Source organism: Meles meles, chromosome 5 (genome assembly GCF_922984935.1).
Source record: "Meles meles chromosome 5, mMelMel3.1 paternal haplotype, whole genome shotgun sequence".
NCBI lineage: Eukaryota > Metazoa > Chordata > Mammalia > Carnivora > Mustelidae > Meles > Meles meles.
In genome coordinates this window covers 126,020,916-126,093,004 of record NC_060070.1, presented here as the reverse complement: position 1 = coordinate 126,093,004, position 72,089 = coordinate 126,020,916, and positions in this window count along the sequence as shown.

The window sequence follows — 72,089 nt, the reverse complement described above, 5'->3', positions numbered from 1 at the left end:
ACTGGCAAGCTCTTAACTCAGAGTCTCCAACCTGTCTAGAGTCCGCCCTTGTACTAACACCTTCCCTCAACGGGGAACTCACTGCCACATAGGAGACTTAACGCTAAGGGCGATTAGACGTTTTGGGAGCATAAGGGACTTGGCATGCACTTACATTAGAGTATGCAACATGGCTATAGTGCGCCTTGTTCTCACGTCTTCCCACAACTGGGAACACACAGCCACATAGGAATCTTCACCAAAGATCGAGTGTACGTCCTGGCAGCATCAGGAAGCGGGCTTGCACTTAGAGTAGGCAACTTGCCTAGAGTGCACGCAGGTTCTAACTTCGTTCCACAACTGGGAACACAGTGCCATTTTTGAATCGTCACTTTAAGATCGCGTTTCCCTTTTGGAAGCCTAAGCGTCTTTGTGTCCCTTCAACACAGAGGATCCAACAAGCTTCTAGTCTGGCCTTGTTCTAAATTCTTTCCTTAACTGGGAACACACTGCCACCTATGAGACTTCACCCTAAGTGCAATTATATGTTTTGGAAGCATTTGGGGATGGACGTGCACTGAACTCAGTGTTCCAACTGGCTTATACTCTGCCCGTGTTCTAAGTTCTTTCCTGAACGGGCAACCCAGGGCCGCTTCGGCCTCTTCGCCTTAGGAGCCTTCATACGTTTTGGAAGCGTCAGGGCCATAGCCTGCATTTGACTCCGAGCTTCCAACTGGCTTATGTTCGCCTTTGTTCTAAGTTCTTTCCTGAACTGTGAACACAATGCCACTTAGGAGACTTCACCTTAAGAGCGATGATAGGATTGGGAAGTCTGTGGGACTCGGTGTGCACTTCCTTCAGATGATCCAACTTGCGTACAGTCCGTCCTTGTTCTAACTTCTTTCCTCACCTGGGAAAACACTGCGAGAATGGGTTTTTGTATACCGCTGGATTTTACGTTTTGGAAGTAGAAGCGCACTGGCAAGCTCTTAACTCAGATTCTCCAACCTGTCTAGAGTCCGCCCGTGTACTAACACCTTCCCTCAACTGGGAACTCACTGCCACTTAGGAGACTTAACGCTAAGGGCGATTAGACGTTTTGGGAGCATAAGGGACTTGGCATGCACTTACATTAGAGTATGCAACATGGCTATAGTGCGCCTTGTTCTCACGTCTTCCCACAACTGGGAACACAGAGCCACATAGGAATCTTCACCAAAGATCGAGTGTACGTCCTGGCAGCATCAGGAAGCGGGCTTGCACTTAGAGTAGGCAACTTGCCTAGAGTGCACGCAGGTTCTAACTTCGTTCCACAACTGGGAACACAGTGCCATTTTTGAATCGTCACTTTAAGATCGCGTTTCCCTTTTGGAAGCCTAAGCGTCTTTGTGTCCCTTCAACACAGAGGATCCAACAAGCTTCTAGTCTGGCCTTGTTCTAAATTCTTTCCTTAACTGGGAACACACTGCCACCTATGAGACTTCACCCTAAGTGCAATTATATGTTTTGGAAGCATTTGGGGATGGACGTGCACTGAACTCAGTGTTCCAACTGGCTTATACTCTGCCCGTGTTCTAAGTTCTTTCCTAAACGGGCAACCCAGGGCCGCTTCGGCCTCTTCGCCTTAGGAACCTTCATACGTTTTGGAAGCGTCAGGGCCATAGCCTGCATTTGACTCAGAGCTTCCAACTGGCTTATGTTCGCCTTTGTTCTAAGTTCTTTCCTGAACTGTGAACACAATGCCACTTAGGAGACTTCACCTTAAGAGCGATGATAGGATTGGGAAGTCTATGGGACTTGGTGTGCACTTCCTTCAGATGATCCAACTTGCCTACAGTCCGTCCTTGTTCTAACTTCTTTCCTCAACTGGGGAAACACTGCCAGAATGGGTTTTGGTATGCAGCGGGATTTGACGTTTTGGAAGCAGAAGCGCATTGGTGAGCACTTAGCTGAGAGTGTCCAACCTGCCCAGAGACCGCCCTTGTTCTAACACTTGTCCTCCACTGGAAACATTGCGATTTAGGAGTGTTCATCTTCAGGGCGTTTGTAGGTTTTGGAAGCATAAGGGGCTTCACTTCAATTTAACTTAAAGAGTATTGAAAATCCTTACAATCGGCCCTTGTTGTAAGATCTCTCCTTACCTGGGACCTCACTGCCACCTATGAGACTTAACCTTCAGAGCGATTATACGTTTTGGAAGCATTCGGGACTTGGCCTGCCCTTCCCTTAGAGTATACAACTTGCCTAGAGTGCGGCCTTGTTCTCCCATCTTTAAACAACTGGGAACACACAGCCACATATGAATATCCTCTAAAGATAGAGTTTGCGTTTTGCAAGCATAAGGGTCTTGGCGTGCAGTTCACTTAGAGTATGCAACTTGCCTAGAGGACGCCCAAGTTCTAACTTCTTTCCACAACTGGGAACACAGTGTCATTCTTGAATCTTCACTTTAAGATCGCGTTTACGTTTTGGAAGCCTCAGCGTCTTTGTGTGCCCGTCACTCAGAGGATCCAACCAGCTTCTCCTCTGCCCTTGTTCTAAATGCTTTCCTTAAGTGGGAACACAGAGCCACTGATGAGACTTCACCTGAAGTGCGATTGTACGTTTTGAAAACAGAACGGACTGGACGTGCACTGAACTCAGAGTATCCAACTGGCTTGTAGTCTGCCCTTGTTCTAAGTTCTTTCCTGAACTGGGAACCCAGGGCCGCTGAGGCCTCTTCGCCTTAAGAGCCTTTTTACGTTTTGGAAGCCTCAGGGCCTTAGCCTGCATTTTTCCTTAGAGCTTCCAACTTGCTTATGTCCTCCTGAGTTCTAAGTTCTTTCCTGAACTGTGAACACACTGCCCCTTAGGAGACTTCACCTGAAGAGCGATGGTAGGTTTTGGAAGTCTAAGGGACTTGGTGTGCATGTCCTTCTGAGAATCCAACTTGCCTACAGTCCGTCCTTGTTCTAACTTCTTTCCTCACCTGGGAAAACACTGCGAGAATGGGTTTTCGTATGCAGCAGGATTTTACGTTTTGGAAGTAGAAGCGCACTGGCAAGCTCTTAACTCAGAGTCTCCAACCTGTCTAGAGTCCGCCCTTGTACTAACACCTTCCCTCAACGGGGAACTCACTGCCACATAGGAGACTTAACGCTAAGGGCGATTAGACGTTTTGGGAGCATAAGGGACTTGGCATGCACTTACATTAGAGTATGCAACATGGCTATAGTGCGCCTTGTTCTCACGTCTTCCCACAACTGGGAACACACAGCCACATAGGAATCTTCACCAAAGATCGAGTGTACGTCCTGGCAGCATCAGGAAGCGGGCTTGCACTTAGAGTAGGCAACTTGCCTAGAGTGCACGCAGGTTCTAACTTCGTTCCACAACTGGGAACACAGTGCCATTTTTGAATCGTCACTTTAAGATCGCGTTTCCCTTTTGGAAGCCTAAGCGTCTTTGTGTCCCTTCAACACAGAGGATCCAACAAGCTTCTAGTCTGGCCTTGTTCTAAATTCTTTCCTTAACTGGGAACACACTGCCACCTATGAGACTTCACCCTAAGTGCAATTATATGTTTTGGAAGCATTTGGGGATGGACGTGCACTGAACTCAGTGTTCCAACTGGCTTATACTCTGCCCGTGTTCTAAGTTCTTTCCTGAACGGGCAACCCAGGGCCGCTTCGGCCTCTTCGCCTTAGGAGCCTTCATACGTTTTGGAAGCGTCAGGGCCATAGCCTGCCTTTGACTCCGAGCTTCCAACTGGCTTATGTTCGCCTTTGTTCTAAGTTCTTTCCTGAACTGTGAACACAATGCCACTTAGGAGACTTCACCTTAAGAGCGATGATAGGATTGGGAAGTCTGTGGGACTCGGTGTGCACTTCCTTCAGATGATCCAACTTGCGTACAGTCCGTCCTTGTTCTAACTTCTTTCCTCACCTGGGAAAACACTGCGAGAATGGGTTTTCGTATACCGCTGGATTTTACGTTTTGGAAGTAGAAGCGCACTGGCAAGCTCTTAACTCAGAGTCTCCAACCTGTCTAGAGTCCGCCCGTGTACTAACACCTTCCCTCAACTGGGAACTCACTGCCACTTAGGAGACTTAACGCTAAGGGCGATTAGACGTTTTGGGAGCATAAGGGACTTGGCATGCACTTACATTAGAGTATGCAACATGGCTATAGTGCGCCTTGTTCTCACGTCTTCCCACAACTGGGAACACAGAGCCACATAGGAATCTTCACCAAAGATCGAGTGTACGTCCTGGCAGCATCAGGAAGCGGGCTTGCACTTAGAGTAGGCAACTTGCCTAGAGTGCACGCAGGTTCTAACTTCGTTCCACAACTGGGAACACAGTGCCATTTTTGAATCGTCACTTTAAGATCGCGTTTCCCTTTTGGAAGCCTAAGCGTCTTTGTGTCCCTTCAACACAGAGGATCCAACAAGCTTCTAGTCTGGCCTTGTTCTAAATTCTTTCCTTAACTGGGAACACACTGCCACCTATGAGACTTCACCCTAAGTGCAATTATATGTTTTGGAAGCATTTGGGGATGGACGTGCACTGAACTCAGTGTTCCAACTGGCTTATACTCTGCCCGTGTTCTAAGTTCTTTCCTAAACGGGCAACCCAGGGCCGCTTCGGCCTCTTCGCCTTAGGAACCTTCATACGTTTTGGAAGCGTCAGGGCCATAGCCTGCATTTGACTCAGAGCTTCCAACTGGCTTATGTTCGCCTTTGTTCTAAGTTCTTTCCTGAACTGTGAACACAATGCCACTTAGGAGACTTCACCTTAAGAGCGATGATAGGATTGGGAAGTCTATGGGACTTGGTGTGCACTTCCTTCAGATGATCCAACTTGCCTACAGTCCGTCCTTGTTCTAACTTCTTTCCTCAACTGGGGAAACACTGCCAGAATGGGTTTTCGTATGCAGCGGGATTTGACGTTTTGGAAGCAGAAGCGCATTGGTGAGCACTTAGCTGAGAGTGTCCAACCTGCCCAGAGACCGCCCTTGTTCTAACACTTGTCCTCCACTGGAAACATTGCCATTTAGGAGTGTTCATCTTCAGGGCGTTTGTAGGTTTTGGAAGCATAAGGGGCTTCACTTCAATTTAACTTAAAGAGTATTGAAAATCCTTACAATCGGCCCTTGTTGTAAGATCTCTCCTTACCTGGGACCTCACTGCCACCTATGAGACTTAACCTTCAGAGCGATTATACGTTTTGGAAGCATTCGGGACTTGGCCTGCCCTTCCCTTAGAGTATACAACTTGCCTAGAGTGCGGCCTTGTTCTCCCATCTTTAAACAACTGGGAACACACAGCCACATATGAATATCCTCTAAAGATAGAGTTTGCGTTTTGCAAGCATAAGGGTCTTGGCGTGCAGTTCACTTAGAGTATGCAACTTGCCTAGAGGACGCCCAAGTTCTAACTTCTTTCCACAACTGGGAACACAGTGTCATTCTTGAATCTTCACTTTAAGATCGCGTTTACGTTTTGGAAGCCTCAGCGTCTTTGTGTGCCCGTCACTCAGAGGATCCAACCAGCTTCTCCTCTGCCCTTGTTCTAAATGCTTTCCTTAAGTGGGAACACAGAGCCACTGATGAGACTTCACCTGAAGTGCGATTGTACGTTTTGAAAACAGAACGGACTGGACGTGCACTGAACTCAGAGTATCCAACTGGCTTGTAGTCTGCCCTTGTTCTAAGTTCTTTCCTGAACTGGGAACCCAGGGCCGCTGAGGCCTCTTCGCCTTAAGAGCCTTTTTACGTTTTGGAAGCCTCAGGGCCTTAGCCTGCATTTTTCCTTAGAGCTTCCAACTTGCTTATGTCCTCCTGAGTTCTAAGTTCTTTCCTGAACTGTGAACACACTGCCCCTTAGGAGACTTCACCTGAAGAGCGATGGTAGGTTTTGGAAGTCTAAGGGACTTGGTGTGCATGTCCTTCTGAGAATCCAACTTGCCTACAGTCCGTCCTTGTTCTAACTTCTTTCCTCACCTGGGAAAACACTGCGAGAATGGGTTTTCGTATGCAGCAGGATTTTACGTTTTGGAAGTAGAAGCGCACTGGCAAGCTCTTAACTCAGAGTCTCCAACCTGTCTAGAGTCCGCCCGTGTACTAACACCTTCCCTCAACGGGGAACTCACTGCCACATAGGAGACTTAACGCTAAGGGCGATTAGACGTTTTGGGAGCATAAGGGACTTGGCATGCACTTACATTAGAGTATGCAACATGGCTATAGTGCGCCTTGTTCTCACGTCTTCCCACAACTGGGAACACACAGCCACATAGGAATCTTCACCAAAGATCGAGTGTACGTCCTGGCAGCATCAGGAAGCGGGCTTGCACTTAGAGTAGGCAACTTGCCTAGAGTGCACGCAGGTTCTAACTTCGTTCCACAACTGGGAACACAGTGCCATTTTTGAATCATCACTTTAAGATCGCGTTTCCCTTTTGGAAGCCTAAGCGTCTTTGTGTCCCTTCAACACAGAGGATCCAACAAGCTTCTAGTCTGGCCTTGTTCTAAATTCTTTCCTTAACTGGGAACACACTGCCACCTATGAGACTTCACCCTAAGTGCAATTATATGTTTTGGAAGCATTTGGGGATGGACGTGCACTGAACTCAGTGTTCCAACTGGCTTATACTCTGCCCGTGTTCTAAGTTCTTTCCTGAACGGGCAACCCAGGGCCGCTTCGGCCTCTTCGCCTTAGGAGCCTTCATACGTTTTGGAAGCGTCAGGGCCATAGCCTGCCTTTGACTCCGAGCTTCCAACTGGCTTATGTTCGCCTTTGTTCTAAGTTCTTTCCTGAACTGTGAACACAATGCCACTTAGGAGACTTCACCTTAAGAGCGATGATAGGATTGGGAAGTCTGTGGGACTCGGTGTGCACTTCCTTCAGATGATCCAACTTGCGTACAGTCCGTCCTTGTTCTAACTTCTTTCCTCACCTGGGAAAACACTGCGAGAATGGGTTTTTGTATACCGCTGGATTTTACGTTTTGGAAGTAGAAGCGCACTGGCAAGCTCTTAACTCAGAGTCTCCAACCTGTCTAGAGTCCGCCCGTGTACTAACACCTTCCCTCAACGGGGAACTCACTGCCACATAGGAGACTTAACGCTAAGGGCGATTAGACGTTTTGGGAGCATAAGGGACTTGGCATGCACTTACATTAGAGTATGCAACATGGCTATAGTGCGCCTTGTTCTCACGTCTTCCCACAACTGGGAACACACAGCCACATAGGAATCTTCACCAAAGATCGAGTGTACGTCCTGGCAGCATCAGGAAGCGGGCTTGCACTTAGAGTAGGCAACTTGCCTAGAGTGCACGCAGGTTCTAACTTCGTTCCACAACTGGGAACACAGTGCCATTTTTGAATCGTCACTTTAAGATCGCGTTTCCCTTTTGGAAGCCTAAGCGTCTTTGTGTCCCTTCAACACAGAGGATCCAACAAGCTTCTAGTCTGGCCTTGTTCTAAATTCTTTCCTTAACTGGGAACACACTGCCACCTATGAGACTTCACCCTAAGTGCAATTATATGTTTTGGAAGCATTTGGGGATGGACGTGCACTGAACTCAGTGTTCCAACTGGCTTATACTCTGCCCGTGTTCTAAGTTCTTTCCTAAACGGGCAACCCAGGGCCGCTTCGGCCTCTTCGCCTTAGGAACCTTCATACGTTTTGGAAGCGTCAGGGCCATAGCCTGCATTTGACTCAGAGCTTCCAACTGGCTTATGTTCGCCTTTGTTCTAAGTTCTTTCCTGAACTGTGAACACAATGCCACTTAGGAGACTTCACCTTAAGAGCGATGATAGGATTGGGAAGTCTATGGGACTTGGTGTGCACTTCCTTCAGATGATCCAACTTGCCTACAGTCCGTCCTTGTTCTAACTTCGTTCCTCAACTGGGGAAACACTGCCAGAATGGGTTTTGGTATGCAGCGGGATTTGACGTTTTGGAAGCAGAAGCGCATTGGTGAGCACTTAGCTGAGAGTGTCCAACCTGCCCAGAGACCGCCCTTGTTCTAACACTTGTCCTCCACTGGAAACATTGCCATTTAGGAGTGTTCATCTTCAGGGCGTTTGTAGGTTTTGGAAGCATAAGGGGCTTCACTTCAATTTAACTTAAAGAGTATTGAAAATCCTTACAATCGGCCCTTGTTGTAAGATCTCTCCTTACCTGGGACCTCACTGCCACCTATGAGACTTAACCTTCAGAGCGATTATACGTTTTGGAAGCATTCGGGACTTGGCCTGCCCTTCCCTTAGAGTATACAACTTGCCTAGAGTGCGGCCTTGTTCTCCCATCTTTAAACAACTGGGAACACACAGCCACATATGAATATCCTCTAAAGATAGAGTTTGCGTTTTGCAAGCATAAGGGTCTTGGCGTGCAGTTCACTTAGAGTATGCAACTTGCCTAGAGGACGCCCAAGTTCTAACTTCTTTCCACAACTGGGAACACAGTGTCATTCTTGAATCTTCACTTTAAGATCGCGTTTACGTTTTGGAAGCCTCAGCGTCTTTGTGTGCCCGTCACTCAGAGGATCCAACCAGCTTCTCCTCTGCCCTTGTTCTAAATGCTTTCCTTAAGTGGGAACACAGAGCCACTGATGAGACTTCACCTGAAGTGCGATTGTACGTTTTGAAAACAGAACGGACTGGACGTGCACTGAACTCAGAGTATCCAACTGGCTTGTAGTCTGCCCTTGTTCTAAGTTCTTTCCTGAACTGGGAACCCAGGGCCGCTGAGGCCTCTTCGCCTTAAGAGCCTTTTTACGTTTTGGAAGCCTCAGGGCCTTAGCCTGCATTTTTCCTTAGAGCTTCCAACTTGCTTATGTCCTCCTGAGTTCTAAGTTCTTTCCTGAACTGTGAACACACTGCCCCTTAGGAGACTTCACCTGAAGAGCGATGGTAGGTTTTGGAAGTCTAAGGGACTTGGTGTGCATGTCCTTCTGAGAATCCAACTTGCCTACAGTCCGTCCTTGTTCTAACTTCTTTCCTCACCTGGGAAAACACTGCGAGAATGGGTTTTCGTATACCGCTGGATTTTACGTTTTGGAAGTAGAAGCGCACTGGCAAGCTCTTAACTCAGAGTCTCCAACCTGTCTAGAGTCCGCCCGTGTACTAACACCTTCCCTCAACTGGGAACTCACTGCCACTTAGGAGACTTAACGCTAAGGGCGATTAGACGTTTTGGGAGCATAAGGGACTTGGCATGCACTTACATTAGAGTATGCAACATGGCGATAGTGCGCCTTGTTCTCACGTCTTCCCACAACTGGGAACACAGAGCCACATAGGAATCTTCACCAAAGATCGAGTGTACGTCCTGGCAGCATCAGGAAGCGGGCTTGCACTTAGAGTAGGCAACTTGCCTAGAGTGCACGCAGGTTCTAACTTCGTTCCACAACTGGGAACACAGTGCCATTTTTGAATCGTCACTTTAAGATCGCGTTTCCCTTTTGGAAGCCTAAGCGTCTTTGTGTCCCTTCAACACAGAGGATCCAACAAGCTTCTAGTCTGGCCTTGTTCTAAATTCTTTCCTTAACTGGGAACACACTGCCACCTATGAGACTTCACCCTAAGTGCAATTATATGTTTTGGAAGCATTTGGGGATGGACGTGCACTGAACTCAGTGTTCCAACTGGCTTATACTCTGCCCGTGTTCTAAGTTCTTTCCTAAACGGGCAACCCAGGGCCGCTTCGGCCTCTTCGCCTTAGGAACCTTCATACGTTTTGGAAGCGTCAGGGCCATAGCCTGCATTTGACTCAGAGCTTCCAACTGGCTTATGTTCGCCTTTGTTCTAAGTTCTTTCCTGAACTGTGAACACACTGCCCCTTAGGAGACTTCACCTTAAGAGCGATGATAGGATTGGGAAGTCTATGGGACTTGGTGTGCACTTTCTTCAGATGATCCAACTTGCCTACAGTCCGTCCTTGTTCTAACTTCTTTCCTCAACTGGGGAAACACTGCCAGAATGGGTTTTGGTATGCAGCGGGATTTGACGTTTTGGAAGCAGAAGCGCATTGGTGAGCACTTAGCTGAGAGTGTCCAACCTGCCCAGAGACCGCCCTTGTTCTAACACTTGTCCTCCACTGGAAACATTGCCATTTAGGAGTGTTCATCTTCAGGGCGTTTGTAGGTTTTGGAAGCATAAGGGGCTTCACTTCAATTTAACTTAAAGAGTATTGAAAATCCTTACAATCGGCCCTTGTTGTAAGATCTCTCCTTACCTGGGACCTCACTGCCACCTATGAGACTTAACCTTCAGAGCGATTATACGTTTTGGAAGCATTCGGGACTTGGCCTGCCCTTCCCTTAGAGTATACAACTTGCCTAGAGTGCGGCCTTGTTCTCCCATCTTTAAACAACTGGGAACACACAGCCACATATGAATATCCTCTAAAGATAGAGTTTGCGTTTTGCAAGCATAAGGGTCTTGGCGTGCAGTTCACTTAGAGTATGCAACTTGCCTAGAGGACGCCCAAGTTCTAACTTCTTTCCACAACTGGGAACACAGTGTCATTCTTGAATCTTCACTTTAAGATCGCGTTTACGTTTTGGAAGCCTCAGCGTCTTTGTGTGCCCGTCACTCAGAGGATCCAACCAGCTTCTCCTCTGCCCTTGTTCTAAATGCTTTCCTTAAGTGGGAACACAGAGCCACTGATGAGACTTCACCTGAAGTGCGATTGTACGTTTTGAAAACAGAACGGACTGGACGTGCACTGAACTCAGAGTATCCAACTGGCTTGTAGTCTGCCCTTGTTCTAAGTTCTTTCCTGAACTGGGAACCCAGGGCCGCTGAGGCCTCTTCGCCTTAAGAGCCTTTTTACGTTTTGGAAGCCTCAGGGCCTTAGCCTGCATTTTTCCTTAGAGCTTCCAACTTGCTTATGTCCTCCTGAGTTCTAAGTTCTTTCCTGAACTGTGAACACACTGCCCCTTAGGAGACTTCACCTGAAGAGCGATGGTAGGTTTTGGAAGTCTAAGGGACTTGGTGTGCATGTCCTTCTGAGAATCCAACTTGCCTACAGTCCGTCCTTGTTCTAACTTCTTTCCTCACCTGGGAAAACACTGCGAGAATGGGTTTTCGTATGCAGCAGGATTTTACGTTTTGGAAGTAGAAGCGCACTGGCAAGCTCTTAACTCAGAGTCTCCAACCTGTCTAGAGTCCGCCCGTGTACTAACACCTTCCCTCAACGGGGAACTCACTGCCACATAGGAGACTTAACGCTAAGGGCGATTAGACGTTTTGGGAGCATAAGGGACTTGGCATGCACTTACATTAGAGTATGCAACATGGCTATAGTGCGCCTTGTTCTCACGTCTTCCCACAACTGGGAACACACAGCCACATAGGAATCTTCACCAAAGATCGAGTGTACGTCCTGGCAGCATCAGGAAGCGGGCTTGCACTTAGAGTAGGCAACTTGCCTAGAGTGCACGCAGGTTCTAACTTCGTTCCACAACTGGGAACACAGTGCCATTTTTGAATCGTCACTTTAAGATCGCGTTTCCCTTTTGGAAGCCTAAGCGTCTTTGTGTCCCTTCAACACAGAGGATCCAACAAGCTTCTAGTCTGGCCTTGTTCTAAATTCTTTCCTTAACTGGGAACACACTGCCACCTATGAGACTTCACCCTAAGTGCAATTATATGTTTTGGAAGCATTTGGGGATGGACGTGCACTGAACTCAGTGTTCCAACTGGCTTATACTCTGCCCGTGTTCTAAGTTCTTTCCTGAACGGGCAACCCAGGGCCGCTTCGGCCTCTTCGCCTTAGGAGCCTTCATACGTTTTGGAAGCGTCAGGGCCATAGCCTGCCTTTGACTCCGAGCTTCCAACTGGCTTATGTTCGCCTTTGTTCTAAGTTCTTTCCTGAACTGTGAACACAATGCCACTTAGGAGACTTCACCTTAAGAGCGATGATAGGATTGGGAAGTCTGTGGGACTCGGTGTGCACTTCCTTCAGATGATCCAACTTTCTTACAGTCCGTCCTTGTTCTAACTTCTTTCCTCACCTGGGAAAACACTGCGAGAATGGGTTTTCGTATACCGCTGGATTTTACGTTTTGGAAGTAGAAGCGCACTGGCAAGCTCTTAACTCAGAGTCTCCAACCTGTCTAGAGTCCGCCCGTGTACTAACACCTTCCCTCAACTGGGAACTCACTGCCACTTAGGAGACTTAACGCTAAGGGCGATTAGACGTTTTGGGAGCATAAGGGACTTGGCATGCACTTACATTAGAGTATGCAACATGGCTATAGTGCGCCTTGTTCTCACGTCTTCCCACAACTGGGAACACAGAGCCACATAGGAATCTTCACCAAAGATCGAGTGTACGTCCTGGCAGCATCAGGAAGCGGGCTTGCACTTAGAGTAGGCAACTTGCCTAGAGTGCACGCAGGTTCTAACTTCGTTCCACAACTGGGAACACAGTGCCATTTTTGAATCGTCACTTTAAGATCGCGTTTCCCTTTTGGAAGCCTAAGCGTCTTTGTGTCCCTTCAACACAGAGGATCCAACAAGCTTCTAGTCTGGCCTTGTTCTAAATTCTCTCCTTAACTGGGAACACACTGCCACCTATGAGACTTCACCCTAAGTGCAATTATATGTTTTGGAAGCATTTGGGGATGGACGTGCACTGAACTCAGTGTTCCAACTGGCTTATACTCTGCCCGTGTTCTAAGTTCTTTCCTAAACGGGCAACCCAGGGCCGCTTCGGCCTCTTCGCCTTAGGAACCTTCATACGTTTTGGAAGCGTCAGGGCCATAGCCTGCATTTGACTCAGAGCTTCCAACTGGCTTATGTTCGCCTTTGTTCTAAGTTCTTTCCTGAACTGTGAACACACTGCCCCTTAGGAGACTTCACCTTAAGAGCGATGATAGGATTGGGAAGTCTATGGGACTTGGTGTGCACTTCCTTCAGATGATCCAACTTGCCTACAGTCCGTCCTTGTTCTAACGTCTTTCCTCAACTGGGGAAACACTGCCAGAATGGGTTTTGGTATGCAGCGGGATTTGACGTTTTGGAAGCAGAAGCGCATTGGTGAGCACTTAGCTGAGAGTGTCCAACCTGCCCAGAGACCGCCCTTGTTCTAACACTTGTCCTCCACTGGAAACATTGCCATTTAGGAGTGTTCATCTTCAGGGCGTTTGTAGGTTTTGGAAGCATAAGGGGCTTCACTTCAATTTAACTTAAAGAGTATTGAAAATCCTTACAATCGGCCCTTGTTGTAAGATCTCTCCTTACCTGGGACCTCACTGCCACCTATGAGACTTAACCTTCAGAGCGATTATACGTTTTGGAAGCATTCGGGACTTGGCCTGCCCTTCCCTTAGAGTATACAACTTGCCTAGAGTGCGGCCTTGTTCTCCCATCTTTAAACAACTGGGAACACACAGCCACATATGAATATCCTCTAAAGATAGAGTTTGCGTTTTGCAAGCATAAGGGTCTTGGCGTGCAGTTCACTTAGAGTATGCAACTTGCCTAGAGGACGCCCAAGTTCTAACTTCTTTCCACAACTGGGAACACAGTGTCATTCTTGAATCTTCACTTTAAGATCGCGTTTACGTTTTGGAAGCCTCAGCGTCTTTGTGTGCCCGTCACTCAGAGGATCCAACCAGCTTCTCCTCTGCCCTTGTTCTAAATGCTTTCCTTAAGTGGGAACACAGAGCCACTGATGAGACTTCACCTGAAGTGCGATTGTACGTTTTGAAAACAGAACGGACTGGACGTGCACTGAACTCAGAGTATCCAACTGGCTTGTAGTCTGCCCTTGTTCTAAGTTCTTTCCTGAACTGGGAACCCAGGGCCGCTGAGGCCTCTTCGCCTTAAGAGCCTTTTTACGTTTTGGAAGCCTCAGGGCCTTAGCCTGCATTTTTCCTTAGAGCTTCCAACTTGCTTATGTCCTCCTGAGTTCTAAGTTCTTTCCTGAACTGTGAACACACTGCCCCTTAGGAGACTTCACCTGAAGAGCGATGGTAGGTTTTGGAAGTCTAAGGGACTTGGTGTGCATGTCCTTCTGAGAATCCAACTTGCCTACAGTCCGTCCTTGTTCTAACTTCTTTCCTCACCTGGGAAAACACTGCGAGAATGGGTTTTCGTATGCAGCAGGATTTTACGTTTTGGAAGTAGAAGCGCACTGGCAAGCTCTTAACTCAGAGTCTCCAACCTGTCTAGAGTCCGCCCGTGTACTAACACCTTCCCTCAACGGGGAACTCACTGCCACATAGGAGACTTAACGCTAAGGGCGATTAGACGTTTTGGGAGCATAAGGGACTTGGCATGCACTTACATTAGAGTATGCAACATGGCTATAGTGCGCCTTGTTCTCACGTCTTCCCACAACTGGGAACACACAGCCACATAGGAATCTTCACCAAAGATCGAGTGTACGTCCTGGCAGCATCAGGAAGCGGGCTTGCACTTAGAGTAGGCAACTTGCCTAGAGTGCACGCAGGTTCTAACTTCGTTCCACAACTGGGAACACAGTGCCATTTTTGAATCGTCACTTTAAGATCGCGTTTCCCTTTTGGAAGCCTAAGCGTCTTTGTGTCCCTTCAACACAGAGGATCCAACAAGCTTCTAGTCTGGCCTTGTTCTAAATTCTTTCCTTAACTGGGAACACACTGCCACCTATGAGACTTCACCCTAAGTGCAATTATATGTTTTGGAAGCATTTGGGGATGGACGTGCACTGAACTCAGTGTTCCAACTGGCTTATACTCTGCCCGTGTTCTAAGTTCTTTCCTAAACGGGCAACCCAGGGCCGCTTCGGCCTCTTCGCCTTAGGAACCTTCATACGTTTTGGAAGCGTCAGGGCCATAGCCTGCATTTGACTCAGAGCTTCCAACTGGCTTATGTTCGCCTTTGTTCTAAGTTCTTTCCTGAACTGTGAACACAATGCCACTTAGGAGACTTCACCTTAAGAGCGATGATAGGATTGGGAAGTCTATGGGACTTGGTGTGCACTTCCTTCAGATGATCCAACTTGCCTACAGTCCGTCCTTGTTCTAACTTCTTTCCTCAACTGGGGAAACACTGCCAGAATGGGTTTTGGTATGCAGCGGGATTTGACGTTTTGGAAGCAGAAGCGCATTGGTGAGCACTTAGCTGAGAGTGTCCAACCTGCCCAGAGACCGCCCTTGTTCTAACACTTGTCCTCCCCTGGAAACATTGCCATTTAGGAGTGTTCATCTTCAGGGCGTTTGTAGGTTTTGGAAGCATAAGGGGCTTCACTTCAATTTAACTTAAAGAGTATTGAAAATCCTTACAATCGGCCCTTGTTGTAAGATCTCTCCTTACCTGGGACCTCACTGCCACCTATGAGACTTAACCTTCAGAGCGATTATACGTTTTGGAAGCATTCGGGACTTGGCCTGCCCTTCCCTTAGAGTATACAACTTGCCTAGAGTGCGGCCTTGTTCTCCCATCTTTAAACAACTGGGAACACACAGCCACATATGAATATCCTCTAAAGATAGAGTTTGCGTTTTGCAAGCATAAGGGTCTTGGCGTGCAGTTCACTTAGAGTATGCAACTTGCCTAGAGGACGCCCAAGTTCTAACTTCTTTCCACAACTGGGAACACAGTGTCATTCTTGAATCTTCACTTTAAGATCGCGTTTACGTTTTGGAAGCCTCAGCGTCTTTGTGTGCCCGTCACTCAGAGGATCCAACCAGCTTCTCCTCTGCCCTTGTTCTAAATGCTTTCCTTAAGTGGGAACACAGAGCCACTGATGAGACTTCACCTGAAGTGCGATTGTACGTTTTGAAAACAGAACGGACTGGACGTGCACTGAACTCAGAGTATCCAACTGGCTTGTAGTCTGCCCTTGTTCTAAGTTCTTTCCTGAACTGGGAACCCAGGGCCGCTGAGGCCTCTTCGCCTTAAGAGCCTTTTTACGTTTTGGAAGCCTCAGGGCCTTAGCCTGCATTTTTCCTTAGAGCTTCCAACTTGCTTATGTCCTCCTGAGTTCTAAGTTCTTTCCTGAACTGTGAACACACTGCCCCTTAGGAGACTTCACCTGAAGAGCGATGGTAGGTTTTGGAAGTCTAAGGGACTTGGTGTGCATGTCCTTCTGAGAATCCAACTTGCCTACAGTCCATCCTTGTTCTAACTTCTTTCCTCACCTGGGAAAACACTGCGAGAATGGGTTTTCGTATGCAGCAGGATTTTACGTTTTGGAAGTAGAAGCGCACTGGCAAGCTCTTAACTCAGAGTCTCCAACCTGTCTAGAGTCCGCCCGTGTACTAACACCTTCCCTCAACGGGGAACTCACTGCCACATAGGAGACTTAACGCTAAGGGCGATTAGACGTTTTGGGAGCATAAGGGACTTGGCATGCACTTACATTAGAGTATGCAACATGGCTATAGTGCGCCTTGTTCTCACGTCTTCCCACAACTGGGAACACACAGCCACATAGGAATCTTCACCAAAGATCGAGTGTACGTCCTGGCAGCATCAGGAAGCGGGCTTGCACTTAGAGTAGGCAACTTGCCTAGAGTGCACGCAGGTTCTAACTTCGTTCCACAACTGGGAACACAGTGCCATTTTTGAATCGTCACTTTAAGATCGCGTTTCCCTTTTGGAAGCCTAAGCGTCTTTGTGTCCCTTCAACACAGAGGATCCAACAAGCTTCTAGTCTGGCCTTGTTCTAAATTCTTTCCTTAACTGGGAACACACTGCCACCTATGAGACTTCACCCTAAGTGCAATTATATGTTTTGGAAGCATTTGGGGATGGACGTGCACTGAACTCAGTGTTCCAACTGGCTTATACTCTGCCCGTGTTCTAAGTTCTTTCCTGAACGGGCAACCCAGGGCCGCTTCGGCCTCTTCGCCTTAGGAGCCTTCATACGTTTTGGAAGCGTCAGGGCCATAGCCTGCCTTTGACTCCGAGCTTCCAACTGGCTTATGTTCGCCTTTGTTCTAAGTTCTTTCCTGAACTGTGAACACACTGCCACTTAGGAGACTTCACCTTAAGAGCGATGATAGGATTGGGAAGTCTGTGGGACTCGGTGTGCACTTCCTTCAGATGATCCAACTTGCCTACAGTCCGTCCTTGTTCTAACTTCTTTCCTCACCTGGGAAAACACTGCGAGAATGGGTTTTCGTATACCGCTGGATTTTACGTTTTGGAAGTAGAAGCGCACTGGCAAGCTCTTAACTCAGAGTCTCCAACCTGTCTAGAGTCCGCCCGTGTACTAACACCTTCCCTCAACTGGGAACTCACTGCCACTTAGGAGACTTAACGCTAAGGGCGATTAGACGTTTTGGGAGCATAAGGGACTTGGCATGCACTTACATTAGAGTATGCAACATGGCTATAGTGCGCCTTGTTCTCACGTCTTCCCACAACTGGGAACACAGAGCCACATAGGAATCTTCACCAAAGATCGAGTGTACGTCCTGGCAGCATCAGGAAGCGGGCTTGCACTTAGAGTAGGCAACTTGCCTAGAGTGCACGCAGGTTCTAACTTCGTTCCACAACTGGGAACACAGTGCCATTTTTGAATCGTCACTTTAAGATCGCGTTTCCCTTTTGGAAGCCTAAGCGTCTTTGTGTCCCTTCAACACAGAGGATCCAACAAGCTTCTAGTCTGGCCTTGTTCTAAATTCTCTCCTTAACTGGGAACACACTGCCACCTATGAGACTTCACCCTAAGTGCAATTATATGTTTTGGAAGCATTTGGGGATGGACGTGCACTGAACTCAGTGTTCCAACTGGCTTATACTCTGCCCGTGTTCTAAGTTCTTTCCTAAACGGGCAACCCAGGGCCGCTTCGGCCTCTTCGCCTTAGGAACCTTCATACGTTTTGGAAGCGTCAGGGCCATAGCCTGCATTTGACTCAGAGCTTCCAACTGGCTTATGTTCGCCTTTGTTCTAAGTTCTTTCCTGAACTGTGAACACACTGCCCCTTAGGAGACTTCACCTTAAGAGCGATGATAGGATTGGGAAGTCTATGGGACTTGGTGTGCACTTCCTTCAGATGATCCAACTTGCCTACAGTCCGTCCTTGTTCTAACGTCTTTCCTCAACTGGGGAAACACTGCCAGAATGGGTTTTGGTATGCAGCGGGATTTGACGTTTTGGAAGCAGAAGCGCATTGGTGAGCACTTAGCTGAGAGTGTCCAACCTGCCCAGAGACCGCCCTTGTTCTAACACTTGTCCTCCACTGGAAACATTGCCATTTAGGAGTGTTCATCTTCAGGGCGTTTGTAGGTTTTGGAAGCATAAGGGGCTTCACTTCAATTTAACTTAAAGAGTATTGAAAATCCTTACAATCGGCCCTTGTTGTAAGATCTCTCCTTACCTGGGACCTCACTGCCACCTATGAGACTTAACCTTCAGAGCGATTATACGTTTTGGAAGCATTCGGGACTTGGCCTGCCCTTCCCTTAGAGTATACAACTTGCCTAGAGTGCGGCCTTGTTCTCCCATCTTTAAACAACTGGGAACACACAGCCACATATGAATATCCTCTAAAGATAGAGTTTGCGTTTTGCAAGCATAAGGGTCTTGGCGTGCAGTTCACTTAGAGTATGCAACTTGCCTAGAGGACGCCCAAGTTCTAACTTCTTTCCACAACTGGGAACACAGTGTCATTCTTGAATCTTCACTTTAAGATCGCGTTTACGTTTTGGAAGCCTCAGCGTCTTTGTGTGCCCGTCACTCAGAGGATCCAACCAGCTTCTCCTCTGCCCTTGTTCTAAATGCTTTCCTTAAGTGGGAACACAGAGCCACTGATGAGACTTCACCTGAAGTGCGATTGTACGTTTTGAAAACAGAACAGACTGGACGTGCACTGAACTCAGAGTATCCAACTGGCTTGTAGTCTGCCCTTGTTCTAAGTTCTTTCCTGAACTGGGAACCCAGGGCCGCTGAGGCCTCTTCGCCTTAAGAGCCTTTTTACGTTTTGGAAGCCTCAGGGCCTTAGCCTGCATTTTTCCTTAGAGCTTCCAACTTGCTTATGTCCTCCTGAGTTCTAAGTTCTTTCCTGAACTGTGAACACACTGCCCCTTAGGAGACTTCACCTGAAGAGCGATGGTAGGTTTTGGAAGTCTAAGGGACTTGGTGTGCATGTCCTTCTGAGAATCCAACTTGCCTACAGTCCGTCCTTGTTCTAACTTCTTTCCTCACCTGGGAAAACACTGCGAGAATGGGTTTTCGTATGCAGCAGGATTTTACGTTTTGGAAGTAGAAGCGCACTGGCAAGCTCTTAACTCAGAGTCTCCAACCTGTCTAGAGTCCGCCCTTGTACTAACACCTTTCCTCAACTGGGAACTCACTGCTACATAGGAGACTTAACGCTAAGGGCGATTAGACGTTTTGGGAGCATAAGGGACTTGGCATGCACTTACATTAGAGTATGCAACATGGCTATAGTGCGCCTTGTTCTCACGTCTTCCCACAACTGGGAACACAGAGCCACATAGGAATCTTCACCAAAGATCGAGTGTACGTCCTGGCAGCATCAAGAAGCGGGCTTGCACTTAGAGTAGGCAACTTGCCTATAGTGCACGCAGGTTCTAACTTCGTTCCACAACTGGGAACACAGTGCCATTTTTGAATCGTCACTTTAAGATCGCGTTTCCCTTTTGGAAGCCTAAGCGTCTTTGTGTCCCTTCAACACAGAGGATCCAACAAGCTTCTAGTCTGGCCTTGTTCTAAATTCTTTCCTTAACTGGGAACACACTGCCACCTATGAGACTTCACCCTAATTGCAATTATATGTTTTGGAAGCATTTGGGGATGGACGTGCACTGAACTCAGTGTTCCAACTGGCTTATACTCTGCCCGTGTTCTAAGTTCTTTCCTGAACGGGCAACCCAAGGCCGCTTCGGCCTCTTCGCCTTAGGAGCCTTCATACGTTTTGGAAGCGTCAGGGCCATAGCCTGCCTTTGACTCCGAGCTTCCAACTGGCTTATGTTCGCCTTTGTTCTAAGTTCTTTCCTGAACTGTGAACACAATGCCACTTAGGAGACTTCACCTTAAGAGCGATGATAGGATTGGGAAGTCTATGGGACTTGGTGTGCACTTCCCTCAGATGATCCAACTTGCCTACAGTCCGTCCTTGTTCTAACTTCTTTCCTCAACTGGGGAAACACTGCCAGAATGGGTTTTGGTATGCAGCGGGATTTGACGTTTTGGAAGCAGAAGCGCATTGGTGAGCACTTAGCTGAGAGTGTCCAACCTGCCCAGAGACCGCCCTTGTTCTAACACTTGTCCTCCCCTGGAAACATTGCGATTTAGGAGTGTTCATCTTCAGGGCGTTTGTAGGTTTTGGAAGCATAAGGGGCTTCACTTCAATTTAACTTAAAGAGTATTGAAAATCCTTACAATCGGCCCTTGTTGTAAGATCTCTCCTTACCTGGGACCTCACTGCCACCTATGAGACTTAACCTTCAGAGCGATTATACGTTTTGGAAGCATTCGGGACTTGGCCTGCCCTTCCCTTAGAGTATACAACTTGCCTAGAGTACGGCCTTGTTCTCCCATCTTTAAACAACTGGGAACACACAGCCACATATGAATATCCTCTAAAGATAGAGTTTGCGTTTTGCAAGCATAAGGGTCTTGGCGTGCAGTTCACTTAGAGTATGCAACTTGCCTAGAGGACGCCCAAGTTCTAACTTCTTTCCACAACTGGGAACACAGTGTCATTCTTGAATCTTCACTTTAAGATCGCGTTTACGTTTTGGAAGCCTCAGCGTCTTTGTGTGCCCGTCACTCAGAGGATCCAACCAGCTTCTCCTCTGCCCTTGTTCTAAATGCTTTCCTTAAGTGGGAACACAGAGCCACTGATGAGACTTCACCTGAAGTGCGATTGTACGTTTTGAAAACAGAACGGACTGGACGTGCACTGAACTCAGAGTATCCAACTGGCTTGTAGTCTGCCCTTGTTCTAAGTTCTTTCCTGAACTGGGAACCCAGGGCCGCTGAGGCCTCTTCGCCTTAAGAGCCTTTTTACGTTTTGGAAGCCTCAGGGCCTTAGCCTGCATTTTTCCTTAGAGCTTCCAACTTGCTTATGTCCTCCTGAGTTCTAAGTTCTTTCCTGAACTGTGAACACACTGCCCCTTAGGAGACTTCACCTGAAGAGCGATGGTAGGTTTTGGAAGTCTAAGGGACTTGGTGTGCATGTCCTTCTGAGAATCCAACTTGCCTACAGTCCGTCCTTGTTCTAACTTCTTTCCTCACCTGGGAAAACACTGCGAGAATGGGTTTTCGTATGCAGCAGGATTTTACGTTTTGGAAGTAGAAGCGCACTGGCAAGCTCTTAACTCAGAGTCTCCAACCTGTCTAGAGTCCGCCCGTGTACTAACACCTTCCCTCAACGGGGAACTCACTGCCACATAGGAGACTTAACGCTAAGGGCGATTAGACGTTTTGGGAGCATAAGGGACTTGGCATGCACTTACATTAGAGTATGCAACATGGCTATAGTGCGCCTTGTTCTCACGTCTTCCCACAACTGGGAACACACAGCCACATAGGAATCTTCACCAAAGATCGAGTGTACGTCCTGGCAGCATCAGGAAGCGGGCTTGCACTTAGAGTAGGCAACTTGCCTAGAGTGCACGCAGGTTCTAACTTCGTTCCACAACTGGGAACACAGTGCCATTTTTGAATCGTCACTTTAAGATCGCGTTTCCCTTTTGGAAGCCTAAGCGTCTTTGTGTCCCTTCAACACAGAGGATCCAACAAGCTTCTAGTCTGGCCTTGTTCTAAATTCTTTCCTTAACTGGGAACACACTGCCACCTATGAGACTTCACCCTAAGTGCAATTATATGTTTTGGAAGCATTTGGGGATGGACGTGCACTGAACTCAGTGTTCCAACTGGCTTATACTCTGCCCGTGTTCTAAGTTCTTTCCTGAACGGGCAACCCAAGGCCGCTTCGGCCTCTTCGCCTTAGGAGCCTTCATACGTTTTGGAAGCGTCAGGGCCATAGCCTGCCTTTGACTCCGAGCTTCCAACTGGCTTATGTTCGCCTTTGTTCTAAGTTCTTTCCTGAACTGTGAACACAATGCCACTTAGGAGACTTCACCTTAAGAGCGATGATAGGATTGGGAAGTCTATGGGACTTGGTGTGCACTTCCCTCAGATGATCCAACTTGCCTACAGTCCGTCCTTGTTCTAACTTCTTTCCTCAACTGGGGAAACACTGCCAGAATGGGTTTTGGTATGCAGCGGGATTTGACGTTTTGGAAGCAGAAGCGCATTGGTGAGCACTTAGCTGAGAGTGTCCAACCTGCCCAGAGACCGCCCTTGTTCTAACACTTGTCCTCCCCTGGAAACATTGCGATTTAGGAGTGTTCATCTTCAGGGCGTTTGTAGGTTTTGGAAGCATAAGGGGCTTCACTTCAATTTAACTTAAAGAGTATTGAAAATCCTTACAATCGGCCCTTGTTGTAAGATCTCTCCTTACCTGGGACCTCACTGCCACCTATGAGACTTAACCTTCAGAGCGATTATACGTTTTGGAAGCATTCGGGACTTGGCCTGCCCTTCCCTTAGAGTATACAACTTGCCTAGAGTGCGGCCTTGTTCTCCCATCTTTAAACAACTGGGAACACACAGCCACATATGAATATCCTCTAAAGATAGAGTTTGCGTTTTGCAAGCATAAGGGTCTTGGCGTGCAGTTCACTTAGAGTATGCAACTTGCCTAGAGGACGCCCAAGTTCTAACTTCTTTCCACAACTGGGAACACAGTGTCATTCTTGAATCTTCACTTTAAGATCGCGTTTACGTTTTGGAAGCCTCAGCGTCTTTGTGTGCCCGTCACTCAGAGGATCCAACCAGCTTCTCCTCTGCCCTTGTTCTAAATGCTTTCCTTAAGTGGGAACACAGAGCCACTGATGAGACTTCACCTGAAGTGCGATTGTACGTTTTGAAAACAGAACGGACTGGACGTGCACTGAACTCAGAGTATCCAACTGGCTTGTAGTCTGCCCTTGTTCTAAGTTCTTTCCTGAACTGGGAACCCAGGGCCGCTGAGGCCTCTTCGCCTTAAGAGCCTTTTTACGTTTTGGAAGCCTCAGGGCCTTAGCCTGCATTTTTCCTTAGAGCTTCCAACTTGCTTATGTCCTCCTGAGTTCTAAGTTCTTTCCTGAACTGTGAACACACTGCCCCTTAGGAGACTTCACCTGAAGAGCGATGGTAGGTTTTGGAAGTCTAAGGGACTTGGTGTGCATGTCCTTCTGAGAATCCAACTTGCCTACAGTCCGTCCTTGTTCTAACTTCTTTCCTCACCTGGGAAAACACTGCGAGAATGGGTTTTCGTATGCAGCAGGATTTTACGTTTTGGAAGTAGAAGCGCACTGGCAAGCTCTTAACTCAGAGTCTCCAACCTGTCTAGAGTCCGCCCTTGTACTAACACCTTCCCTCAACGGGGAACTCACTGCCACATAGGAGACTTAACGCTAAGGGCGATTAGACGTTTTGGGAGCATAAGGGACTTGGCATGCACTTACATTAGAGTATGCAACATGGCTATAGTGCGCCTTGTTCTCACGTCTTCCCACAACTGGGAACACACAGCCACATAGGAATCTTCACCAAAGATCGAGTGTACGTCCTGGCAGCATCAGGAAGCGGGCTTGCACTTAGAGTAGGCAACTTGCCTAGAGTGCACGCAGGTTCTAACTTCGTTCCACAACTGGGAACACAGTGCCATTTTTGAATCGTCACTTTAAGATCGCGTTTCCCTTTTGGAAGCCTAAGCGTCTTTGTGTCCCTTCAACACAGAGGATCCAACAAGCTTCTAGTCTGGCCTTGTTCTAAATTCTTTCCTTAACTGGGAACACACTGCCACCTATGAGACTTCACCCTAAGTGCAATTATATGTTTTGGAAGCATTTGGGGATGGACGTGCACTGAACTCAGTGTTCCAACTGGCTTATACTCTGCCCGTGTTCTAAGTTCTTTCCTGAACGGGCAACCCAAGGCCGCTTCGGCCTCTTCGCCTTAGGAGCCTTCATACGTTTTGGAAGCGTCAGGGCCATAGCCTGCCTTTGACTCCGAGCTTCCAACTGGCTTATGTTCGCCTTTGTTCTAAGTTCTTTCCTGAACTGTGAACACAATGCCACTTAGGAGACTTCACCTTAAGAGCGATGATAGGATTGGGAAGTCTATGGGACTTGGTGTGCACTTCCCTCAGATGATCCAACTTGCCTACAGTCCGTCCTTGTTCTAACTTCTTTCCTCAACTGGGGAAACACTGCCAGAATGGGTTTTGGTATGCAGCGGGATTTGACGTTTTGGAAGCAGAAGCGCATTGGTGAGCACTTAGCTGAGAGTGTCCAACCTGCCCAGAGACCGCCCTTGTTCTAACACTTGTCCTCCCCTGGAAACATTGCGATTTAGGAGTGTTCATCTTCAGGGCGTTTGTAGGTTTTGGAAGCATAAGGGGCTTCACTTCAATTTAACTTAAAGAGTATTGAAAATCCTTACAATCGGCCCTTGTTGTAAGATCTCTCCTTACCTGGGACCTCACTGCCACCTATGAGACTTAACCTTCAGAGCGATTATACGTTTTGGAAGCATTCGGGACTTGGCCTGCCCTTCCCTTAGAGTATACAACTTGCCTAGAGTGCGGCCTTGTTCTCCCATCTTTAAACAACTGGGAACACACAGCCACATATGAATATCCTCTAAAGATAGAGTTTGCGTTTTGCAAGCATAAGGGTCTTGGCGTGCAGTTCACTTAGAGTATGCAACTTGCCTAGAGGACGCCCAAGTTCTAACTTCTTTCCACAACTGGGAACACAGTGTCATTCTTGAATCTTCACTTTAAGATCGCGTTTACGTTTTGGAAGCCTCAGCGTCTTTGTGTGCCCGTCACTCAGAGGATCCAACCAGCTTCTCCTCTGCCCTTGTTCTAAATGCTTTCCTTAAGTGGGAACACAGAGCCACTGATGAGACTTCACCTGAAGTGCGATTGTACGTTTTGAAAACAGAACGGACTGGACGTGCACTGAACTCAGAGTATCCAACTGGCTTGTAGTCTGCCCTTGTTCTAAGTTCTTTCCTGAACTGGGAACCCAGGGCCGCTGAGGCCTCTTCGCCTTAAGAGCCTTTTTACGTTTTGGAAGCCTCAGGGCCTTAGCCTGCATTTTTCCTTAGAGCTTCCAACTTGCTTATGTCCTCCTGAGTTCTAAGTTCTTTCCTGAACTGTGAACACACTGCCCCTTAGGAGACTTCACCTGAAGAGCGATGGTAGGTTTTGGAAGTCTAAGGGACTTGGTGTGCATGTCCTTCTGAGAATCCAACTTGCCTACAGTCCGTCCTTGTTCTAACTTCTTTCCTCACCTGGGAAAACACTGCGAGAATGGGTTTTCGTATGCAGCAGGATTTTACGTTTTGGAAGTAGAAGCGCACTGGCAAGCTCTTAACTCAGAGTCTCCAACCTGTCTAGAGTCCGCCCGTGTACTAACACCTTCCCTCAACGGGGAACTCACTGCCACATAGGAGACTTAACGCTAAGGGCGATTAGACGTTTTGGGAGCATAAGGGACTTGGCATGCACTTACATTAGAGTATGCAACATGGCTATAGTGCGCCTTGTTCTCACGTCTTCCCACAACTGGGAACACACAGCCACATAGGAATCTTCACCAAAGATCGAGTGTACGTCCTGGCAGCATCAGGAAGCGGGCTTGCACTTAGAGTAGGCAACTTGCCTAGAGTGCACGCAGGTTCTAACTTCGTTCCACAACTGGGAACACAGTGCCATTTTTGAATCGTCACTTTAAGATCGCGTTTCCCTTTTGGAAGCCTAAGCGTCTTTGTGTCCCTTCAACACAGAGGATCCAACAAGCTTCTAGTCTGGCCTTGTTCTAAATTCTTTCCTTAACTGGGAACACACTGCCACCTATGAGACTTCACCCTAAGTGCAATTATATGTTTTGGAAGCATTTGGGGATGGACGTGCACTGAACTCAGTGTTCCAACTGGCTTATACTCTGCCCGTGTTCTAAGTTCTTTCCTAAACGGGCAACCCAGGGCCGCTTCGGCCTCTTCGCCTTAGGAACCTTCATACGTTTTGGAAGCGTCAGGGCCATAGCCTGCATTTGACTCAGAGCTTCCAACTGGCTTATGTTCGCCTTTGTTCTAAGTTCTTTCCTGAACTGTGAACACAATGCCACTTAGGAGCCTTCACCTTAAGAGCAATGATAGGATTGGGAAGTCTATGGGACTTGGTGTGCACTTCCTTCAGATGATCCAACTTGCCTACAGTCCGTCCTTGTTCTAACTTCTTTCCTCAACTGGGGAAACACTGCCAGAATGGGTTTTGGTATGCAGCGGGATTTGACGTTTTGGAAGCAGAAGCGCATTGGTGAGCACTTAGCTGAGAGTGTCCAACCTGCCCAGAGACCGCCCTTGTTCTAACACTTGTCCTCCACTGGAAACATTGCCATTTAGGAGTGTTCATCTTCAGGGCGTTTGTAGGTTTTGGAAGCATAAGGGGCTTCACTTCAATTTAACTTAAAGAGTATTGAAAATCCTTACAATCGGCCCTTGTTGTAAGATCTCTCCTTACCTGGGACCTCACTGCCACCTATGAGACTTAACCTTCAGAGCGATTATACGTTTTGGAAGCATTCGGGACTTGGCCTGCCCTTCCCTTAGAGTATACAACTTGCCTAGAGTGCGGCCTTGTTCTCCCATCTTTAAACAACTGGGAACACACAGCCACATATGAATATCCTCTAAAGATAGAGTTTGCGTTTTGCAAGCATAAGGGTCTTGGCGTGCAGTTCACTTAGAGTATGCAACTTGCCTAGAGGACGCCCAAGTTCTAACTTCTTTCCACAACTGGGAACACAGTGTCATTCTTGAATCTTCACTTTAAGATCGCGTTTACGTTTTGGAAGCCTCAGCGTCTTTGTGTGCCCGTCACTCAGAGGATCCAACCAGCTTCTCCTCTGCCCTTGTTCTAAATGCTTTCCTTAAGTGGGAACACAGAGCCACTGATGAGACTTCACCTGAAGTGCGATTGTACGTTTTGAAAACAGAACGGACTGGACGTGCACTGAACTCAGAGTATCCAACTGGCTTGTAGTCTGCCCTTGTTCTAAGTTCTTTCCTGAACTGGGAACCCAGGGCCGCTGAGGCCTCTTCGCCTTAAGAGCCTTTTTACGTTTTGGAAGCCTCAGGGCCTTAGCCTGCATTTTTCCTTAGAGCTTCCAACTTGCTTATGTCCTCCTGAGTTCTAAGTTCTTTCCTGAACTGTGAACACACTGCCCCTTAGGAGACTTCACCTGAAGAGCGATGGTAGGTTTTGGAAGTCTAAGGGACTTGGTGTGCATGTCCTTCTGAGAATCCAACTTGCCTACAGTCCGTCCTTGTTCTAACTTCTTTCCTCACCTGGGAAAACACTGCGAGAATGGGTTTTCGTATGCCGCAGGATTTTACGTTTTGGAAGTAGAAGCGCACTGGCAAGCTCTTAACTCAGAGTCTCCAACCTGTCTAGAGTCCGCCCGTGTACTAACACCTTCCCTCAACGGGGAACTCACTGCCACATAGGAGACTTAACGCTAAGGGCGATTAGACGTTTTGGGAGCATAAGGGACTTGGCATGCACTTACATTAGAGTATGCAACATGGCTATAGTGCGCCTTGTTCTCACGTCTTCCCACAACTGGGAACACACAGCCACATAGGAATCTTCACCAAAGATCGAGTGTACGTCCTGGCAGCATCAGGAAGCGGGCTTGCACTTAGAGTAGGCAACTTGCCTAGAGTGCACGCAGGTTCTAACTTCGTTCCACAACTGGGAACACAGTGCCATTTTTGAATCGTCACTTTAAGATCGCGTTTCCCTTTTGGAAGCCTAAGCGTCTTTGTGTCCCTTCAACACAGAGGATCCAACAAGCTTCTAGTCTGGCCTTGTTCTAAATTCTTTCCTTAACTGGGAACACACTGCCACCTATGAGACTTCACCCTAAGTGCAATTATATGTTTTGGAAGCATTTGGGGATGGACGTGCACTGAACTCAGTGTTCCAACTGGCTTATACTCTGCCCGTGTTCTAAGTTCTTTCCTGAACGGGCAACCCAAGGCCGCTTCGGCCTCTTCGCCTTAGGAGCCTTCATACGTTTTGGAAGCGTCAGGGCCATAGCCTGCCTTTGACTCCGAGCTTCCAACTGGCTTATGTTCGCCTTTGTTCTAAGTTCTTTCCTGAACTGTGAACACAATGCCACTTAGGAGACTTCACCTTAAGAGCGATGATAGGATTGGGAAGTCTATGGGACTTGGTGTGCACTTCCCTCAGATGATCCAACTTGCCTACAGTCCGTCCTTGTTCTAACTTCTTTCCTCAACTGGGGAAACACTGCCAGAATGGGTTTTGGTATGCAGCGGGATTTGACGTTTTGGAAGCAGAAGCGCATTGGTGAGCACTTAGCTGAGAGTGTCCAACCTGCCCAGAGACCGCCCTTGTTCTAACACTTGTCCTCCCCTGGAAACATTGCGATTTAGGAGTGTTCATCTTCAGGGCGTTTGTAGGTTTTGGAAGCATAAGGGGCTTCACTTCAATTTAACTTAAAGAGTATTGAAAATCCTTACAATCGGCCCTTGTTGTAAGATCTCTCCTTACCTGGGACCTCACTGCCACCTATGAGACTTAACCTTCAGAGCGATTATACGTTTTGGAAGCATTCGGGACTTGGCCTGCCCTTCCCTTAGAGTATACAACTTGCCTAGAGTGCGGCCTTGTTCTCCCATCTTTAAACAACTGGGAACACACAGCCACATATGAATATCCTCTAAAGATAGAGTTTGCGTTTTGCAAGCATAAGGGTCTTGGCGTGCAGTTCACTTAGAGTATGCAACTTGCCTAGAGGACGCCCAAGTTCTAACTTCTTTCCACAACTGGGAACACAGTGTCATTCTTGAATCTTCACTTTAAGATCGCGTTTACGTTTTGGAAGCCTCAGCGTCTTTGTGTGCCCGTCACTCAGAGGATCCAACCAGCTTCTCCTCTGCCCTTGTTCTAAATGCTTTCCTTAAGTGGGAACACAGAGCCACTGATGAGACTTCACCTGAAGTGCGATTGTACGTTTTGAAAACAGAACGGACTGGACGTGCACTGAACTCAGAGTATCCAACTGGCTTGTAGTCTGCCCTTGTTCTAAGTTCTTTCCTGAACTGGGAACCCAGGGCCGCTGAGGCCTCTTCGCCTTAAGAGCCTTTTTACGTTTTGGAAGCCTCAGGGCCTTAGCCTGCATTTTTCCTTAGAGCTTCCAACTTGCTTATGTCCTCCTGAGTTCTAAGTTCTTTCCTGAACTGTGAACACACTGCCCCTTAGGAGACTTCACCTGAAGAGCCATGGTAGGTTTTGGAAGTCTAAGGGACTTGGTGTGCATGTCCTTCTGAGAATCCAACTTGCCTACAGTCCGTCCTTGATCTAACTTCTTTCCTCACCTGGGAAAACACTGCGAGAATGGGTTTTCGTATGCCGCAGGATTTTACGTTTTGGAAGTAGAAGCGCACTGGCAAGCTCTTAACTCAGAGTCTCCAACCTGTCTAGAGTCCGCCCGTGTACTAACACCTTCCCTCAACGGGGAACTCACTGCCACATAGGAGACTTAACGCTAAGGGCGATTAGACGTTTTGGGAGCATAAGGGACTTGGCATGCACTTACATTAGAGTATGCAACATGGCTATAGTGCGCCTTGTTCTCACGTCTTCCCACAACTGGGAACACACAGCCACATAGGAATCTTCACCAAAGATCGAGTGTACGTCCTGGCAGCATCAGGAAGCGGGCTTGCACTTAGAGTAGGCAACTTGCCTAGAGTGCACGCAGGTTCTAACTTCGTTCCACAACTGGGAACACAGTGCCATTTTTGAATCGTCACTTTAAGATCGCGTTTCCCTTTTGGAAGCCTAAGCGTCTTTGTGTCCCTTCAACACAGAGGATCCAACAAGCTTCTAGTCTGGCCTTGTTCTAAATTCTTTCCTTAACTGGGAACACACTGCCACCTATGAGACTTCACCCTAAGTGCAATTATATGTTTTGGAAGCATTTGGGGATGGACGTGCACTGAACTCAGTGTTCCAACTGGCTTATACTCTGCCCGTGTTCTAAGTTCTTTCCTAAACGGGCAACCCAGGGCCGCTTCGGCCTCTTCGCCTTAGGAACCTTCATACGTTTTGGAAGCGTCAGGGCCATAGCCTGCATTTGACTCAGAGCTTCCAACTGGCTTATGTTCGCCTTTGTTCTAAGTTCTTTCCTGAACTGTGAACACAATGCCACTTAGGAGCCTTCACCTTAAGAGCGATGATAGGATTGGGAAGTCTATGGGACTTGGTGTGCACTTCCTTCAGATGATCCAACTTGCCTACAGTCCGTCCTTGTTCTAACTTCTTTCCTCAACTGGGGAAACACTGCCAGAATGGGTTTTGGTATGCAGCGGGATTTGACGTTTTGGAAGCAGAAGCGCATTGGTGAGCACTTAGCTGAGAGTGTCCAACCTGCCCAGAGACCGCCCTTGTTCTAACACTTGTCCTCCACTGGAAACATTGCCATTTAGGAGTGTTCATCTTCAGGGCGTTTGTAGGTTTTGGAAGCATAAGGGGCTTCACTTCAATTTAACTTAAAGAGTATTGAAAATCCTTACAATCGGCCCTTGTTGTAAGATCTCTCCTTACCTGGGACCTCACTGCCACCTATGAGACTTAACCTTCAGAGCGATTATACGTTTTGGAAGCATTCGGGACTTGGCCTGCCCTTCCCTTAGAGTATACAACTTGCCTAGAGTGCGGCCTTGTTCTCCCATCTTTAAACAACTGGGAACACACAGCCACATATGAATATCCTCTAAAGATAGAGTTTGCGTTTTGCAAGCATAAGGGTCTTGGCGTGCAGTTCACTTAGAGTATGCAACTTGCCTAGAGGACGCCCAAGTTCTAACTTCTTTCCACAACTGGGAACACAGTGTCATTCTTGAATCTTCACTTTAAGATCGCGTTTACGTTTTGGAAGCCTCAGCGTCTTTGTGTGCCCGTCACTCAGAGGATCCAACCAGCTTCTCCTCTGCCCTTGTTCTAAATGCTTTCCTTAAGTGGGAACACAGAGCCACTGATGAGACTTCACCTGAAGTGCGATTGTACGTTTTGAAAACAGAACGGACTGGACGTGCACTGAACTCAGAGTATCCAACTGGCTTGTAGTCTGCCCTTGTTCTAAGTTCTTTCCTGAACTGGGAACCCAGGGCCGCTGAGGCCTCTTCGCCTTAAGAGCCTTTTTACGTTTTGGAAGCCTCAGGGCCTTAGCCTGCATTTTTCCTTAGAGCTTCCAACTTGCTTATGTCCTCCTGAGTTCTAAGTTCTTTCCTGAACTGTGAACACACTGCCCCTTAGGAGACTTCACCTGAAGAGCGATGGTAGGTTTTGGAAGTCTAAGGGACTTGGTGTGCATATCCTTCTGAGAATCCAACTTGCCTACAGTCCGTCCTTGTTCTAACTTCTTTCCTCACCTGGGAAAACACTGCGAGAATGGGTTTTCGTATGCAGCAGGATTTTACGTTTTGGAAGTAGAAGCGCACTGGCAAGCTCTTAACTCAGAGTCTCCAACCTGTCTAGAGTCCGCCCGTGTACTAACACCTTCCCTCAACGGGGAACTCACTGCCACATAGGAGACTTAACGCTAAGGGCGATTAGACGTTTTGGGAGCATAAGGGACTTGGCATGCACTTACATTAGAGTATGCAACATGGCTATAGTGCGCCTTGTTCTCACGTCTTCCCACAACTGGGAACACACAGCCACATAGGAATCTTCACCAAAGATCGAGTGTACGTCCTGGCAGCATCAGGAAGCGGGCTTGCACTTAGAGTAGGCAACTTGCCTAGAGTGCACGCAGGTTCTAACTTCGTTCCACAACTGGGAACACAGTGCCATTTTTGAATCGTCACTTTAAGATCGCGTTTCCCTTTTGGAAGCCTAAGCGTCTTTGTGTCCCTTCAACACAGAGGATCCAACAAGCTTCTAGTCTGGCCTTGTTCTAAATTCTTTCCTTACCTGGGAACACACTGCCACCTATGAGACTTCACCCTAAGTGCAATTATATGTTTTGGAAGCATTTGGGGATGGACGTGCACTGAACTCAGTGTTCCAACTGGCTTATACTCTGCCCGTGTTCTAAGTTCTTTCCTGAACGGGCAACCCAGGGCCGCTTCGGCCTCTTCGCCTTAGGAGCCTTCATACGTTTTGGAAGCGTCAGGGCCATAGCCTGCCTTTGACTCCGAGCTTCCAACTGGCTTATGTTCGCCTTTGTTCTAAGTTCTTTCCTGAACTGTGAACACAATGCCACTTAGGAGACTTCACCTTAAGAGCGATGATAGGATTGGGAAGTCTGTGGGACTCGGTGTGCACTTCCTTCAGATGATCCAACTTGCGTACAGTCCGTCCTTGTTCTAACTTCTTTCCTCACCTGGGAAAACACTGCGAGAATGGGTTTTCGTATACCGCTGGATTTTACGTTTTGGAAGTAGAAGCGCACTGGCAAGCTCTTAACTCAGAGTCTCCAACCTGTCTAGAGTCCGCCCGTGTACTAACACCTTCCCTCAACTGGGAACTCACTGCCACTTAGGAGACTTAACGCTAAGGGCGATTAGACGTTTTGGGAGCATAAGGGACTTGGCATGCACTTACATTAGAGTATGCAACATGGCTATAGTGCGCCTTGTTCTCACGTCTTCCCACAACTGGGAACACAGAGCCACATAGGAATCTTCACCAAAGATCGAGTGTACGTCCTGGCAGCATCAGGAAGCGGGCTTGCACTTAGAGTAGGCAACTTGCCTAGAGTGCACGCAGGTTCTAACTTCGTTCCACAACTGGGAACACAGTGCCATTTTTGAATCGTCACTTTAAGATCGCGTTTCCCTTTTGGAAGCCTAAGCGTCTTTGTGTCCCTTCAACACAGAGGATCCAACAAGCTTCTAGTCTGGCCTTGTTCTAAATTCTTTCCTTAACTGGGAACACACTGCCACCTATGAGACTTCACCCTAAGTGCAATTATATGTTTTGGAAGCATTTGGGGATGGACGTGCACTGAACTCAGTGTTCCAACTGGCTTATACTCTGCCCGTGTTCTAAGTTCTTTCCTAAACGGGCAACCCAGGGCCGCTTCGGCCTCTTCGCCTTAGGAACCTTCATACGTTTTGGAAGCGTCAGGGCCATAGCCTGCCTTTGACTCAGAGCTTCCAACTGGCTTATGTTCGCCTTTGTTCTAAGTTCTTTCCTGAACTGTGAACACACTGCCACTTAGGAGACTTCACCTTAAGAGCGATGATAGGATTGGGAAGTCTATGGGACTTGGTGTGCACTTCCTTCAGATGATCCAACTTGCCTACAGTCCGTCCTTGTTCTAACGTCTTTCCTCAACTGGGGAAACACTGCCAGAATGGGTTTTGGTATGCAGCGGGATTTGACGTTTTGGAAGCAGAAGCGCATTGGTGAGCACTTAGCTGAGAGTGTCCAACCTGCCCAGAGACCGCCCTTGTTCTAACACTTGTCCTCCACTGGAAACATTGCCATTTAGGAGTGTTCATCTTCAGGGCGTTTGTAGGTTTTGGAAGCATAAGGGGCTTCACTTCAATTTAACTTAAAGAGTATTGAAAATCCTTACAATCGGCCCTTGTTGTAAGATCTCTCCTTACCTGGGACCTCACTGCCACCTATGAGACTTAACCTTCAGAGCGATTATACGTTTTGGAAGCATTCGGGACTTGGCCTGCCCTTCCCTTAGAGTATACAACTTGCCTAGAGTGCGGCCTTGTTCTCCCATCTTTAAACAACTGGGAACACACAGCCACATATGAATATCCTCTAAAGATAGAGTTTGCGTTTTGCAAGCATAAGGGTCTTGGCGTGCAGTTCACTTAGAGTATGCAACTTGCCTAGAGGACGCCCAAGTTCTAACTTCTTTCCACAACTGGGAACACAGTGTCATTCTTGAATCTTCACTTTAAGATCGCGTTTACGTTTTGGAAGCCTCAGCGTCTTTGTGTGCCCGTCACTCAGAGGATCCAACCAGCTTCTCCTCTGCCCTTGTTCTAAATGCTTTCCTTAAGTGGGAACACAGAGCCACTGATGAGACTTCACCTGAAGTGCGATTGTACGTTTTGAAAACAGAACGGACTGGACGTGCACTGAACTCAGAGTATCCAACTGGCTTGTAGTCTGCCCTTGTTCTAAGTTCTTTCCTGAACTGGGAACCCAGGGCCGCTGAGGCCTCTTCGCCTTAAGAGCCTTTTTACGTTTTGGAAGCCTCAGGGCCTTAGCCTGCATTTTTCCTTAGAGCTTCCAACTTGCTTATGTCCTCCTGAGTTCTAAGTTCTTTCCAACTGTGAACACACTGCCCCTTAGGAGACTTCACCTGAAGAGCGATGGTAGGTTTTGGAAGTCTAAGGGACTTGGTGTGCATGTCCTTCTGAGAATCCAACTTGCCTACAGTCCGTCCTTGTTCTAACTTCTTTCCTCACCTGGGAAAACACTGCGAGAATGGGTTTTCGTATGCAGCAGGATTTTACGTTTTGGAAGTAGAAGCGCACTGGCAAGCTCTTAACTCAGAATCTCCAACCTGTCTAGAGTCCGCCCTTGTACTAACACCTTTCCTCAACTGGGAACTCACTGCTACATAGGAGACTTAACGCTAAGGGCGATTAGACGTTTTGGGAGCATAAGGGACTTGGCATGCACTTACATTAGAGTATGCAACATGGCTATAGTGCGCCTTGTTCTCACGTCTTCCCACAACTGGGAACACAGAGCCACATAGGAATCTTCACCAAAGATCGAGTGTACGTCCTGGCAGCATCAGGAAGCGGGCTTGCACTTAGAGTAGGCAACTTGCCTATAGTGCACGCAGGTTCTAACTTCGTTCCACAACTGGGAACACAGTGCCATTTTTGAATCGTCACTTTAAGATCGCGTTTCCCTTTTGGAAGCCTAAGCGTCTTTGTGTCCCTTCAACACAGAGGATCCAACAAGCTTCTAGTCTGGCCTTGTTCTAAATTCTTTCCTTAACTGGGAACACACTGCCACCTATGAGACTTCACCCTAAGTGCAATTATATGTTTTGGAAGCATTTGGGGATGGACGTGCACTGAACTCAGTGTTCCAACTGGCTTATACTCTGCCCGTGTTCTAAGTTCTTTCCTGAACGGGCAACCCAAGGCCGCTTCGGCCTCTTCGCCTTAGGAGCCTTCATACGTTTTGGAAGCGTCAGGGCCATAGCCTGCCTTTGACTCCGAGCTTCCAACTGGCTTATGTTCGCCTTTGTGCTAAGTTCTTTCCTGAACTGTGAACACAATGCCACTTAGGAGACTTCACCTTAAGAGCGATGATAGGATTGGGAAGTCTGTGGGACTCGGTGTGCACTTCCTTCAGATGATCCAACTTGCCTACAGTCCGTCCTTGTTCTAACTTCTTTCCTCACCTGGGAAAACACTGCGAGAATGGGTTTCCGTATACCGCTGGATTTTACGTTTTGGAAGTAGAAGCGCACTGGCAAGCTCTTAACTCAGAGTCTCCAACCTGTCTAGAGTCCGCCCGTGTACTAACACCTTTCCTCAACTGGGAACTCACTGCCACATAGGAGACTTAACGCTAAGGGCGATTAGACGTTTTGGGAGCATAAGGGACATGGCATGCACTTACATTAGAGTATGCAACATGGCTATACTGCGCCTTGTTCTCACGTCTTCCCACAACTGGGAACACACAGCCACATAGGAATCTTCACCAAAGATCGAGTGTACGTCCTGGCAGCATCAGGAAGCGGGCTTGCACTTAGAGTAGGCAACTTGCCTAGAGTGCACGCAGGTTCTAACTTCGTTCCACAACTGGGAACACAGTGCCATTTTTGAATCGTCACTTTAAGATCGCGTTTCCCTTTTGGAAGCCTAAGCGTCTTTGTGTCCCTTCAACACAGAGGATCCAACAAGCTTCTAGTCTGGCCTTGTTCTAAATTCTTTCCTTAACTGGGAACACACTGCCACCTATGAGACTTCACCCTAAGTGCAATTATATGTTTTGGAAGCATTTGGGGATGGACGTGCACTGAACTCAGTGTTCCAACTGGCTTATACTCTGCCCGTGTTCTAAGTTCTTTCTTAAACGGGCAACCCAGGGCCGCTTCGGCCTCTTCGCCTTAGGAACCTTCATACGTTTTGGAAGCGTCAGGGCCATAGCCTGCATTTGACTCAGAGCTTCCAACTGGCTTATGTTCGCCTTTGTTCTAAGTTCTTTCCTGAACTGTGAACACAATGCCACTTAGGAGACTTCACCTTAAGAGCGATGATAGGATTGGGAAGTCTATGGGACTTGGTGTGCACTTCCTTCAGATGATCCAACTTGCCTACAGTCCGTCCTTGTTCTAACTTCTTTCCTCAACTGGGGAAACACTGCCAGAATGGGTTTTCGTATGCAGCGGGATTTGACGTTTTGGAAGCAGAAGCGCATTGGTGAGCACTTAGCTGAGAGTGTCCAACCTGCCCAGAGACCGCCCTTGTTCTAACACTTGTCCTCCACTGGAAACATTGCGATTTAGGAGTGTTCATCTTCAGGGCGTTTGTAGGTTTTGGAAGCATAAGGGGCTTCACTTCAATTTAACTTAAAGAGTATTGAAAATCCTTACAATCGGCCCTTGTTGTAAGATCTCTCCTTACCTGGGACCTCACTGCCACCTATGAGACTTAACCTTCAGAGCGATTATACGTTTTGGAAGCATTTGGGACTTGGCCTGCCCTTCCCTTAGAGTATACAACTTGCCTAGAGTGCGGCCTTGTTCTCCCATCTTTAAACAACTGGGAACACACAGCCACATATGAATATCCTCTAAAGATAGAGTTTGCGTTTTGCAAGCATAAGGGTCTTGGCGTGCAGTTCACTTAGAGTATGCAACTTGCCTAGAGGACGCCCAAGTTCTAACTTCTTTCCACAACTGGGAACACAGTGTCATTCTTGAATCTTCACTTTAAGATCGCGTTTACGTTTTGGAAGCCTCAGCGTCTTTGTGTGCCCGTCACTCAGAGGATCCAACCAGCTTCTCCTCTGCCCTTGTTCTAAATGCTTTCCTTAAGTGGGAACACAGAGCCACTGATGAGACTTCACCTGAAGTGCGATTGTACGTTTTGAAAACAGAACGGACTGGACGTGCACTGAACTCAGAGTATCCAACTGGCTTGTAGTCTGCCCTTGTTCTAAGTTCTTTCCTGAACTGGGAACCCAGGGCCGCTGAGGCCTCTTCGCCTTAAGAGCCTTTTTACGTTTTGGAAGCCTCAGGGCCTTAGCCTGCATTTTTCCTTAGAGCTTCCAACTTGCTTATGTCCTCCTGAGTTCTAAGTTCTTTCCTGAACTGTGAACACACTGCCCTTTAGGAGACTTCACCTGAAGAGCGATGGTAGGTTTTGGAAGTCTAAGGGACTTGGTGTGCATGTCCTTCTGAGAATCCAACTTGCCTACAGTCCGTCCTTGTTCTAACTTCTTTCCTCACCTGGGAAAACACTGCGAGAATGGGTTTTCGTATGCAGCAGGATTTTACGTTTTGGAAGTAGAAGCGCACTGGCAAGCTCTTAACTCAGAGTCTCCAACCTGTCTAGAGTCCGCCCGTGTACTAACACCTTCCCTCAACGGGGAACTCACTGCCACATAGGAGTCTTAACGCTAAGGGCGATTAGACGTTTTGGGAGCATAAGGGACTTGGCATGCACTTACATTAGAGTATGCAACATGGCTATAGTGCGCCTTGTTCTCACGTCTTCCCACAACTGGGAACACACAGCCACATAGGAATCTTCACCAAAGATCGAGTGTACGTCCTGGCAGCATCAGGAAGCGGGCTTGCACTTAGAGTAGGCAACTTGCCTAGAGTGCACGCAGGTTCTAACTTCGTTCCACAACTGGGAACACAGTGCCATTTTTGAATCGTCACTTTAAGATCGCGTTTCCCTTTTGGAAGCCTAAGCGTCTTTGTGTCCCTTCAACACAGAGGATCCAACAAGCTTCTAGTCTGGCCTTGTTCTAAATTCTTTCCTTAACTGGGAACACACTGCCACCTATGAGACTTCACCCTAAGTGCAATTATATGTTTTGGAAGCATTTGGGGATGGACGTGCACTGAACTCAGTGTTCCAACTGGCTTATACTCTGCCCGTGTTCTAAGTTCTTTCCTGAACGGGCAACCCAGGGCCGCTTCGGCCTCTTCGCCTTAGGAACCTTCATACGTTTTGGAAGCGTCAGGGCCATAGCCTGCATTTGACTCAGAGCTTCCAACTGGCTTATGTTCGCCTTTGTTCTAAGTTCTTTCCTGAACTGTGAACACACTGCCCCTTAGGAGACTTCACCTTAAGAGCGATGATAGGATTGGGAAGTCTATGGGACTTGGTGTGCACTTCCTTCAGATGATCCAACTTGCCTACAGTCCGTCCTTGTTCTAACGTCTTTCCTCAACTGGGGAAACACTGCCAGAATGGGTTTTGGTATGCAGCGGGATTTGACGTTTTGGAAGCAGAAGCGCATTGGTGAGCACTTAGCTGAGAGTGTCCAACCTGCCCAGAGACCGCCCTTGTTCTAACACTTGTCCTCCACTGGAAACATTGCCATTTAGGAGTGTTCATCTTCAGGGCGTTTGTAGGTTTTGGAAGCATAAGGGGCTTCACTTCAATTTAACTTAAAGAGTATTGAAAATCCTTACAATCGGCCCTTGTTGTAAGATCTCTCCTTACCTGGGACCTCACTGCCACCTATGAGACTTAACCTTCAGAGCGATTATACGTTTTGGAAGCATTCGGGACTTGGCCTGCCCTTCCCTTAGAGTATACAACTTGCCTAGAGTGCGGCCTTGTTCTCCCATCTTTAAACAACTGGGAACACACAGCCACATATGAATATCCTCTAAAGATAGAGTTTGCGTTTTGCAAGCATAAGGGTCTTGGCGTGCAGTTCACTTAGAGTATGCAACTTGCCTAGAGGACGCCCAAGTTCTAACTTCTTTCCACAACTGGGAACACAGTGTCATTCTTGAATCTTCACTTTAAGATCGCGTTTACGTTTTGGAAGCCTCAGCGTCTTTGTGTGCCCGTCACTCAGAGGATCCAACCAGCTTCTCCTCTGCCCTTGTTCTAAATGCTTTCCTTAAGTGGGAACACAGAGCCACTGATGAGACTTCACCTGAAGTGCGATTGTACGTTTTGAAAACAGAACGGACTGGACGTGCACTGAACTCAGAGTATCCAACTGGCTTGTAGTCTGCCCTTGTTCTAAGTTCTTTCCTGAACTGGGAACCCAGGGCCGCTGAGGCCTCTTCGCCTTAAGAGCCTTTTTACGTTTTGGAAGCCTCAGGGCCTTAGCCTGCATTTTTCCTTAGAGCTTCCAACTTGCTTATGTCCTCCTGAGTTCTAAGTTCTTTCCTGAACTGTGAACACACTGCCCCTTAGGAGACTTCACCTGAAGAGCGATGGTAGGTTTTGGAAGTCTAAGGGACTTGGTGTGCATGTCCTTCTGAGAATCCAACTTGCCTACAGTCCGTCCTTGTTCTAACTTCTTTCCTCACCTGGGAAAACACTGCGAGAATGGGTTTTCGTATGCAGCAGGATTTTACGTTTTGGAAGTAGAAGCGCACTGGCAAGCTCTTAACTCAGAGTCTCCAACCTGTCTAGAGTCCGCCCTTATACTAACACCTTTCCTCAACTGGGAACTCACTGCTACATAGGAGACTTAACGCTAAGGGCGATTAGACGTTTTGGGAGCATAAGGGACTTGGCATGCACTTACATTAGAGTATGCAACATGGCTATAGTGCGCCTTGTTCTCACGTCTTCCCACAACTGGGAACACAGAGCCACATAGGAATCTTCACCAAAGATCGAGTGTACGTCCTGGCAGCATCAAGAAGCGGGCTTGCACTTAGAGTAGGCAACTTGCCTAGAGTGCACGCAGGTTCTAACTTCGTTCCACAACTGGGAACACAGTGCCATTTTTGAATCGTCACTTTAAGATCGCGTTTCCCTTTTGGAAGCCTAAGCGTCTTTGTGTCCCTTCAACACAGAGGATCCAACAAGCTTCTAGTCTGGCCTTGTTCTAAATTCTTTCCTTAACTGGGAACACACTGCCACCTATGAGACTTCACCCTAAGTGCAATTATATGTTTTGGAAGCATTTGGGGATGGACGTGCACTGAACTCAGTGTTCCAACTGGCTTATACTCTGCCCGTGTTCTAAGTTCTTTCCTGAACGGGCAACCCAAGGCCGCTTCGGCCTCTTCGCCTTAGGAGCCTTCATACGTTTTGGAAGCGTCAGGGCCATAGCCTGCCTTTGACTCCGAGCTTCCAACTGGCTTATGTTCGCCTTTGTTCTAAGTTCTTTCCTGAACTGTGAACACAATGCCACTTAGGAGACTTCACCTTAAGAGCGATGATAGGATTGGGAAGTCTGTGGGACTCGGTGTGCACTTCCTTCAGATGATCCAACTTGCCTACAGTCCGTCCTTGTTCTAACTTCTTTCCTCACCTGGGAAAACACTGCGAGAATGGGTTTCCGTATACCGCTGGATTTTACGTTTTGGAAGTAGAAGCGCACTGGCAAGCTCTTAACTCAGAGTCTCCAACCTGTCTAGAGTCCGCCCGTGTACTAACACCTTTCCTCAACTGGGAACTCACTGCCACATAGGAGACTTAACGCTAAGGGCGATTAGACGTTTTGGGAGCATAAGGGACATGGCATGCACTTACATTAGAGTATGCAACATGGCTATAGTGCGCCTTGTTCTCACGTCTTCCCACAACTGGGAACACACAGCCACATAGGAATCTTCACCAAAGATCGAGTGTACGTCCTGGCAGCATCAGGAAGCGGGCTTGCACTTAGAGTAGGCAACTTGCCTATAGTGCACGCAGGTTCTAACTTCGTTCCACAACTGGGAACACAGTGCCATTTTTGAATCGTCACTTTAAGATCGCGTTTCCCTTTTGGAAGCCTAAGCGTCTTTGTGTCCCTTCAACACAGAGGATCCAACAAGCTTCTAGTCTGGCCTTGTTCTAAATTCTTTCCTTAACTGGGAACACACTGCCACCTATGAGACTTCACCCTAAGTGCAATTATATGTTTTGGAAGCATTTGGGGATGGACGTGCACTGAACTCAGTGTTCCAACTGGCTTATACTCTGCCCGTGTTCTAAGTTCTTTCCTGAACGGGCAACCCAGGGCCGCTTCGGCCTCTTCGCCTTAGGAACCTTCATACGTTTTGGAAGCGTCAGGGCCATAGCCTGCATTTGACTCCGAGCTTCCAACTGGCTTATGTTCGCCTTTGTTCTAAGTTCTTTCCTGAACTGTGAACACAATGCCACTTAGGAGACTTCACCTTAAGAGCGATGATAGGATTGGGAAGTCTATGGGACTTGGTGTGCACTTCCTTCAGATGATCCAACTTGCCTACAGTCCGTCCTTGTTCTAACTTCTTTCCTCAACTGGGGAAACACTGCCAGAATGGGTTTTCGTATGCAGCGGGATTTGACGTTTTGGAAGCAGAAGCGCATTGGTGAGCACTTAGCTGAGAGTGTCCAACCTGCCCAGAGACCGCCCTTGTTCTAACACTTGTCCTCCCCTGGAAACATTGCGATTTAGGAGTGTTCATCTTCAGGGCGTTTGTAGGTTTTGGAAGCATAAGGGGCTTCACTTCAATTTAACTTAAAGAGTATTGAAAATCCTTACAATCGGCCCTTGTTGTAAGATCTCTCCTTACCTGGGACCTCACTGCCACCTATGAGACTTAACCTTCAGAGCGATTATACGTTTTGGAAGCATTTGGGACTTGGCCTGCCCTTCCCTTAGAGTATACAACTTGCCTAGAGTGCGGCCTTGTTCTCCCAGCTTTAAACAACTGGGAACACACAGCCACATATGAATATCCTCTAAAGATAGAGTTTGCGTTTTGCAAGCATAAGGGTCTTGGCGTGCAGTTCACTTAGAGTATGCAACTTGCCTAGAGGACGCCCAAGTTCTAACTTCTTTCCACAACTGGGAACACAGTGTCATTCTTGAATCTTCACTTTAAGATCGCGTTTACGTTTTGGAAGCCTCAGCGTCTTTGTGTGCCCGTCACTCAGAGGATCCAACCAGCTTCTCCTCTGCCCTTGTTCTAAATGCTTTCCTTAAGTGGGAACACAGAGCCACTGATGAGACTTCACCTGAAGTGCGATTGTACGTTTTGAAAACAGAACGGACTGGACGTGCACTGAACTCAGAGTATCCAACTGGCTTGTAGTCTGCCCTTGTTCTAAGTTCTTTCCTGAACTGGGAACCCAGGGCCGCTGAGGCCTCTTCGCCTTAAGAGCCTTTTTAAGTTTTGGAAGCCTCAGGGCCTTAGCCTGCATTTTTCCTTAGAGCTTCCAACTTGCTTATGTCCTCCTGAGTTCTAAGTTCTTTCCTGAACTGTGAACACACTGCCCTTTAGGAGACTTCACCTGAAGAGCGATGGTAGGTTTTGGAAGTCTAAGGGACTTGGTGTGCATGTCCTTCTGAGAATCCAACTTGCCTACAGTCCGTCCTTGTTCTAACTTCTTTCCTCACCTGGGAAAACACTGCGAGAATGGGTTTTCGTATGCAGCAGGATTTTACGTTTTGGAAGTAGAAGCGCACTGGCAAGCTCTTAACTCAGAGTCTCCAACCTGTCTAGAGTCCGCCCGTGTACTAACACCTTCCCTCAACGGGGAACTCACTGCCACATAGGAGACTTAACGCTAAGGGCGATTAGACGTTTTGGGAGCATAAGGGACTTGGCATGCACTTACATTAGAGTATGCAACATGGCTATAGTGCGCCTTGTTCTCACGTCTTCCCACAACTGGGAACACACAGCCACATAGGAATCTTCACCAAAGATCGAGTGTACGTCCTGGCAGCATCAGGAAGCGGGCTTGCACTTAGAGTAGGCAACTTGCCTAGAGTGCACGCAGGTTCTAACTTCGTTCCACAACTGGGAACACAGTGCCATTTTTGAATCGTCACTTTAAGATCGCGTTTCCCTTTTGGAAGCCTAAGCGTCTTTGTGTCCCTTCAACACAGAGGATCCAACAAGCTTCTAGTCTGGCCTTGTTCTAAATTCTTTCCTTAACTGGGAACACACTGCCACCTATGAGACTTCACCCTAAGTGCAATTATATGTTTTGGAAGCATTTGGGGATGGACGTGCACTGAACTCAGTGTTCCAACTGGCTTATACTCTGCCCGTGTTCTAAGTTCTTTCCTGAACGGGCAACCCAGGGCCGCTTCGGCCTCTTCGCCTTAGGAGCCTTCATACGTTTTGGAAGCGTCAGGGCCATAGCCTGCCTTTGACTCCGAGCTTCCAACTGGCTTATGTTCGCCTTTGTTCTAAGTTCTTTCCTGAACTGTGAACACAATGCCACTTAGGAGACTTCACCTTAAGAGCGATGATAGGATTGGGAAGTCTGTGGGACTCGGTGTGCACTTCCTTCAGATGATCCAACTTGCGTACAGTCCGTCCTTGTTCTAACTTCTTTCCTCACCTGGGAAAACACTGCGAGAATGGGTTTTCGTATACCGCTGGATTTTACGTTTTGGAAGTAGAAGCGCACTGGCAAGCTCTTAACTCAGAGTCTCCAACCTGTCTAGAGTCCGCCCGTGTACTAACACCTTCCCTCAACTGGGAACTCACTGCCACTTAGGAGACTTAACGCTAAGGGCGATTAGACGTTTTGGGAGCATAAGGGACTTGGCATGCACTTACATTAGAGTATGCAACATGGCTATAGTGCGCCTTGTTCTCACGTCTTCCCACAACTGGGAACACAGAGCCACATAGGAATCTTCACCAAAGATCGAGTGTACGTCCTGGCAGCATCAGGAAGCGGGCTTGCACTTAGAGTAGGCAACTTGCCTAGAGTGCACGCAGGTTCTAACTTCGTTCCACAACTGGGAACACAGTGCCATTTTTGAATCGTCACTTTAAGATCGCGTTTCCCTTTTGGAAGCCTAAGCGTCTTTGTGTCCCTTCAACACAGAGGATCCAACAAGCTTCTAGTCTGGCCTTGTTCTAAATTCTTTCCTTAACTGGGAACACACTGCCACCTATGAGACTTCACCCTAAGTGCAATTATATGTTTTGGAAGCATTTGGGGATGGACGTGCACTGAACTCAGTGTTCCAACTGGCTTATACTCTGCCCGTGTTCTAAGTTCTTTCCTAAACGGGCAACCCAGGGCCGCTTCGGCCTCTTCGCCTTAGGAACCTTCATACGTTTTGGAAGCGTCAGGGCCATAGCCTGCATTTGACTCAGAGCTTCCAACTGGCTTATGTTCGCCTTTGTTCTAAGTTCTTTCCTGAACTGTGAACACACTGCCCCTTAGGAGACTTCACCTTAAGAGCGATGATAGGATTGGGAAGTCTATGGGACTTGGTGTGCACTTCCTTCAGATGATCCAACTTGCCTACAGTCCGTCCTTGTTCTAACTTCTTTCCTCAACTGGGGAAACACTGCCAGAATGGGTTTTCGTATGCAGCGGGATTTGACGTTTTGGAAGCAGAAGCGCATTGGTGAGCACTTAGCTGAGAGTGTCCAACCTGCCCAGAGACCGCCCTTGTTCTAACACTTGTCCTCCACTGGAAACATTGCCATTTAGGAGTGTTCATCTTCAGGGCGTTTGTAGGTTTTGGAAGCATAAGGGGCTTCACTTCAATTTAACTTAAAGAGTATTGAAAATCCTTACAATCGGCCCTTGTTGTAAGATCTCTCCTTACCTGGGACCTCACTGCCACCTATGAGACTTAACCTTCAGAGCGATTATACGTTTTGGAAGCATTCGGGACTTGGCCTGCCCTTCCCTTAGAGTATACAACTTGCCTAGAGTGCGGCCTTGTTCTCCCATCTTTAAACAACTGGGAACACACAGCCACATATGAATATCCTCTAAAGATAGAGTTTGCGTTTTGCAAGCATAAGGGTCTTGGCGTGCAGTTCACTTAGAGTATGCAACTTGCCTAGAGGACGCCCAAGTTCTAACTTCTTTCCACAACTGGGAACACAGTGTCATTCTTGAATCTTCACTTTAAGATCGCGTTTACGTTTTGGAAGCCTCAGCGTCTTTGTGTGCCCGTCACTCAGAGGATCCAACCAGCTTCTCCTCTGCCCTTGTTCTAAATGCTTTCCTTAAGTGGGAACACAGAGCCACTGATGAGACTTCACCTGAAGTGCGATTGTACGTTTTGAAAACAGAACGGACTGGACGTGCACTGAACTCAGAGTATCCAACTGGCTTGTAGTCTGCCCTTGTTCTAAGTTCTTTCCTGAACTGGGAACCCAGGGCCGCTGAGGCCTCTTCGCCTAAAGAGCCTTTTTACGTTTTGGAAGCCTCAGGGCCTTAGCCTGCATTTTTCCTTAGAGCTTCCAACTTGCTTATGTCCTCCTGAGTTCTAAGTTCTTTCCTGAACTGTGAACACACTGCCCCTTAGGAGACTTCACCTGAAGAGCGATGGTAGGTTTTGGAAGTCTAAGGGACTTGGTGTGCATGTCCTTCTGAGAATCCAACTTGCCTACAGTCCGTCCTTGTTCTAACTTCTTTCCTCACCTGGGAAAACACTGCGAGAATGGGTTTTCGTATGCAGCAGGATTTTACGTTTTGGAAGTAGAAGCGCACTGGCAAGCTCTTAACTCAGAGTCTCCAACCTGTCTAGAGTCCGCCCTTGTACTAACACCTTTCCTCAACTGGGAACTCACTGCTACATAGGAGACTTAACGCTAAGGGCGATTAGACGTTTTGGGAGCATAAGGGACTTGGCATGCACTTACATTAGAGTATGCAACATGCCTATAGTGCGCCTTGTTCTCACGTCTTCCCACAACTGGGAACACAGAGCCACATAGGAATCTTCACCAAAGATCGAGTGTACGTCCTGGCAGCATCAGGAAGCGGGCTTGCACTTAGAGTATGCAACTTGCCTATAGTGCACGCAGGTTCTAACTTCGTTCCACAACTGGGAACACAGTGCCATTTTTGAATCGTCACTTTAAGATCGCGTTTCCCTTTTGGAAGCCTAAGCGTCTTTGTGTCCCTTCAACACAGAGGATCCAACAAGCTTCTAGTCTGGCCTTGTTCTAAATTCTTTCCTTAACTGGGAACACACTGCCACCTATGAGACTTCACCCTAAGTGCAATTATATGTTTTGGAAGCATTTGGGGATGGACGTGCACTGAACTCAGTGTTCCAACTGGCTTATACTCTGCCCGTGTTCTAAGTTCTTTCCTGAACGGGCAACCCAAGGCCGCTTCGGCCTCTTCGCCTTAGGAGCCTTCATACGTTTTGGAAGCGTCAGGGCCATAGCCTGCCTTTGACTCCGAGCTTCCAACTGGCTTATGTTCGCCTTTGTTCTAAGTTCTTTCCTGAACTGTGAACACAATGCCACTTAGGAGACTTCACCTTAAGAGCGATGATAGGATTGGGAAGTCTGTGGGACTCGGTGTGCACTTCCTTCAGATGATCCAACTTGCCTACAGTCCGTCCTTGTTCTAACTTCTTTCCTCACCTGGGAAAACACTGCGAGAATAGGTTTTCGTATACCGCTGGATTTTACGTTTTGGAAGTAGAAGCGCACTGGCAAGCTCTTAACTCAGAGTCTCCAACCTGTCTAGAGTCCGCCCGTGTACTAACACCTTTCCTCAACTGGGAAATCACTGCCACATAGGAGACTTAACGCTAAGGGCGATTAGACGTTTTGGGAGCATAAGGGACTTGGCATGCACTTACATTAGAGTATGCAACATGGCTATAGTGCGCCTTGTTCTCACGTCTTCCCACAACTGGGAACACACAGCCACATAGGAATCTTCACCAAAGATCGAGTGTACGTCCTGGCAGCATCAGGAAGCGGGCTTGCACTTAGAGTATGCAACTTGCCTATAGTGCACGCAGGTTCTAACTTCGTTCCACAACTGGGAACACAGTGCCATTTTTGAATCGTCACTTTAAGATCGCGTTTCCCTTTTGGAAGCCTAAGCGTCTTTGTGTCCCTTCAACACAGAGGATCCAACAAGCTTCTAGTCTGGCCTTGTTCTAAATTCTTTCCTTAACTGGGAACACACTGCCACCTATGAGACTTCACCCTAAGTGCAATTATATGTTTTGGAAGCATTTGGGGATGGACGTGCACTGAACTCAGTGTTCCAACTGGCTTATACTCTGCCCGTGTTCTAAGTTCTTTCTTAAACGGGCAACCCAGGGCCGCTTCGGCCTCTTCGCCTTAGGAACCTTCATACGTTTTGGAAGCGTCAGGGCCATAGCCTGCCTTTGACTCAGAGCTTCCAACTGGCTTATGTTCGCCTTTGTTCTAAGTTCTTTCCTGAACTGTGAACACAATGCCACTTAGGAGACTTCACCTTAAGAGCGATGATAGGATTGGGAAGTCTATGGGACTTGGTGTGCACTTCCTTCAGATGATCCAACTTGCCTATAGTCCGTCCTTGTTCTAACTTCTTTCCTCAACTGGGGAAACACTGCCAGAATGGGTTTTCGTATGCAGCGGGATTTGACGTTTTGGAAGCAGAAGCGCATTGGTGAGCACTTAGCTGAGAGTGTCCAACCTGCCCAGAGACCGCCCTTGTTCTAACACTTGTCCTCCACTGGAAACATTGCCATTTAGGAGTGTTCATCTTCAGGGCGTTTGTAGGTTTTGGAAGCATAAGGGGCTTCACTTCAATTTAACTTAAAGAGTATTGAAAATCCTTACAATCGGCCCTTGTTGTAAGATCTCTCCTTACCTGGGACCTCACTGCCACCTATGAGACTTAACCTTCAGAGCGATTATACGTTTTGGAAGCATTTGGGACTTGGCCTGCCCTTCCCTTAGAGTATACAACTTGCCTAGAGTGCGGCCTTGTTCTCCCATCTTTAAACAACTGGGAACACACAGCCACATATGAATATCCTCTAAAGATAGAGTTTGCGTTTTGCAAGCATAAGGGTCTTGGCGTGCAGTTCACTTAGAGTATGCAACTTGCCTAGAGGACGCCCAAGTTCTAACTTCTTTCCACAACTGGGAACACAGTGTCATTCTTGAATCTTCACTTTAAGATCGCGTTTACGTTTTGGAAGCCTAAGCGTCTTTGTCTGCCCGTCACTCAGAGGATCCAACCAGCTTCTCCTCTGCCCTTGTTCTAAATGCTTTCCTTAAGTGGGAACACAGAGCCACTGATGAGACTTCACCTGAAGTGCGATTGTACGTTTTGAAAACAGAACGGACTGGACGTGCACTGAACTCAGAGTATCCAACTGGCTTGTAGTCTGCCCTTGTTCTAAGTTCTTTCCTGAACTGGGAACCCAGGGCCGCTGAGGCCTCTTCGCCTTAAGAGCCTTTTTACGTTTTGGAAGCCTCAGGGCCTTAGCCTGCATTTTTCCTTAGAGCTTCCAACTTGCTTATGTCCTCCTGAGTTCTAAGTTCTTTCCTGAACTGTGAACACACTGCCCCTTAGGAGACTTCACCTGAAGAGCGATGGTAGGTTTTGGAAGTCTAAGGGACTTGGTGTGCATGTCCTTCTGAGAATCCAACTTGTCTACAGTCCGTCCTTGTTCTAACTTCTTTCCTCACCTGGGAAAACACTGAGAGAATGGGTTTTCGTATGCCGCAGGATTTTACGTTTTGGAAGTAGAAGCGCACTGGCAAGCTCTTAACTCAGAGTCTCCAACCTGTCTAGAGTCCGCCCTTGTACTAACACCTTTCCTCAACTGGGAACTCACTGCTACATAGGAGACTTAACGCTAAGGGCGATTAGACGTTTTGGGAGCATAAGGGACTTGGCATGCACTTACATTAGAGTATGCAACATGGCTATAGTGCGCCTTGTTCTCACGTCTTCCCACAACTGGGAACACAGAGCCACATAGGAATCTTCACCAAAGATCGAGTGTACGTCCTGGCAGCATCAGGAAGCGGGCTTGCACTTAGAGTATGCAACTTGCCTAGAGTGCACGCAGGTTCTAACTTCGTTCCACAACTGGGAACACAGTGCCATTTTTGAATCGTCACTTTAAGATCGCGTTTCCCTTTTGGAAGCCTAAGCGTCTTTGTGTCCCTTCAACACAGAGGATCCAACAAGCTTCTAGTCTGGCCTTGTTCTAAATTCTTTCCTTAACTGGGAACACACTGCCACCTATGAGACTTCACCCTAAGTGCAATTATATGTTTTGGAAGCATTTGGGGATGGACGTGCACTGAACTCAGTGTTCCAACTGGCTGATACTCTGCCCGTGTTCTAAGTTCTTTCCTGAATGGGCAACCCAGGGCCGCTTCGGCCTCTTCGCCTTAGGAGCCTTCATACGTTTTGGAAGCGTCAGGGCCATAGCCTGCCTTTGACTCAGAGCTTCCAACTGGCTTATGTTCGCCTTTGTTCTAAGTTCTTTCCTGAACTGTGAACACAATGCCACTTAGGAGACTTCACCTTAAGAGCGATGATAGGATTGGGAAGTCTGTGGGACTCGGTGTGCACTTCCTTCAGATGATCCAACTTGCCTACAGTCCGTCCTTGTTCTAACTTCTTTCCTCACCTGGGAAAACACTGCGAGAATGGGTTTTCGTATGCAGCAGGATTTTACGTTTTGGAAGTAGAAGCGCACTGGCAAGCTCTTAACTCAGAGTCTCCAACCTGTCTCGAGTCCGCCCTTGTACTAACACCTTTCCTCAACTGGGAACTCACTGCCACATAGGAGACTTAACGCTAAGGGCGATTAGACGTTTTGGGAGCATAAGGGACTTGGCATGCACTTATATTAGAGTATGCAACATGGCTATAGTGCGCCTTGTTCTCACGTCTTCCCACAACTGGGAACACAGAGTCACATAGGAATCTTCACCAAAGATCGAGTGTACGTCCTGGCAGCATCAGGAAGCGGGCTTGCACTTAGAGTAGGCAACTTGCCTAGAGTGCACGCAGGTTCTAACTTCGTTCCACAACTGGGAACACAGTGCCATTTTTGAATCGTCACTTTAAGATCGCGTTTCCCTTTTGGAAGCCTAAGCGTCTTTGTGTCCCTTCAACACAGAGGATCCAACAAGCTTCTAGTCTGGCCTTGTTCTAAATTCTTTCCTTAACTGGGAACACACTGCCACCTATGAGACTTCACCCTAAGTGCAATTATATGTTTTGGAAGCATTTGGGGATGGACGTGCACTGAACTCAGTGTTCCAACTGGCTTATACTCTGCCCGTGTTCTAAGTTCTTTCCTAAACGGGCAACCCAGGGCCGCTTCGGCCTCTTCGCCTTAGGAACCTTCATACGTTTTGGAAGCGTCAGGGCCATAGCCTGCATTTGACTCAGAGCTTCCAACTGGCTTATGTTCGCCTTTGTTCTAAGTTCTTTCCTGAACTGTGAACACAATGCCACTTAGGAGACTTCACCTTAAGAGCGATGATAGGATTGGGAAGTCTATGGGACTTGGTGTGCACTTCCTTCAGATGATCCAACTTGCCTACAGTCCGTCCTTGTTCTAACTTCTTTCCTCAACTGGGGAAACACTGCCAGAATGGGTTTCGGTATGCAGCGGGATTTGACGTTTTAGAAGCAGAAGCGCATTGGTGAGCACTTAGCTGAGAGTGTCCAACCTGCCCAGAGACCGCCCTTGTTCTAACACTTGTCCTCCACTGGAAACATTGCCATTTAGGAGTGTTCATCTTCAGGGCGTTTGTAGGTTTTGGAAGCATAAGGGGCTTCACTTCAATTTAACTTAAAGAGTATTGAAAATCCTTACAACCGGCCCTTGTTGTAAGATCTCTCCTTACCTGGGACCTCACTGCCACCTATGAGACTTAACCTTCAGAGCGATTATACGTTTTGGAAGCATTCGGGACTTGGCCTGCCCTTCCCTTAGAGTATACAACTTGCCTAGAGTGCGGCCTTGTTCTCCCATCTTTAAACAACTGGGAACACACAGCCACATATGAATATCCTCTAAAGATAGAGTTTGCGTTTTGCAAGCATAAGGGTCTTGGCGTGCAGTTCACTTAGAGTATGCAACTTGCCTAGAGGACGCCCAAGTTCTAACTTCTTTCCACAACTGGGAACACAGTGTCATTCTTGAATCTTCACTTTAAGATCGCGTTTACGTTTTGGAAGCCTCAGCGTCTTTGTGTGCCCGTCACTCAGAGGATCCAACCAGCTTCTCCTCTGCCCTTGTTCTAAATGCTTTCCTTAAGTGGGAACACAGAGCCACTGATGAGACTTCACCTGAAGTGCGATTGTACGTTTTGAAAACAGAACGGACTGGACGTGCACTGAACTCAGAGTATCCAACTGGCTTGTAGTCTGCCCTTGTTCTAAGTTCTTTCCTGAACTGGGAACCCAGGGCCGCTGAGGCCTCTTCGCCTTAAGAGCCTTTTTACGTTTTGGAAGCCTCAGGGCCTTAGCCTGCATTTTTCCTTAGAGCTTCCAACTTGCTTATGTCCTCCTGAGTTCTAAGTTCTTTCCTGAACTGTGAACACACTGCCCCTTAGGAGACTTCACCTGAAGAGCGATGGTAGGTTTTGGAAGTCTAAGGGACTTGGTGTGCATGTCCTTCTGAGAATCCAACTTGCCTACAGTCCGTCCTTGTTCTAACTTCTTTCCTCACCTGGGAAAACACTGCGAGAATGGGTTTTCGTATGCAGCAGGATTTTACGTTTTGGAAGTAGAAGCGCACTGGCAAGCTCTTAACTCAGAGTCTCCAACCTGTCTAGAGTCCGCCCTTGTACTAACACCTTTCCTCAACTGGGAACTCACTGCCACATAGGAGACTTAACGCTAAGGGCGATTAGACGTTTTGGGAGCATAAGGGACTTGGCATGCACTTACATTAGAGTATGCAACATGGCTATAGTGCGCCTTGTTCTCACGTCTTCCCACAACTGGGAACACAGCCACATAGGAATCTTCACCAAAGATCGAGTGTACGTCCTGGCAGCATCAGGAAGCGGGCTTGCACTTAGAGTATGCAACTTGCCTATAGTGCACGCAGGTTCTAACTTCGTTCCACAACTGGGAACACAGTGCCATTTTTGAATCGTCACTTTAAGATCGCGTTTCCCTTTTGGAAGCCTAAGAGTCTTTGTGTCCCTTCAACACAGACTATCCAACAAGCTTCTAGTCTGGCCTTGTTCTAAATTCTTTCCTTAACTGGGAACACACTGCCACCTATGAGACTTCACCCTAAGTGCAATTATATGTTTTGGAAGCATTTGGGGATGGACGTGCACTGAACTCAGTGTTCCAACTGGCTTATAATCTGCCCGTGTTCTAAGTTCTTTCCTGAACGGGCAACCCAGGGACGCGTCGGCCTCTTCGCCTTAGGAGCCTTCATACGTTTTGGAAGCGTCAGGGCCATAGCCTGCCATTGACTCAGAGCTTCCAACTGGCTTATGTTCGCCTTTGTTCTAAGTTCTTTCCTGAACTGTGAACACACTGCCCCTTAGGAGACTTCACCTTAAGAGCGATGATCGGATTGGGAAGTCTGTGGGACTCGGTGTGCACTTCCTTCAGATGATCCAACTTGCCTACAGTCCGTCCTTGTTCTAACTTCTTTCCTCACCTGGGAAAACACTGCGAGAATGGGTTTTCGTATACCGCTGGATTTTACGTTTTGGAAGTAGAAGCGCACTGGCAAGCTCTTAACTCAGAGTCTCCAACCTGTCTAGAGTCCGCCCTTGTACTAACACCTTTCCTCAACTGGGAACTCACTGCCACATAGGAGACTTAACGCTAAGGGCGATTAGACGTTTTGGGAGCATAAGGGACTTGGCATGCACTTACATTAGAGTATGAAACATGGCTATAATGCGCCTTGTTCTCACGTCTTCCCACAACTGGGAACACACAGCCACATAGGAATCTTCACCAAAGATCGAGTGTACGTCCTGGCAGCATCAGGAAGCGGGCTTGCACTTAGAGTATGCAACTTGCCTATAGTGCATGCAGGTTCTAACTTCGTTCCACAACTGGGAACACAGTGCCATTTTTGAATCGTCACTTTTAGATCGCGTTTCGCTTTTGGAAGCCTAAGCGTCTTTGTGTCCCTTCAACACAGAGGATCCAACAAGCTTCTAGTCTGGCCTTGTTCTAAATTCTTTCCTTAACTGGGAACACACTGCCACCTATGAGACTTCACCCTAAGTGCAATTATATGTTTTGGAAGCATTTGGGGATGGACGTGCACTGAACTCAGTGTTCCAACTGGCTTATACTCTGCCCGTGTTCTAAGTTCTTTCCTGAACGGGCAACCCAAGGCCGCTTCGGCCTCTTCGCCTTAGGAGCCTTCATACGTTTTGGAAGCGTCAGGGCCATAGCCTGCCTTTGACTCCGAGCTTCCAACTGGCTTATGTTCGCCATTGTTCTAAGTTCTTTCCTGAACTGTGAACACAATGCCACTTAGGAGACTTCACCTTAAGAGCGATGATAGGATTGGGAAGTCTGTGGGACTCGGTGTGCACTTCCTTCAGATGATCCAACTTGCCTACAGTCCGTCCTTGTTCTAACTTCTTTCCTCAACTGGGGAAACACTGCCAGAATGGGTTTTCGTATGCAGCGGGATTTGACGTTTTGGAAGCAGAAGCGCATTGGTGAGCACTTAGCTGAGAGTGTCCAACCTGCCCAGAGACCGCCCTTGTTCTAACACTTGTCCTCCCCTGGAAACATTGCCATTTAGGAGTGTTCATCTTCAGGGCGTTTGTAGGTTTTGGAAGCATAAGGGGCTTCACTTCAATTTAACTTAAAGAGTATTGAAAATCCTTACAACCGGCCCTTGTTGTAAGATCTCTCCTTACCTGGGACCTCACTGCCACCTATGAGACTTAACCTTCAGAGCGATTATACGTTTTGGAAGCATTCGGGACTTGGCCTGCCCTTCCCTTAGAGTATACAACTTGCCTAGAGTGCGGCCTTGTTCTCCCATCTTTAAACAACTGGGAACACACAGCCACATATGAATATCCTCTAAAGATAGAGTTTGCGTTTTGCAAGCATAAGGGTCTTGGCGTGCAGTTCACTTAGAGTATGCAACTTGCCTAGAGGACGCCCAAGTTCTAACTTCTTTCCACAACTGGGAACACAGTGTCATTCTTGAATCTTCACTTTAAGATCGCGTTTACGTTTTGGAAGCCTCAGCGTCTTTGTGTGCCCGTCACTCAGAGGATCCAACCAGCTTCTCCTCTGCCCTTGTTCTAAATGCTTTCCTTAAGTGGGAACACAGAGCCACTGATGAGACTTCACCTGAAGTGCGATTGTACGTTTTGAAAACAGAACGGACTGGACGTGCACTGAACTCAGAGTATCCAACTGGCTTGTAGTCTGCCCTTGTTCTAAGTTCTTTCCTGAACTGGGAACCCAGGGCCGCTGAGGCCTCTTCGCCTTAAGAGCCTTTTTACGTTTTGGAAGCCTCAGGGCCTTAGCCTGCATTTTTCCTTAGAGCTTCCAACTTGCTTATGTCCTCCTGAGTTCTAAGTTCTTTCCTGAACTGTGAACACACTGCCCCTTAGGAGACTTCACCTGAAGAGCGATGGTAGGTTTTGGAAGTCTAAGGGACTTGGTGTGCATGTCCTTCTGAGAATCCAACTTGCCTACAGTCCGTCCTTGTTCTAACTTCTTTCCTCACCTGGGAAAACACTGCGAGAATGGGTTTTCGTATGCAGCAGGATTTTACGTTTTGGAAGTAGAAGCGCACTGGCAAGCTCTTAACTCAGAGTCTCCAACCTGTCTAGAGTCCGCCCTTGTACTAACACCTTTCCTCAACTGGGAACTCACTGCCACATAGGAGACTTAACGCTAAGGGCGATTAGACGTTTTGGGAGCATAAGGGACTTGGCATGCACTTACATTAGAGTATGCAACATGGCTATAGTGCGCCTTGTTCTCACGTCTTCCCACAACTGGGAACACACAGCCACATAGGAATCTTCACCAAAGATCGAGTGTACGTCCTGGCAGCATCAGGAAGCGGGCTTGCACTTAGAGTAGGCAACTTGCCTAGAGTGCACGCAGGTTCTAACTTCGTTCCACAACTGGGAACACAGTGCCATTTTTGAATCGTCACTTTAAGATCGCGTTTCCCTTTTGGAAGCCTAAGCGTCTTTGTGTCCCTTCAACACAGAGGATCCAACAAGCTTCTAGTCTGGCCTTGTTCTAAATTCTTTCCTTAACTGGGAACACACTGCCACCTATGAGACTTCACCCTAAGTGCAATTATATGTTTTGGAAGCATTTGGGGATGGACGTGCACTGAACTCAGTGTTACAACTGGCTTATACTCTGCCCGTGTTCTAAGTTCTTTCCTGAACGGGCAACCCAAGGCCGCTTAGGCCTCTTCGCCTTAGGAGCCTTCATACGTTTTGGAAGCGTCAGGGCCATAGCCTGCCTTTGACTCCGATCTTCCAACTGGCTTATGTTCGCCTTTGTTCTAAGTTCTTTCCTGAACTGTGAACACAATGCCACTTAGGAGACTTCACCTTAAGAGCGATGATAGGATTGGGAAGTCTATGGGACTTGGTGTGCACTTCCTTCAGATGATCCAACTTGCCTACAGTCCGTCCTTGTTCTAACTTCTTTCCTCAACTGGGGAAACACTGCCAGAATGGGTTTTCGTATGCAGCGGGATTTGACGTTTTGGAAGCAGAAGCGCATTGGTGAGCACTTAGCTGAGAGTGTCCAACCTGCCCAGAGACCGCCCTTGTTCTAACACTTGTCCTCCACTGGAAACATTGCGATTTAGGAGTGTTCATCTTCAGGGCGTTTGTAGGTTTTGGAAGCATAAGGGGCTTCACTTCAATTTAACTTAAAGAGTATTGAAAATCCTTACAACCGGCCCTTGTTGTAAGATCTCTCCTTACCTGGGACCTCACTGCCACCTATGAGACTTAACCTTCAGAGCGATTATACGTTTTGGAAGCATTCGGGACTTGGCCTGCCCTTCCCTTAGAGTATACAACTTGCCTAGAGTGCGGCCTTGTTCTCCCATCTTTAAACAACTGGGAACACACAGCCACATATGAATATCCTCTAAAGATAGAGTTTGCGTTTTGCAAGCATAAGGGTCTTGGCGTGCAGTTCACTTAGAGTATGCAACTTGCCTAGAGGACGCCCAAGTTCTAACTTCTTTCCACAACTGGGAACACAGTGTCATTCTTGAATCTTCACTTTAAGATCGCGTTTACGTTTTGGAAGCCTCAGCGTCTTTGTGTGCCCGTCACTCAGAGGATCCAACCAGCTTCTCCTCTGCCCTTGTTCTAAATGCTTTCCTTAAGTGGGAACACAGAGCCACTGATGAGACTTCACCTGAAGTGCGATTGTACGTTTTGAAAACAGAACGGACTGGACGTGCACTGAACTCAGAGTATCCAACTGGCTTGTAGTCTGCCCTTGTTCTAAGTTCTTTCCTGAACTGGGAACCCAGGGCCGCTGAGGCCTCTTCGCCTTAAGAGCCTTTTTACGTTTTGGAAGCCTCAGGGCCTTAGCCTGCATTTTTCCTTAGAGCTTCCAACTTGCTTATGTCCTCCTGAGTTCTAAGTTCTTTCCTGAACTGTGAACACACTGCCCCTTAGGAGACTTCACCTGAAGAGCGATGGTAGGTTTTGGAAGTCTAAGGGACTTGGTGTGCATGTCCTTCTGAGAATCCAACTTGCCTACAGTCCGTCCTTGTTCTAACTTCTTTCCTCACCTGGGAAAACACTGCGAGAATGGGTTTTCGTATGCAGCAGGATTTTACGTTTTGGAAGTAGAAGCGCACTGGCAAGCTCTTAACTCAGAGTCTCCAACCTGTCTAGAGTCCGCCCTTGTACTAACACCTTTCCTCATCTGGGAACTCACTGCTACATAGGAGACTTAACGCTAAGGGCGATTAGACGTTTTGGGAGCATAAGGGACTTGGCATGCACTTACATTAGAGTATGCAACATGGCTATAGTGCGCCTTGTTCTCACGTCTTCCCACAACTGGGAACACACAGCCACATAGGAATCTTCACCAAAGATCGAGTGTACCTCCTGGCAGCATCAGGAAGCGGGCTTGCACTTAGAGTATGCAACTTGCCTATAGTGCACGCAGGTTCTAACTTCGTTCCACAACTGGGAACACAGTGCCATTTTTGAATCGTCACTTTAAGATCACGTTTCCCTTTTGGAAGCCTAAGCGTCTTTGTGTCCCTTCAACACAGAGGATCCAACAAGCTTCTAGTCTGGCCTTGTTCTAAATTCTTTCCTTAACTGGGAACACACTGCCACCTATGAGACTTCACCCTAAGTGCAATTATATGTTTTGGAAGCATTTGGGGATGGACGTGCACTGAACTCAGTGTTCCAACTGGCTTATACTCTGCCCGTGTTCTAAGTTCTTTCCTGAACGGGCAACCCAAGGCCGCTTCGGCCTCTTCGCCTTAGGAGCCTTCATACGTTTTGGAAGCGTCAGGGCCATAGCCTGCCTTTGACTCCGAGCTTCCAACTGGCTTATGTTCGCCTTTGTTCTAAGTTCTTTCCTGAACTGTGAACACAATGCCACTTAGGAGACTTCACCTTAAGAGCGATGATAGGATTGGGAAGTCTATGGGACTTGGTGTGCACTTCCCTCAGATGATCCAACTTGCCTACAGTCCGTCCTTGTTCTAACGTCTTTCCTCAACTGGGGAAACACTGCCAGAATGGGTTTTGGTATGCAGCGGGATTTGACGTTTTGGAAGCAGAAGCGCATTGGTGAGCACTTAGCTGAGAGTGTCCAACCTGCCCAGAGACCGCCCTTGTTCTAACACTTGTCCTCCCCTGGAAACATTGCGATTTAGGAGTGTTCATCTTCAGGGCGTTTGTAGGTTTTGGAAGCATAAGGGGCTTCACTTCAATTTAACTTAAAGAGTATTGAAAATCCTTACAATCGGCCCTTGTTGTAAGATCTCTCCTTACCTGGGACCTCACTGCCACCTATGAGACTTAACCTTCAGAGCGATTATACGTTTTGGAAGCATTCGGGACTTGGCCTGCCCTTCCCTTAGAGTATACAACTTGCCTAGAGTGCGGCCTTGTTCTCCCATCTTTAAACAACTGGGAACACACAGCCACATATGAATATCCTCTAAAGATAGAGTTTGCGTTTTGCAAGCATAAGGGTCTTGGCGTGCAGTTCACTTAGAGTATGCAACTTGCCTAGAGGACGCCCAAGTTCTAACTTCTTTCCACAACTGGGAACACAGTGTCATTCTTGAATCTTCACTTTAAGATCGCGTTTACGTTTTGGAAGCCTCAGCGTCTTTGTGTGCCCGTCACTCAGAGGATCCAACCAGCTTCTCCTCTGCCCTTGTTCTAAATGCTTTCCTTAAGTGGGAACACAGAGCCACTGATGAGACTTCACCTGAAGTGCGATTGTATGTTTTGAAAACAGAACGGACTGGACGTGCACTGAACTCAGAGTATCCAACTGGCTTGTAGTCTGCCCTTGTTCTAAGTTCTTTCCTGAACTGGGAACCCAGGGCCGCTGAGGCCTCTTCGCCTTAAGAGCCTTTTTACGTTTTGGAAGCCTCAGGGCCTTAGCCTGCATTTTTCCTTAGAGCTTCCAACTTGCTTATGTCCTCCTGAGTTCTAAGTTCTTTCCTGAACTGTGAACACACTGCCCCTTAGGAGACTTCACCTGAAGAGCGATGGTAGGTTTTGGAAGTCTAAGGGACTTGGTGTGCATGTCCTTCTGAGAATCCAACTTGCCTACAGTCCGTCCTTGTTCTAACTTCTTTCCTCACCTGGGAAAACACTGCGAGAATGGGTTTTCGTATGCAGCAGGATTTTACGTTTTGGAAGTAGAAGCGCACTGGCAAGCTCTTAACTCAGAGTCTCCAACCTGTCTAGAGTCCGCCCTTGTACTAACACCTTCCCTCAACGGGGAACTCACTGCCACATAGGAGACTTAACGCTAAGGGCGATTAGACGTTTTGGGAGCATAAGGGACTTGGCATGCACTTACATTAGAGTATGCAACATGGCTATAGTGCGCCTTGTTCTCACGTCTTCCCACAACTGGGAACACACAGCCACATAGGAATCTTCACCAAAGATCGAGTGTACGTCCTGGCAGCATCAGGAAGCGGGCTTGCACTTAGAGTAGGCAACTTGCCTAGAGTGCACGCAGGTTCTAACTTCGTTCCACAACTGGGAACACAGTGCCATTTTTGAATCGTCACTTTAAGATCGCGTTTCCCTTTTGGAAGCCTAAGCGTCTTTGTGTCCCTTCAACACAGAGGATCCAACAAGCTTCTAGTCTGGCCTTGTTCTAAATTCTTTCCTTAACTGGGAACACACTGCCACCTATGAGACTTCACCCTAAGTGCAATTATATGTTTTGGAAGCATTTGGGGATGGACGTGCACTGAACTCAGTGTTCCAACTGGCTTATACTCTGCCCGTGTTCTAAGTTCTTTCCTGAACGGGCAACCCAAGGCCGCTTCGGCCTCTTCGCCTTAGGAGCCTTCATACGTTTTGGAAGCGTCAGGGCCATAGCCTGCCTTTGACTCCGAGCTTCCAACTGGCTTATGTTCGCCTTTGTTCTAAGTTCTTTCCTGAACTGTGAACACAATGCCACTTAGGAGACTTCACCTTAAGAGCGATGATAGGATTGGGAAGTCTATGGGACTTGGTGTGCACTTCCCTCAGATGATCCAACTTGCCTACAGTCCGTCCTTGTTCTAACTTCTTTCCTCAACTGGGGAAACACTGCCAGAATGGGTTTTGGTATGCAGCGGGATTTGACGTTTTGGAAGCAGAAGCGCATTGGTGAGCACTTAGCTGAGAGTGTCCAACCTGCCCAGAGACCGCCCTTGTTCTAACACTTGTCCTCCCCTGGAAACATTGCGATTTAGGAGTGTTCATCTTCAGGGCGTTTGTAGGTTTTGGAAGCATAAGGGGCTTCACTTCAATTTAACTTAAAGAGTATTGAAAATCCTTACAATCGGCCCTTGTTGTAAGATCTCTCCTTACCTGGGACCTCACTGCCACCTATGAGACTTAACCTTCAGAGCGATTATACGTTTTGGAAGCATTCGGGACTTGGCCTGCCCTTCCCTTAGAGTATACAACTTGCCTAGAGTGCGGCCTTGTTCTCCCATCTTTAAACAACTGGGAACACACAGCCACATATGAATATCCTCTAAAGATAGAGTTTGCGTTTTGCAAGCATAAGGGTCTTGGCGTGCAGTTCACTTAGAGTATGCAACTTGCCTAGAGGACGCCCAAGTTCTAACTTCTTTCCACAACTGGGAACACAGTGTCATTCTTGAATCTTCACTTTAAGATCGCGTTTACGTTTTGGAAGCCTCAGCGTCTTTGTGTGCCCGTCACTCAGAGGATCCAACCAGCTTCTCCTCTGCCCTTGTTCTAAATGCTTTCCTTAAGTGGGAACACAGAGCCACTGATGAGACTTCACCTGAAGTGCGATTGTACGTTTTGAAAACAGAACGGACTGGACGTGCACTGAACTCAGAGTATCCAACTGGCTTGTAGTCTGCCCTTGTTCTAAGTTCTTTCCTGAACTGGGAACCCAGGGCCGCTGAGGCCTCTTCGCCTTAAGAGCCTTTTTACGTTTTGGAAGCCTCAGGGCCTTAGCCTGCATTTTTCCTTAGAGCTTCCAACTTGCTTATGTCCTCCTGAGTTCTAAGTTCTTTCCTGAACTGTGAACACACTGCCCCTTAGGAGACTTCACCTGAAGAGCGATGGTAGGTTTTGGAAGTCTAAGGGACTTGGTGTGCATGTCCTTCTGAGAATCCAACTTGCCTACAGTCCGTCCTTGTTCTAACTTCTTTCCTCACCTGGGAAAACACTGCGAGAATGGGTTTTCGTATGCAGCAGGATTTTACGTTTTGGAAGTAGAAGCGCACTGGCAAGCTCTTAACTCAGAGTCTCCAACCTGTCTAGAGTCCGCCCGTGTACTAACACCTTCCCTCAACGGGGAACTCACTGCCACATAGGAGACTTAACGCTAAGGGCGATTAGACGTTTTGGGAGCATAAGGGACTTGGCATGCACTTACATTAGAGTATGCAACATGGCTATAGTGCGCCTTGTTCTCACGTCTTCCCACAACTGGGAACACACAGCCACATAGGAATCTTCACCAAAGATCGAGTGTACGTCCTGGCAGCATCAGGAAGCGGGCTTGCACTTAGAGTAGGCAACTTGCCTAGAGTGCACGCAGGTTCTAACTTCGTTCCACAACTGGGAACACAGTGCCATTTTTGAATCGTCACTTTAAGATCGCGTTTCCCTTTTGGAAGCCTAAGCGTCTTTGTGTCCCTTCAACACAGAGGATCCAACAAGCTTCTAGTCTGGCCTTGTTCTAAATTCTTTCCTTAACTGGGAACACACTGCCACCTATGAGACTTCACCCTAAGTGCAATTATATGTTTTGGAAGCATTTGGGGATGGACGTGCACTGAACTCAGTGTTCCAACTGGCTTATACTCTGCCCGTGTTCTAAGTTCTTTCCTGAACGGGCAACCCAAGGCCGCTTCGGCCTCTTCGCCTTAGGAGCCTTCATACGTTTTGGAAGCGTCAGGGCCATAGCCTGCCTTTGACTCCGAGCTTCCAACTGGCTTATGTTCGCCTTTGTTCTAAGTTCTTTCCTGAACTGTGAACACAATGCCACTTAGGAGACTTCACCTTAAGAGCGATGATAGGATTGGGAAGTCTATGGGACTTGGTGTGCACTTCCCTCAGATGATCCAACTTGCCTACAGTCCGTCCTTGTTCTAACTTCTTTCCTCAACTGGGGAAACACTGCCAGAATGGGTTTTGGTATGCAGCGGGATTTGACGTTTTGGAAGCAGAAGCGCATTGGTGAGCACTTAGCTGAGAGTGTCCAACCTGCCCAGAGACCGCCCTTGTTCTAACACTTGTCCTCCCCTGGAAACATTGCGATTTAGGAGTGTTCATCTTCAGGGCGTTTGTAGGTTTTGGAAGCATAAGGGGCTTCACTTCAATTTAACTTAAAGAGTATTGAAAATCCTTACAATCGGCCCTTGTTGTAAGATCTCTCCTTACCTGGGACCTCACTGCCACCTATGAGACTTAACCTTCAGAGCGATTATACGTTTTGGAAGCATTCGGGACTTGGCCTGCCCTTCCCTTAGAGTATACAACTTGCCTAGAGTGCGGCCTTGTTCTCCCATCTTTAAACAACTGGGAACACACAGCCACATATGAATATCCTCTAAAGATAGAGTTTGCGTTTTGCAAGCATAAGGGTCTTGGCGTGCAGTTCACTTAGAGTATGCAACTTGCCTAGAGGACGCCCAAGTTCTAACTTCTTTCCACAACTGGGAACACAGTGTCATTCTTGAATCTTCACTTTAAGATCGCGTTTACGTTTTGGAAGCCTCAGCGTCTTTGTGTGCCCGTCACTCAGAGGATCCAACCAGCTTCTCCTCTGCCCTTGTTCTAAATGCTTTCCTTAAGTGGGAACACAGAGCCACTGATGAGACTTCACCTGAAGTGCGATTGTACGTTTTGAAAACAGAACGGACTGGACGTGCACTGAACTCAGAGTATCCAACTGGCTTGTAGTCTGCCCTTGTTCTAAGTTCTTTCCTGAACTGGGAACCCAGGGCCGCTGAGGCCTCTTCGCCTTAAGAGCCTTTTTACGTTTTGGAAGCCTCAGGGCCTTAGCCTGCATTTTTCCTTAGAGCTTCCAACTTGCTTATGTCCTCCTGAGTTCTAAGTTCTTTCCTGAACTGTGAACACACTGCCCCTTAGGAGACTTCACCTGAAGAGCGATGGTAGGTTTTGGAAGTCTAAGGGACTTGGTGTGCATGTCCTTCTGAGAATCCAACTTGCCTACAGTCCGTCCTTGTTCTAACTTCTTTCCTCACCTGGGAAAACACTGCGAGAATGGGTTTTCGTATGCCGCAGGATTTTACGTTTTGGAAGTAGAAGCGCACTGGCAAGCTCTTAACTCAGAGTCTCCAACCTGTCTCGAGTCCGCCCTTGTACTAACACCTTCCCTCAACGGGGAACTCACTGCCACATAGGAGACTTAACGCTAAGGGCGATTAGACGTTTTGGGAGCATAAGGGACTTGGCATGCACTTACATTAGAGTATGCAACATGGCTATAGTGCGCCTTGTTCTCACGTCTTCCCACAACTGGGAACACACAGCCACATAGGAATCTTCACCAAAGATCGAGTGTACGTCCTGGCAGCATCAGGAAGCGGGCTTGCACTTAGAGTAGGCAACTTGCCTAGAGTGCACGCAGGTTCTAACTTCGTTCCACAACTGGGAACACAGTGCCATTTTTGAATCGTCACTTTAAGATCGCGTTTCCCTTTTGGAAGCCTAAGCGTCTTTGTGTCCCTTCAACACAGAGGATCCAACAAGCTTCTAGTCTGGCCTTGTTCTAAATTCTTTCCTTAACTGGGAACACACTGCCACCTATGAGACTTCACCCTAAGTGCAATTATATGTTTTGGAAGCATTTGGGGATGGACGTGCACTGAACTCAGTGTTCCAACTGGCTTATACTCTGCCCGTGTTCTAAGTTCTTTCCTAAACGGGCAACCCAGGGCCGCTTCGGCCTCTTCGCCTTAGGAGCCTTCATACGTTTTGGAAGCGTCAGGGCCATAGCCTGCATTTGACTCAGAGCTTCCAACTGGCTTATGTTCGCCTTTGTTCTAAGTTCTTTCCTGAACTGTGAACACAATGCCACTTAGGAGCCTTCACCTTAAGAGCGATGATAGGATTGGGAAGTCTATGGGACTTGGTGTGCACTTCCTTCAGATGATCCAACTTGCCTACAGTCCGTCCTTGTTCTAACTTCTTTCCTCAACTGGGGAAACACTGCCAGAATGGGTTTTGGTATGCAGCGGGATTTGACGTTTTGGAAGCAGAAGCGCATTGGTGAGCACTTAGCTGAGAGTGTCCAACCTGCCCAGAGACCGCCCTTGTTCTAACACTTGTCCTCCCCTGGAAACATTGCGATTTAGGAGTGTTCATCTTCAGGGCGTTTGTAGGTTTTGGAAGCATAAGGGGCTTCACTTCAATTTAACTTAAAGAGTATTGAAAATCCTTACAATCGGCCCTTGTTGTAAGATCTCTCCTTACCTGGGACCTCACTGCCACCTATGAGACTTAACCTTCAGAGCGATTATACGTTTTGGAAGCATTCGGGACTTGGCCTGCCCTTCCCTTAGAGTATACAACTTGCCTAGAGTGCGGCCTTGTTCTCCCATCTTTAAACAACTGGGAACACACAGCCACATATGAATATCCTCTAAAGATAGAGTTTGCGTTTTGCAAGCATAAGGGTCTTGGCGTGCAGTTCACTTAGAGTATGCAACTTGCCTAGAGGACGCCCAAGTTCTAACTTCTTTCCACAACTGGGAACACAGTGTCATTCTTGAATCTTCACTTTAAGATCGCGTTTACGTTTTGGAAGCCTCAGCGTCTTTGTGTGCCCGTCACTCAGAGGATCCAACCAGCTTCTCCTCTGCCCTTGTTCTAAATGCTTTCCTTAAGTGGGAACACAGAGCCACTGATGAGACTTCACCTGAAGTGCGATTGTACGTTTTGAAAACAGAACGGACTGGACGTGCACTGAACTCAGAGTATCCAACTGGCTTGTAGTCTGCCCTTGTTCTAAGTTCTTTCCTGAACTGGGAACCCAGGGCCGCTGAGGCCTCTTCGCCTTAAGAGCCTTTTTACGTTTTGGAAGCCTCAGGGCCTTAGCCTGCATTTTTCCTTAGAGCTTCCAACTTGCTTATGTCCTCCTGAGTTCTAAGTTCTTTCCTGAACTGTGAACACACTGCCCCTTAGGAGACTTCACCTGAAGAGCGATGGTAGGTTTTGGAAGTCTAAGGGACTTGGTGTGCATGTCCTTCTGAGAATCCAACTTGCCTACAGTCCGTCCTTGTTCTAACTTCTTTCCTCACCTGGGAAAACACTGCGAGAATGGGTTTTCGTATGCAGCAGGATTTTACGTTTTGGAAGTAGAAGCGCACTGGCAAGCTCTTAACTCAGAGTCTCCAACCTGTCTAGAGTCCGCCCGTGTACTAACACCTTCCCTCAACGGGGAACTCACTGCCACATAGGAGACTTAACGCTAAGGGCGATTAGACGTTTTGGGAGCATAAGGGACTTGGCATGCACTTACATTAGAGTATGCAACATGGCTATAGTGCGCCTTGTTCTCACGTCTTCCCACAACTGGGAACACACAGCCACATAGGAATCTTCACCAAAGATCGAGTGTACGTCCTGGCAGCATCAGGAAGCGGGCTTGCACTTAGAGTAGGCAACTTGCCTAGAGTGCACGCAGGTTCTAACTTCGTTCCACAACTGGGAACACAGTGCCATTTTTGAATCGTCACTTTAAGATCGCGTTTCCCTTTTGGAAGCCTAAGCGTCTTTGTGTCCCTTCAACACAGAGGATCCAACAAGCTTCTAGTCTGGCCTTGTTCTAAATTCTTTCCTTACGTGGGAACACACTGCCACCTATGAGACTTCACCCTAAGTGCAATTATATGTTTTGGAAGCATTTGGGGATGGACGTGCACTGAACTCAGTGTTCCAACTGGCTTATACTCTGCCCGTGTTCTAAGTTCTTTCCTGAACGGGCAACCCAGGGCCGCTTCGGCCTCTTCGCCTTAGGAGCCTTCATACGTTTTGGAAGCGTCAGGGCCATAGCCTGCCTTTGACTCCGAGCTTCCAACTGGCTTATGTTCGCCTTTGTTCTAAGTTCTTTCCTGAACTGTGAACACAATGCCACTTAGGAGACTTCACCTTAAGAGCGATGATAGGATTGGGAAGTCTGTGGGACTCGGTGTGCACTTCCTTCAGATGATCCAACTTGCGTGCAGTCCGTCCTTGTTCTAACTTCTTTCCTCACCTGGGAAAACACTGCGAGAATGGGTTTTCGTATACCGCTGGATTTTACGTTTTGGAAGTAGAAGCGCACTGGCAAGCTCTTAACTCAGAGTCTCCAACCTGTCTAGAGTCCGCCCGTGTACTAACACCTTCCCTCAACTGGGAACTCACTGCCACTTAGGAGACTTAACGCTAAGGGCGATTAGACGTTTTGGGAGCATAAGGGACTTGGCATGCACTTACATTAGAGTATGCAACATGGCTATAGTGCGCCTTGTTCTCACGTCTTCCCACAACTGGGAACACAGAGCCACATAGGAATCTTCACCAAAGATCGAGTGTACGTCCTGGCAGCATCAGGAAGCGGGCTTGCACTTAGAGTAGGCAACTTGCCTAGAGTGCACGCAGGTTCTAACTTCGTTCCACAACTGGGAACACAGTGCCATTTTTGAATCGTCACTTTAAGATCGCGTTTCCCTTTTGGAAGCCTAAGCGTCTTTGTGTCCCTTCAACACAGAGGATCCAACAAGCTTCTAGTCTGGCCTTGTTCTAAATTCTTTCCTTAACTGGGAACACACTGCCACCTATGAGACTTCACCCTAAGTGCAATTATATGTTTTGGAAGCATTTGGGGATGGACGTGCACTGAACTCAGTGTTCCAACTGGCTTATACTCTGCCCGTGTTCTAAGTTCTTTCCTAAACGGGCAACCCAGGGCCGCTTCGGCCTCTTCGCCTTAGGAACCTTCATACGTTTTGGAAGCGTCAGGGCCATAGCCTGCATTTGACTCAGAGCTTCCAACTGGCTTATGTTCGCCTTTGTTCTAAGTTCTTTCCTGAACTGTGAACACACTGCCCCTTAGGAGACTTCACCTTAAGAGCGATGATAGGATTGGGAAGTCTATGGGACTTGGTGTGCACTTCCTTCAGATGATCCAACTTGCCTACAGTCCGTCCTTGTTCTAACGTCTTTCCTCAACTGGGGAAACACTGCCAGAATGGGTTTTGGTATGCAGCGGGATTTGACGTTTTGGAAGCAGAAGCGCATTGGTGAGCACTTAGCTGAGAGTGTCCAACCTGCCCAGAGACCGCCCTTGTTCTAACACTTGTCCTCCACTGGAAACATTGCCATTTAGGAGTGTTCATCTTCAGGGCGTTTGTAGGTTTTGGAAGCATAAGGGGCTTCACTTCAATTTAACTTAAAGAGTATTGAAAATCCTTACAATCGGCCCTTGTTGTAAGATCTCTCCTTACCTGGGACCTCACTGCCACCTATGAGACTTAACCTTCAGAGCGATTATACGTTTTGGAAGCATTCGGGACTTGGCCTGCCCTTCCCTTAGAGTATACAACTTGCCTAGAGTGCGGCCTTGTTCTCCCATCTTTAAACAACTGGGAACACACAGCCACATATGAATATCCTCTAAAGATAGAGTTTGCGTTTTGCAAGCATAAGGGTCTTGGCGTGCAGTTCACTTAGAGTATGCAACTTGCCTAGAGGACGCCCAAGTTCTAACTTCTTTCCACAACTGGGAACACAGTGTCATTCTTGAATCTTCACTTTAAGATCGCGTTTACGTTTTGGAAGCCTCAGCGTCTTTGTGTGCCCGTCACTCAGAGGATCCAACCAGCTTCTCCTCTGCCCTTGTTCTAAATGCTTTCCTTAAGTGGGAACACAGAGCCACTGATGAGACTTCACCTGAAGTGCGATTGTACGTTTTGAAAACAGAACGGACTGGACGTGCACTGAACTCAGAGTATCCAACTGGCTTGTAGTCTGCCCTTGTTCTAAGTTCTTTCCTGAACTGGGAACCCAGGGCCGCTGAGGCCTCTTCGCCTTAAGAGCCTTTTTACGTTTTGGAAGCCTCAGGGCCTTAGCCTGCATTTTTCCTTAGAGCTTCCAACTTGCTTATGTCCTCCTGAGTTCTAAGTTCTTTCCTGAACTGTGAACACACTGCCCCTTAGGAGACTTCACCTGAAGAGCGATGGTAGGTTTTGGAAGTCTAAGGGACTTGGTGTGCATGTCCTTCTGAGAATCCAACTTGCCTACAGTCCGTCCTTGTTCTAACTTCTTTCCTCACCTGGGAAAACACTGCGAGAATGGGTTTTCGTATGCAGCAGGATTTTACGTTTTGGAAGTAGAAGCGCACTGGCAAGCTCTTAACTCAGAGTCTCCAACCTGTCTAGAGTCCGCCCTTGTACTAACACCTTTCCTCAACTGGGAACTCACTGCTACATAGGAGACTTAACGCTAAGGGCGATTAGACGTTTTGGGAGCATAAGGGACTTGGCATGCACTTACATTAGAGTATGCAACATGGCTATAGTGCGCCTTGTTCTCACGTCTTCCCACAACTGGGAACACAGAGCCACATAGGAATCTTCACCAAAGATCGAGTGTACGTCCTGGCAGCATCAGGAAGCGGGCTTGCACTTAGAGTAGGCAACTTGCCTATAGTGCACGCAGGTTCTAACTTCGTTCCACAACTGGGAACACAGTGCCATTTTTGAATCGTCACTTTAAGATCGCGTTTCCCTTTTGGAAGCCTAAGCGTCTTTGTGTCCCTTCAACACAGAGGATCCAACAAGCTTCTAGTCTGGCCTTGTTCTAAATTCTTTCCTTAACTGGGAACACACTGCCACCTATGAGACTTCACCCTAAGTGCAATTATATGTTTTGGAAGCATTTGGGGATGGACGTGCACTGAACTCAGTGTTCCAACTGGCTTATACTCTGCCCGTGTTCTAAGTTCTTTCCTGAACGGGCAACCCAAGGCCGCTTCGGCCTCTTCGCCTTAGGAGCCTTCATACGTTTTGGAAGCGTCAGGGCCATAGCCTGCCTTTGACTCCGAGCTTCCAACTGGCTTATGTTCGCCTTTGTTCTAAGTTCTTTCCTGAACTGTGAACACAATGCCACTTAGGAGACTTCACCTTAAGAGCGATGATAGGATTGGGAAGTCTGTGGGACTCGGTGTGCACTTCCTTCAGATGATCCAACTTGCCTACAGTCCGTCCTTGTTCTAACTTCTTTCCTCACCTGGGAAAACACTGCGAGAATGGGTTTCCGTATACCGCTGGATTTTACGTTTTGGAAGTAGAAGCGCACTGGCAAGCTCTTAACTCAGAGTCTCCAACCTGTCTAGAGTCCGCCCGTGTACTAACACCTTTCCTCAACTGGGAACTCACTGCCACATAGGAGACTTAACGCTAAGGGCGATTAGACGTTTTGGGAGCATAAGGGACATGGCATGCACTTACATTAGAGTATGCAACATGGCTATAGTGCGCCTTGTTCTCACGTCTTCCCACAACTGGGAACACACAGCCACATAGGAATCTTCACCAAAGATCGAGTGTACGTCCTGGCAGCATCAGGAAGCGGGCTTGCACTTAGAGTAGGCAACTTGCCTATAGTGCACGCAGGTTCTAACTTCGTTCCACAACTGGGAACACAGTGCCATTTTTGAATCGTCACTTTAAGATCGCGTTTCCCTTTTGGAAGCCTAAGCGTCTTTGTGTCCCTTCAACACAGAGGATCCAACAAGCTTCTAGTCTGGCCTTGTTCTAAATTCTTTCCTTAACTGGGAACACACTGCCACCTATGAGACTTCACCCTAAGTGCAATTATATGTTTTGGAAGCATTTGGGGATGGACGTGCACTGAACTCAGTGTTCCAACTGGCTTATACTCTGCCCGTGTTCTAAGTTCTTTCCTGAACGGGCAACCCAGGGCCGCTTCGGCCTCTTCGCCTTAGGAGCCTTCATACGTTTTGGAAGCGTCAGGGCCATAGCCTGCCTTTGACTCCGAGCTTCCAACTGGCTTATGTTCGCCTTTGTTCTAAGTTCTTTCCTGAACTGTGAACACAATGCCACTTAGGAGACTTCACCTTAAGAGCGATGATAGGATTGGGAAGTCTGTGGGACTCGGTGTGCACTTCCTTCAGATGATCCAACTTGCGTACAGTCCGTCCTTGTTCTAACTTCTTTCCTCACCTGGGAAAACACTGCGAGAATGGGTTTTCGTATACCGCTGGATTTTACGTTTTGGATGTAGAAGCGCACTGGCAAGCTCTTAACTCAGAGTCTCCAACCTGTCTAGAGTCCGCCCGTGTACTAACACCTTCCCTCAACTGGGAACTCACTGCCACTTAGGAGACTTAACGCTAAGGGCGATTAGACGTTTTGGGAGCATAAGGGACTTGGCATGCACTTACATTAGAGTATGCAACATGGCTATAGTGCGCCTTGTTCTCACGTCTTCCCACAACTGGGAACACACAGCCACATAGGAATCTTCACCAAAGATCGAGTGTACGTCCTGGCAGCATCAGGAAGCGGGCTTGCACTTAGAGTATGCAACTTGCCTATAGTGCACGCAGGTTCTAACTTCGTTCCACAACTGGGAACACAGTGCCATTTTTGAATCGTCACTTTAAGATCGCGTTTCCCTTTTGGAAGCCTAAGCGTCTTTGTGTCCCTTCAACACAGAGGATCCAACAAGCTTCTAGTCTGGCCTTGTTCTAAATTCTTTCCTTAACTGGGAACACACTGCCACCTATGAGACTTCACCCTAAGTGCAATTATATGTTTTGGAAGCATTTGGGGATGGACGTGCACTGAACTCAGTGTTCCAACTGGCTTATACTCTGCCCGTGTTCTAAGTTCTTTCTTAAACGGGCAACCCAGGGCCGCTTCGGCCTCTTCGCCTTAGGAACCTTCATACGTTTTGGAAGCGTCAGGGCCATAGCCTGCATTTGACTCAGAGCTTCCAACTGGCTTATGTTCGCCTTTGTTCTAAGTTCTTTCCTGAACTGTGAACACAATGCCACTTAGGAGACTTCACCTTAAGAGCGATGATAGGATTGGGAAGTCTATGGGACTTGGTGTGCACTTCCTTCAGATGATCCAACTTGCCTACAGTCCGTCCTTGTTCTAACTTCTTTCCTCAACTGGGGAAACACTGCCAGAATGGGTTTTCATATGCAGCGGTATTTGACGTTTTGGAAGCAGAAGCGCATTGGTGAGCACTTAGCTGAGAGTGTCCAACCTGCCCAGAGACCGCCCTTGTTCTAACACTTGTCCTCCCCTGGAAACATTGCGATTTAGGAGTGTTCATCTTCAGGGCGTTTGTAGGTTTTGGAAGCATAAGGGGCTTCACTTCAATTTAACTTAAAGAGTATTGAAAATCCTTACAATCGGCCCTTGTTGTAAGATCTCTCCTTACCTGGGACCTCACTGCCACCTATGAGACTTAACCTTCAGAGCGATTATACGTTTTGGAAGCATTTGGGACTTGGCCTGCCCTTCCCTTAGAGTATACAACTTGCCTAGAGTGCGGCCTTGTTCTCCCATCTTTAAACAACTGGGAACACACAGCCACATATGAATATCCTCTAAAGATAGAGTTTGCGTTTTGCAAGCATAAGGGTCTTGGCGTGCAGTTCACTTAGAGTATGCAACTTGCCTAGAGGACGCCCAAGTTCTAACTTCTTTCCACAACTGGGAACACAGTGTCATTCTTGAATCTTCACTTTAAGATCGCGTTTACGTTTTGGAAGCCTAAGCGTCTTTGTCTGCCCGTCACTCAGAGGATCCAACCAGCTTCTCCTCTGCCCTTGTTCTAAATGCTTTCCTTAAGTGGGAACACAGAGCCACTGATGAGACTTCACCTGAAGTGCGATTGTACGTTTTGAAAACAGAACGGACTGGACGTGCACTGAACTCAGAGTATCCAACTGGCTTGTAGTCTGCCCTTGTTCTAAGTTCTTTCCTGAACTGGGAACCCAGGGCCGCTGAGGCCTCTTCGCCTTAAGAGCCTTTTTACGTTTTGGAAGCCTCAGGGCCTTAGCCTGCATTTTTCCTTAGAGCTTCCAACTTGCTTATGTCCTCCTGAGTTCTAAGTTCTTTCCTGAACTGTGAACACACTGCCCCTTAGGAGACTTCACCTGAAGAGCGATGGTAGGTTTTGGAAGTCTAAGGGACTTGGTGTGCATGTCCTTCTGAGAATCCAACTTGCCTACAGTCCGTCCTTGTTCTAACTTCTTTCCTCACCTGGGAAAACACTGCGAGAATGGGTTTTCGTATGCAGCAGGATTTTACGTTTTGGAAGTAGAAGCGCACTGGCAAGCTCTTAACTCAGAGTCTCCAACCTGTCTAAGTCCGCCCGTGTACTAACACCTTCCCTCAACGGGGAACTCACTGCCACATAGGAGACTTAACGCTAAGGGCGATTAGACGTTTTGGGAGC